Source organism: Cannabis sativa, chromosome 7 (assembly GCF_029168945.1).
Source record: "Cannabis sativa cultivar Pink pepper isolate KNU-18-1 chromosome 7, ASM2916894v1, whole genome shotgun sequence".
Classification (NCBI taxonomy): Eukaryota; Viridiplantae; Streptophyta; class Magnoliopsida; order Rosales; family Cannabaceae; genus Cannabis; species Cannabis sativa.
Window position 1 is genome coordinate 4,723,368 of NC_083607.1, and position 70,989 is coordinate 4,794,356.

General features: G+C 34.7%; 7 protein-coding genes across 12 annotated transcripts in view; 2 read left to right on the forward strand and 5 right to left on the reverse strand.

Annotated features, from left to right (window-relative positions):
• The window catches only part of LOC115697045 (ERBB-3 BINDING PROTEIN 1), a 5,316-nt gene extending 2,075 nt beyond the window's left edge, over positions 1-3,241 (reverse strand). Inside the window, exons 1-5 of the mRNA XM_030623945.2 lie at positions 3,011-3,241; positions 2,800-2,918; positions 2,550-2,634; positions 2,296-2,445; positions 1,962-2,115 (exon numbers count right to left, since the gene is read on the reverse strand). Of these exons, the coding sequence (XP_030479805.1) occupies positions 1,962-2,115; positions 2,296-2,445; positions 2,550-2,634; positions 2,800-2,890 (480 nt within the window). The 5' untranslated portion in view covers positions 2,891-2,918; positions 3,011-3,241. The remainder of the gene's footprint in view (positions 1-1,961; positions 2,116-2,295; positions 2,446-2,549; positions 2,635-2,799; positions 2,919-3,010) is intronic.
• A 3,549-nt stretch (positions 3,242-6,790) lies between these two features.
• Positions 6,791-9,910, reverse strand: LOC115697051 (mitochondrial succinate-fumarate transporter 1). Of its 2 annotated transcripts, XM_030623955.2 has the most exons (3): positions 9,264-9,878; positions 7,124-7,665; positions 6,791-7,037 (listed from the first exon to the last, which is right to left on the reverse strand). In XM_030623955.2, the coding sequence occupies exons 1-2, from the start codon at positions 9,693-9,695 to the stop codon at positions 7,129-7,131; spliced, it is 969 nt and encodes a 322-aa protein (XP_030479815.1). In that variant the 5' UTR covers positions 9,696-9,878; the 3' UTR covers positions 6,791-7,037; positions 7,124-7,128. The 2 variants fall into 2 exon arrangements, with proteins under 2 accessions (XP_030479815.1, XP_030479814.1); XM_030623954.2 differs by having other exon boundaries at positions 6,791-7,665; positions 9,264-9,910.
• Positions 9,911-13,515: 3,605 nt separating this feature from the next.
• LOC115697062 (late embryogenesis abundant protein EMB564-like) lies at positions 13,516-14,390 on the forward strand. Its single transcript, XM_030623973.2, has 2 exons — positions 13,516-13,731; positions 13,975-14,390. Exons 1-2 carry the CDS (start codon positions 13,614-13,616, stop codon positions 14,142-14,144), a joined length of 288 nt encoding a protein of 95 aa, XP_030479833.1. The 5' UTR covers positions 13,516-13,613; the 3' UTR covers positions 14,145-14,390.
• An 8,869-nt stretch (positions 14,391-23,259) lies between these two features.
• LOC115697061 (protein EMB-1-like) lies at positions 23,260-24,311 on the forward strand. The gene is made up of 2 exons (XM_030623972.2): positions 23,260-23,490; positions 23,949-24,311. Exons 1-2 carry the CDS (start codon positions 23,373-23,375, stop codon positions 24,116-24,118), a joined length of 288 nt encoding a protein of 95 aa, XP_030479832.1. The 5' UTR covers positions 23,260-23,372; the 3' UTR covers positions 24,119-24,311.
• A 129-nt stretch (positions 24,312-24,440) lies between these two features.
• LOC115697046 (chlorophyll synthase, chloroplastic) lies at positions 24,441-29,114 on the reverse strand. The gene is made up of 15 exons (XM_030623946.2): positions 28,756-29,114; positions 28,492-28,536; positions 28,262-28,356; positions 27,874-27,961; positions 27,413-27,498; positions 27,234-27,320; positions 27,072-27,137; positions 26,886-26,969; positions 26,717-26,778; positions 26,072-26,147; positions 25,931-25,993; positions 25,763-25,844; positions 25,116-25,192; positions 24,974-25,021; positions 24,441-24,743 (listed from the first exon to the last, which is right to left on the reverse strand). The coding sequence occupies exons 1-15, from the start codon at positions 28,847-28,849 to the stop codon at positions 24,681-24,683; spliced, it is 1,116 nt and encodes a 371-aa protein (XP_030479806.1). The 5' UTR covers positions 28,850-29,114; the 3' UTR covers positions 24,441-24,680.
• Positions 29,115-33,301: 4,187 nt separating this feature from the next.
• On the reverse strand, positions 33,302-37,714 carry LOC115697047 (uncharacterized). Of its 5 annotated transcripts, none has more exons than XM_030623949.2 (10): positions 37,521-37,714; positions 36,271-36,535; positions 36,037-36,104; positions 35,843-35,939; positions 35,620-35,748; positions 35,418-35,526; positions 35,178-35,322; positions 34,737-34,779; positions 33,858-34,031; positions 33,302-33,747 (listed from the first exon to the last, which is right to left on the reverse strand). In XM_030623949.2, exons 2-10 carry the CDS (start codon positions 36,487-36,489, stop codon positions 33,616-33,618), a joined length of 1,116 nt encoding a protein of 371 aa, XP_030479809.1. In that variant the 5' UTR covers positions 36,490-36,535; positions 37,521-37,714; the 3' UTR covers positions 33,302-33,615. The 5 variants fall into 5 exon arrangements, with proteins under 5 accessions (XP_030479809.1, XP_030479807.1, XP_030479810.1 ...); XM_030623947.2 differs by having other exon boundaries at positions 36,271-36,543; positions 37,521-37,705; XM_030623950.2 differs by lacking the exon at positions 37,521-37,714 and adding an exon at positions 36,709-37,147.
• Positions 37,715-38,958: 1,244 nt separating this feature from the next.
• LOC115697040 (ATP-dependent 6-phosphofructokinase 6) lies at positions 38,959-44,285 on the reverse strand. Its single transcript, XM_030623939.2, has 14 exons — positions 44,066-44,285; positions 42,191-42,462; positions 41,973-42,019; positions 41,852-41,891; positions 41,634-41,696; positions 41,415-41,552; positions 41,150-41,308; positions 40,994-41,047; positions 40,577-40,645; positions 40,353-40,482; positions 40,010-40,275; positions 39,830-39,878; positions 39,574-39,728; positions 38,959-39,377 (listed from the first exon to the last, which is right to left on the reverse strand). The coding sequence occupies exons 2-14, from the start codon at positions 42,290-42,292 to the stop codon at positions 39,174-39,176; spliced, it is 1,476 nt and encodes a 491-aa protein (XP_030479799.1). The 5' UTR covers positions 42,293-42,462; positions 44,066-44,285; the 3' UTR covers positions 38,959-39,173.
• Positions 44,286-70,989: the final 26,704 nt, after the last annotated feature.

A 70,989-nucleotide genomic window follows, 5' to 3' on the forward strand; every position in this document is an offset into this window, starting at 1 on the left:
TAGGCAACAGGGAAAAGAGGTAATCAAAATTAATTTGATGACCTGGCAAAGTTGCCATGGAACACAGTATTGTATGCAGTTTCACAGAAAAGATTATCAATAAACACTAGTTGAAAAACACTTGGAAAAAGGTGTAGCAAATTCAGCAACAATCACAGCCACAATCTAGAGATTATATTGAAAACAAACCAGTCCAAATACGACCAAACTGAATAACACATCACACTGTAATAAAATGTGGCACAAACAGGTAAACAGATTCTACCAAAAAGAATGAAGTCTCCGAAAGGCATCACCTGTATAGCAAAGTATAATATAGGCAACAGGGAAAAGAGGTAATCAAAAATAATTAGATGACCTGGCAAAGTTGCCATGAAACACAGTTTAACATGCAATTTCAGAAATAAGAATGAACAATACTAGTAGAAAAACAGTTCTGAAATGCTGTAAAAAAAATCAGCAGCAATCACAACCACAATCTAGAGATCAAATTAAACAATATAGAAGGTCAACCACAACAAAATAGAATAGTACATTACCCTATAACAAAATGTGGCACAAACAAACAGGTAACGGATTCTACAACAAAGAATTCAGTCTCCAAAAAGCATCTTGTGTATGGCCGAGAATAATATAGGCAACAGGGAAAAGAGGTAATCAATAATCAATTGATGACCTGGCAAAGTTGCCATGAACCATAGTATAAACTTTAAAACATAATTTGGTATGAAAGGAAACACCACTATCACATGTCAATAAACAATTCCAAGAAGTAACACGAACAAAATTTGCAATCATGTTAACATGCATTGACAACCACAACAATCGTGATGAGATCTTGTTGAGAAGATTACAAGTTTAACAACTGTAATTAAAACATGGAAATACTACAAAGCAGAACCCAATAATATATTACTACACTAAAAGAATATGTGACACAAACATGGTACAGAGAGTCTACCATAAAGAATTAAATCTCCAAAAAGTATCTCATGTATGGCCAAGAATAATATAGGCAACAGGGAAAAGAGGTAATCAACAAACAATTGATGACCTGGCAAAGTTGCCATGAAAATTAATTTGACTCGAAATTTGACAAATAATCAATAAAAAACTGACACTTCTAACAAAATATAATAAGAAAAATCTATGATCTTGCCAGCATGCACCGACAACAACAGACATTATGTAGAGATCATATTGACACAACTACAAGATCTTTACCAAGGGCAAGATATTAACAAAGTCAAGCTGAACAATTTATTATACTCATATGAAAATGTAGCTCAAACAAGGGTAAACAGATTCTATAATAAAGAATTAGTCTCTTAAAGGCATCCCATGTACGAACAGCATAATATAGGCAACAGGGAAAAGAGGTAATCAATAAATAATTGATGACCTGGCAAAGTTGCCATGAAAAATAATTTAACAAAGCAGAGTTAACTATTTCACTTAATGGAAAACACTTGTAAACTGTAACATGAACATCTATTATCATGCCTACAAGAAGTGAAAAACGAAAAGACCAAAACATATGTAAATCAACTCATTCAAATTGGAATGAAAAGTGTAAGAGAATTCCCATCAGAGTAACTATGACATAAAAAGCTACATATGGATATAAATCCATAGCCAAAAAAATATGTTCATCATAAGGGGATCCTTAGATTTAAACAAAATCCTTGTAAATTGTATAGCACAATAAGACTAAAAGAGATGCTAAAAGTGAAAAACGAGAAGTATGTATGTTATGTTGGAAAATATTTAAAAGATAAAAAAATAGGAAAGAAACAAGCAAAGGCAATGTCAAACAGACCTGACAAATAATTTAATGGCAAACAGCAATATGTGAGATCACACCCAAAAAAAAAACACTCATTACAATCTCAATATTACTGGGAAGTAACACTATTAAAGTAGAACCAGATTCAAAAAAAAAATGTAAACAGAAAACTTACATTCTTTCCTGGCCTTACAAGCCTCAAGGCTACTTCTGCAGCTGTGTTGGCAGCCGCGATAACATCAGCTGCTCTTCCTGTTACTGGACCTTCGTGAAGAACATGGGTATGTGCGACCACAGCAATGAATCCATCTATATGGCAACCCATATCACTGCAACAGTAGAAACCCCATCATTTTTAGTAGAAAACATCTTATATGGCATCCCACATCACTGCAACAGGTTATAATATTTAATTGTTACCTTCTACTATAGCTAATGTCCACTTCACAAATAAATGTTTGATTTTAAATATTTGAATAACAAATATAAGTCTTGGGTGAAAACCTTACATCTTCAAGATATCACCATCTTCCAACACTGACTCATCACTTGCAAGAGGTGAGAAATGGCAAACAGTATTGTTCACAGAGATACAAGTTGGAAATGCAACTCCCTTCTCAATCTTCTTCTTAGCATTTTTGTACATGTTTCCAGTCTGCCTATAAATAGATAAAAAATTAAGACCCCGTTAATCTCCTCATTCAATAGCTGAAAAATATTACAGATAAAATCAACACTCAAACCATGAACAATGTAAACTTACTCTCTAATATATGAATCTCCTTTCTCGCAAAGATCCACAATCTTAGCTTTCGGCTTGCATTCGGATAACACTAGCTGCAGAGCCTCTACAAAATTTTCCCAATATCAAGTTAAAAATGTATTCACAAATCAACTAAATAAAAAAAATCCACATCAAGAAATTATTTCTTAAATTAGCTCCTCGAACAGCATACACACATAGAAAAATTCACAAAAGAGTGAGAAAAACAGATAAAGAGATAGAATCTTACTATTAACAATCTCAGCTGCGCCCTTGTACTTGGTGACGACCTCAGGAGAAGAGAGATCGAGCTCCTTCTCCTCTCTTTCATCATCCGACATCGTTACGAAGCTCTGAATCTAGTACTTACTGTTGAAAACAAAGCAAAAGAGAATCAATCAATGAAAGAACAATACAGTATGAACAAGATAATTGAAGATAGAGAATCGGTAGAAACTCACATGAAAAAATACGTTTGACGGCGAAGGAGAGGGTTGAGTAGGAGTGGGTATGGAAGAAGCTAGGGTTTATCAGATAGAAATGAAAAGAGTGAGAGTATATGTAAGAAAGTAAAAGAAATGAAAAATGAAAGGTGGCTTGGTAGCATTAGGGTTTTCAACACTCGGGCTTGTCTTTACTTTAAATAGGACTTTTTCTCGTTACACCAAGTCACCAACCCTTTGTATTGTAGGGTTTATAGTATGGTACCATGTCCCTTCCCTATGCTTAAGTTTAACAATAGTTTAGCAAATTTTTATTGTACTACAAATTCATATATTAAATAAATAGCATCAAAAATGAGATTAGTGGGTAACATCTAAACCAATTTAATTACACTAAATAATTTATTCTATTCCTGCTATAAAAGATTGGAAACCTTAAATTTGAATAATTAGATTGAATCAGATGGCTGATGAGTAGAAATGCATATTTTTTTATGGGGATGGGCTTGGTGGGGGACCCACTCTAGGGTGGCAATTCGTTTTCGTTGGTCGTGTTCGTGTAATGTCGAGACACATGTATTACAGGTGTGCAGGGCCGATCTTGAGGGTAGGCAGGCTAGACGTGCGTCTTGGGCCCCCGAACGCTCAGGGCCCTGAAATTGTGAAAAAAAATATTAATATATAGATAAAATATTAAATAAGGAAAAAAAAAGTAATAAAAATTGTTTGGTGTAGTGGTAAAAGGTCTTACTTTAATCTAAGAGGTCATGGGGTCAATTCCCAACCTCTATTTTAAAATATTTAATGTGTAGTTATGAGGAGTTGAACCTTGGAGCTCTTAAGAGTTTTACACAGAACTATTATTTTTATAATAGTTAAATTATATATATTGAGGCTCCAAAATTTGATTTTGCCTTAAGCCCCATATACTTTAGGATCGGTCCTGCAAGTATATATTTGACTCAAACATGATTTATTTAATAATCGTGTCAGAAAATGAAACACAAATATGATTTGTTTATAAACGTGTTAACACGATACGACTCGTATAACTTGTTTATAAATAGATTTTGTCCAAACATGTCAACCTACTAATATATTAGTGACATGTTTAATACATTTATGACATTTTTAACACGTTTATGACTCATTTTTGACCTGTTAAAGTACTAAAATAACTTTAAATAGGTCATTAATGGGTAAGTTTCGTATTAGTCGTATCAACTCAAACACGACCTAAACCTATTTAAGGTAAACCCAAACTCGTTAACTTTGTGCGGATTTCAAGTCGTGTTATCGTGTCTGACCCTAACCCACCCCTAATGGAGAACAAACCTGTGATGAAGATTATTTTTTGTGTCTTTGAATGTTAAATGAGGCAAGATTTAGATTCTTATTCTCTGAGTTATATTGAATTGCTAAGTTAAATTGAACCAAAACGACAATAATAATTATTATTTTTAATAAAAAACGACATATATTCTTCAAGGCCATATATATAGAAAGAGGGAGAAATTCATCTATATGAATTATCTTAGTGCGCTGTGGCTTAATAATATGATAATGAGTTATGTGAATAAGTTGGTTCAGCAAATACAAAGATTAATCAACTACTATGGTGATTGGCTATATGTTTATTTTCTGTAATTTATCTTTTTTTGTATATTACTTTGATTCTTGGTTCACAATCAGATGAAAATATTAAGCAACAAACTAAAGAGAAAAATAAAGAATGATAGGATAAAAAATCTTTTCTTGTGAAATAAACAAATTCCCAAGCAAAAATGTCAACTAACTTTGTTTAGATAAAATCATCATAATGACAAAAATAACAGAAATATAAATTTATTTTTAGTGAGGGATTTGTGTAGGCCACCAAGGATGCAGAAGAGACATAACTCTAACTCGTGTATTATTGTTATGTGATCCTTGTGGAAAAGGACAAAGATATTTAACATGACTATGATTTTGGCCAAGTATTCGACATTCATAAATTTCAGTTTGTGTATAATTAAGGAAGAACACATTTTGGTCATCCGGATGGAGAGCAAACACAGTAAGTTGATTTAAGCTCGTTGGTTGATCACATATTAGATTCATCTTCATTATTTGATTATGATCATGAACTAAATTCCAACTATACATCTTATTATCATCACCTTCATCTACTAATTCCCATGCCTTGTAAACAAACTTCCTCGAGTTTCGATAGAATTGCACAAGGCGTAGCCTCCCCCGAACCACTCCAACATGTGCCCTAATCGCCATGTTATAGTCGTTAGGGAAACCAATCAAACGACATCTTTGTGAACAAGGATTCAATGCAACAATCCCGTCAAGTTTAAAGTAACCGCATGGCCAGTATACAATTCCATTACTTCCAACAATGACAATCTCTTCATTCCATAAAGAGATAGGCATTGTGAATTTAATACTTGAATGATTCCATTGTCTAGTCTCGGAACAAAAAATAGATAAATGAAGTAGGGTTGATGATGAGAAGTGTATTAAATCCTTCACATCCAAACTGATTTTCACCACTTTGTACTTGATTATAAGGTTATTACTATCATAATAATCTCTTAAGACTACTAATGCATATTTGTAATATCTATGAAGGCTATATGGAGATTCGGGAATTGCAACAGATTGCCTTGTTAAAGGATTACAAATGTATACACGTGTAGGAGATCGTTGGACAAGCAACAAATCTTCAAACGACGACCATATATAAAAATAACACTTGTAAGCATCCTTCCAAGGCAAAAACCCTAATAATGGTCCCTTTCCATAGTCAAAAATCTTTGATCTTTCGGAGTAAAACTCCCATGAATATATATTATGAATACCATATTCTCTATATAGTAGAGTAAAAGGAAGAGTTGACTCGAAGGAGTTGGTAATTCTTTTTTGACGGTGAAAGTGATTGAATTTGACACTAAAATTTAATTTAGAATCAACAATAGCCAAAAACCAACGCTTACAAACAAGTGCACACTCTACTATACATGTAAAATCTGAGAGTCTAAGAAATATCTCGAGTAGAAGATCATCATTAAGAATTGATATCGAAGAAGTCATCGCACTACTAATTATTTTCCGATTCTTACTCTGTCATTGAGAATTGAGAGTTTTCATATAGCAATCTTCTAACTTTTATTATCAACCTAATAACGTCTTGTGATATTTATATAAGTCACTAACTACCTTGAGTTTTTTTAGAATAAAAAATATATGTTTAAAAGGGATATTTGAAAAAAGATATTTAAATTATAATAATATATGGATTTATATGTTTTAAAAGGGATATCGATATATTTTGAAACATAATTAAAATTTTCAAAAATAGATTATATATTTTAATATTTTTTTGATGTTTTCCTATAAAATCGATATATGTTTTCCTTTTTTAAATACAAGTTAATAACAATATTAATATACTTTCTTTTCCTATAAAAAGTTAAAAACTATATTTATGTAACAAAATTACAGTTAGAAGTTTTCGATTTTTTTTCGTTATGATTAGATCTTTATATTACTAAATATAAATATATAAAAGTAGTGATATAACAATTTAAAATATCTCTAAATATATTTACTTATTCCCTCATTTTATTTTTTAATGCTAAAGTGAAACAAACCGTATACAATTTTATCTCTAAACATAAAAAATTCTCAAATAAAAAAAGTCTATGTATCTACATAAAAAAAAATCTCAAATTTAGAAAGAAAAAAAAAAGATTTCTAATTTTATATCCATAATTATAATAATATATGTATTTATATAGAAAAAGAAAATATTAAAAATATGTAATTGAAATGTTGGTGCAAATGCAAAGTCTTCATGGCATGCAATTACAATACAATCAAAGTTGGACTTCAAAACTAATAGGATACAATAAGAAACCAAACTAATGTATTAGGCAATTTCATCGATACAGTTACAAAAATTGGTATCCACCAAAGTCTTTCTGCAATCATATATCACATAGTAAGAGGCATATATTACTCTTGCTCTTCTCTTCTAAGTCTTGTTATTGTTCTACTACGTTAATCAAATCAAAACTTGATTATTGATCCATAAGACCTTCAAAAATGATTCAATAGAATGATAATGAAATCTATGTTTACCTCAGCTACAAGGCTGCATTGACCATATATCTCCTTTCATACAAACCGGTTAATTGATCAGCCACAGTCCACATAATGGCCTGACCAGGTGGGATCCTCATCAGCCGAGGGAGTAGTCCTTTCCATAAGGCACGAAGCCCTTCCTCTGCGTAAATTGTTTTGATAGCATGGATCATACCTGTGTACTTCAAATTCCCTCCTTCTCGGCTTTGTGCCATTAATCTTGTTTTTACAACATCGAACGGCCCAGTGCAGACAGGACCTGCTGTACCTGCCAGAAATCCTGATATCATAGACTGCCATGGTAGTAGGACTTTGCCATCTCCTTCGTGTTTCTTCCACAAGACGACATCAAAAGCATTCTTTGCTGTAAACATGGCAGCCTGGTTAGTCCCATTGCGCATAACAGTTGGGGCTGCACCTGACCAGAGTCCACGAAGACCCTCTTCTCGAATAATTGTACGAGCACAGTGTATGGGACCCTTGTACTTTAGTAGATCAGTACTCAGCCCTTTTTGTTGCTGCAATCTGATTTTCACCACCTGCATAAATAATTTTGCACAACCTACATTGTTATCAACTCCAATAAAAAGTATATTGAAGATAATATTAAGATCTCACAATAGAAGAAAAGGAAAACAGAGAAAACTGTATCACTTAATTATAATAGAAAAGAATGGCAAGGAGAGTCTTCATGGTATTTTTATTTTTGTGTTCCTGATTAGGAACCGAAAGAGAATGTGAACTATTTATAGCCTAAAAGGAAAACTACTTTTCTTCCCAATTACTCTAACTTCAATCATTCGAGTGGGCAACACGAGTTTAGCTGGGCACGAGTTCAGCAACTTGATCCTAGTGGGTGACTAAATGCCATATTATCCAAGTATAAACTTTACCAATTAAATGTACTTTTGTCGGGAGAAAAATAGATTACGGTTCTACTTTGAAAGAAAAGAATCTTCATAGCTCACCAAAAGCAAGAAAATAAAGAGAGAAATAGGGAAAGACAGACACCAAAATGAAAAGGAAGCAACTGCATAGTCATTAAACAAAAACGGGTACCGGTAGTTCAGTTCAGAGATGAACATCCATAAGGGGTGCTTAGCAAAATTCACCTATAATTTATTACAGTGGTTGTTCTATTCATATATACACCTTTCATACAAACATCCTACACTGTAAAGCCAGAAATTTTAAGTTACAAAGAACAACCTAATGACTTTCACCTAATGTTATGATTCCGTTTCCATCTTAAAGATACTACCAACGATACATGTCCAACTTAACAAAAGAGTGATTGAGTCAATGATATTTTCTTTTCTAGTTAACTAAATCATATTCAAGAACCAACACAGAGCAACTTAAAGTCTAAAATCATTATCAGAAAATACATGATTCCATTCACAATGATCTACATCAAAGAGCAAGCAATTAACCAAATTGAATAACTCCCAAAAGTCTATAGTCATTATAAGAACCAAAACAGAGGCAGAGCAGCTCAAAGTCTATAATCATTATCAGAACAAACAAACAAGACTTAAGCAGTAAATTTACATGGTTCTAACACAATGAACTATAGTTACACCAAAGAGTAAGCAATTAACCAAATTAAATAAGTCCTCAATCACAATCACAGGTACAATACAAGCACTTGCTGCAACTCTCCATACAATAACTCTCTTTTGCTCTCTGTTTTCAACAAACTAGCTCTAACCAACTTCTTAACTACTCCAAAAAAAGCCTTAATTGTCTTAAACCAACAACTGAGTGCCAAAGTCAACCTCCAACGTATTTACTAATGTTCTGTACTTCCTATAACGAAAAAGGGGTTAGTCCGTGTTTGATTGGTGAGAAAGTGAGTGCTTTAATCTTTTCTATTTGGTCATAGAATTAATTAATAAACCTGAGTCAAGTCAAATTCTCCCATACCCTTTTCTTTCTTTAATCTATAATTCACTTCTTCAAACTCCTTTTGGTTATTGAAAACTAAAAGATTCGATTAAAAGACCAAATTGACTTCATTCTTTTTCATTATACATTAACTTTAAACCTCAAAAGCCCCAAAATGCACAACCCAAAACACACATGCAAAGGCCATAATATATCAACAAAAAACCCAAAAGGAACAAAACCCACTAACCTCAAATGGTGTCACAATTACAAGTGCCTCAAGAACCCCAGCTCCGAACCCAGAGAGAAGCCGACCATGATTACTAATCTTCCCAGTTTCAGAATCCTTAAACGCGGATTGAAGCATAGCATTAGAACCCATACGAAGCGCATACTTGAGAGTCAAATGAGTAGCGAAAGGGGTTAAACCCTTCCACAGAGCAGGGACACCTTCCGTACGACAAACCGTAGAACCGCAGTGAAAAATTCCCTTGTAATTACCGGTTCGGTCAAGCTGCAACCGGGTTTTGATGACGTCAATGGGCTGAAGACAGCAAGCCTCTACGATTCCCCCAAAAGAACCGGAGATCGCCTTCATGTATGGAGGGATCGATTTCTTGGACTTCCCGTCATTGTCGATGTTGTTGCTATTGGCAAGAACATCGTCCGATTGCGATTTCATGGCAGAAAGAAATTAGGGTTCTGAGTTCAGAAATGGAGAAATGAAGAAGAAGAGAAATGGGTCTTCTTCTTGAGTTGTTGTTTTTCGTTTAGAGGTTTATATATGGAGGAAGCCCCAGCCACCATGTGAGGACAGAGAAGTATAAAAATGGCGGCCAGGCCACTCTGGTTGGTGATTACGTGTAAAACATGTAAGAATCATATTTATTCTATTTTATAATAAATATTAATTTAATTAATTTTTTAAAAAAAGATTTAATTAATTATTAATGCATTATAATAGATAGTCAAATTGAAGCAATAAAATAAATAAATAAAATATAGTCAAATCTCTCTTCATAATTAATATAAAAGCGTGGGTTGTAATGGAGACATTACTGTAATATTATTTAATTTAAAGAACTCGAGACTCGAGAGATTTTATATGAAAAATAAAACAGACTGTGTTACGTAATATTTGCACGTAACGTTACCTAATAAATTGATTTTTATTGTTAGTGTATTCTTTTAATGAATGAAAATTTCATTACGCCATAACTAAAACAATTCGTAGACTTACACAAACTCAAGCTAATTATAATCACTAAATTATCGCCTCATCAAAGTGAGAGCCAAGTTTGAGAAGATTATGAATAATGAAATTCGTCGATTATAAAACAAAAACTTAAGACACATTAAGATCATTATAAATAAATTACACGTCTTGCAATACCGAGCAATACTCCGCCAAGCAAAAGTCTTTTTCACTTATGAGCTTACCAACAATTTAACAGTTAGCAGTTTGTGTCAACTTTGATATTGACATACTTAAGCCGAAAACACATTTGGAGACCCACTAGAATAGTCATGGCCTCGGCCACAAAAGGAGAAAGCAAGTCCATGATCGGTGACGCAACACAATAGAAATTATAGAGAAAAGGTATTTAGTAATGCTAATTAAGCTCATTTCAACTATGAGTCAGAGCTGTTAATTTATAGGAAATACTCATCCATGAAGGATAGAGAGGAGCCAAGACTCTATTACAACTGTATAGAACGTGTGTCACTAAAAGATTTCACCTTGCAAACTAAATGGCTATAACAATCGTCTAGAAAAAATGTGTGTGGGGTGTGTGTATTACCGTAGTCTGACACATGGGACAAGTTCTGATCCTGTGTCAGAAAAAGCAAAAATGTCGGTGAGCGAACTGGGTCCTTCTTTAAGGTAGACGTCCGTGTTTTTTTTTGAGTGGTCAACGTCCGTGACAGGCTCTTCGAGTAACCTTCTAGGTATTGTTTGGGCACACTTTGAACTTGGTCATCTCTAGATCCCGGAGGGATAGTAAGCCTTCCGTGTCTTGGATGGCATGATATATAAGACAAGATAAATCTTCATGTATCTTCTAGTATTAATTTGTTCCTAAATCTGTAAAGTTTATCCATGATTTAATTGAATTGGGGGGACTTGGCTTGTGACTGTTTAAAGTCGCACTTCTATTTTTATGTCACGTATCTTCAATCTGAAAATACATATAATATTTATATATTGCTTTCTCCTAGTGTAATTGATTTTTATCATTGAGTTCTTAGTATTATTTTAGTTTTGATCATATTATTTGAGTCATTTTGATCTTTTATTTCTCTTCTTGAATATCAAAAATTGCATTATAACAATTATTGTTTTTTTTCTTTTCGTTTTAGACATAGAAGTAGATACTTTCATATACATACCCAATGAGCCAAGACACTTTCTATTTAAGTAACTTTTTCATCTTCCTAATTAAGGTTACTAATTTTGCTGAGTGGAAAACGGGTTTATTATAATTAATTAAGAAATGCCAAAAGACAAGTAGTGATTCAAGTTCAATATAAAACGTGCATGTTACAACACACAATCATAAGTAAATGACTATTAACCGAAAGTAAAAATATCACAAAGAATTAGTGTATGTTTAGCATCATAACTAAAAAATTATTTTTTATTTTTAAAAATAAAAAGTTATTTTTTAAAAACACTTAAGCGTGTTTGGCTTTATTTTTTGAAAACAATTTTCAGAAAACAAAGTTACAAAAAAATAAGAATTTTGAAAACAACAAAATATTGTTTTTTATTTTAAAAACAATTTATTTTTGGTTAATATTTTTTTCCACTTTATCTCACATCATTATACTCATTATTTTTTCATATTATTTTCTCTCTCATCGCTTTCTCACTCATTATTTTCTCTCTCATCGCTTTCTCTCTCATCATTTTCAAACATTATTCTCTCTCTCATCACTTTCTCACATTGTTTTCTCTCTCTTCATTTTTTCACATTATTTTCTCCCTCATCATTTTCTCTCTCATCACTTTCTCTCTTCTCATTTTCAGTCCGTGGCCAGGCCGGGGGCCAGGGCCGGGTCTGGGGCTGGGGCCGGTCCAGGTTCGGGTCCGGGTTTGGGTCTGGGTCTGGGTCCGGATGCGGGTCGGGGCCAAGTCGGCGTCCGGGCCGGCCAGGGTTCGGGTTGGGCTTCGAGGCAGAGCCAAGTCCACGGTCAGGGTCCGGGTCCGTGTCTAGGTTCGAGTCTGGAGTCTAGGTCTAAGTCTAGGTTCGGGTCTTAATAAGGTCTTGTTCATATCGAGGTCTCAAAGTATTGAAGTGATTTTAAAAAAGTAAAATAAATTAAAAATAAAAATAAAAATTATTTTTTTAAAATATCAGTCAAATGCGACTTGTATTTTGAAAATTTTAAAAATTATTTTTTGTTTTCGTTTCTGAAAATACTTTTTTAAAAATAAAAAATAGAAAATAATGTTAAACATGCTCTTATATTTTCTCTTTTCTTTACTATCAAAAGGATTAGATTCAACGAGAGATGTAAAATGTAAAATTTGTGTTATATTTAGTACAAATAAATAATTTTGTGATACTATTTTTAAGAGATAAAAATTATATTATATATTTGGTACAAAAAATAATTTTATGTTATATTTATATTAATTTTTAGTATTATATTTTAAATGTACAATTAAATATAAAATTTATTACTTTTATTAAAAGTATAAAAAGATAATACTTTATCAATAATTTTATTATATATAAAGTAATGTAAAAAGTTTATAATGTAATACAATAAAAAATATTTAAAATAATATAAAATTATTTATCGTCATAGTGATTTAACTTTAGATTAACTTTTATTATGTGATAAATTTAGATTAATTTTAATACTATTAGAGTAAATTTTTTACAAAATTAATTATATTTTAATACTTATTCAAATTTCAAAAGACTAGCAATTTTTTTTTTATTTTCATATTTATATATATATATATATTATAAATTAATATTTTCCTTTGAAGAAAAGGAACTTTAAAATGGGTCAAGTATCATAACATATATTATTAGTGAATTTTAATATTAAATTTTATATATTTTAATTTAATAAATAATATAAAAAAAAAAACTATTAACCAATATTACAAATTACATGGTTTTGGGTTAGGCACCAAGTGCCAAATAGCCATACTTTATCTAGTGTAGAAAACTCAAGAAAGGCCAGGATGGAGGATATGACAAGGAAGAAGAGATAAGAAAGAAACAAAGAAGGAGTCGGTCAACCTGGAAACGACATGTCGTTGGTTAGAAAGAAACACGTGTCTTTCACAGCTTCATTTTGAACTGTGTTATGTGAATCTTCTTAGGTGTCATAACCACATAGCTCCTTAGGTCCACGTTGGCCACGTAGACCTCTGCCATGACGTGTCAGTTTATGGTCTTTCCCACCGCAATTCATAATGAGAGATGGTCTCAACTCAAATAGTTGGACTTGTTTATAAATACGAGAGTAGTAGCTTACAATTATTATCTCTATATAGAATAAGATACATACACATATATATTTATAAATACAGTCGTAAAAATACATATAGAATTGAATTGATATAATAATAATAATAATGGCGAGCACACGGCAGCATAGACAAGAATTAGATGCCAAGGCAAGGCAGGGTGAAACCGTCATCCCAGGTGGAACTGGTGGTAAGAGCCTCGAGGCTCAGGAGCACCTTGCTGAAGGTATATATGTATATATATATTCTGTATAAGTAGTTGATTTAACCTTAATTGTATATTTATAATGAATATGTCACATTTAAGCAATTTAATTAAATTTGGGGAGCTGTCATCATTCTTTTTTTTTTGTTCGATCTTGATGTATAAAACATACATATATATAATATAAAATTAAAAAAAAAAAAAAATTACTTGGATGATTGTATATTGGAATTGGGCTAATTGGGCTTTTTGTTGGATGAGAAGGACGGAGCCGAGGAGGGCAGACGAGGAGCGAACAATTGGGCCACGAGGGGTATCAAGAAATGGGCCGTAAAGGTGGGCTGAGCACAACAGACAAGTCTGGTGGAGATAGAGCTGAAGAGGAAGGAATCCAAATCGACGAGTCCAAGTTCACAACCAAAACTGATAAATAGTATTCCTTTTAGTTAGATAGTGGTCATGTTTTTTAGTTTAAATTATTATAATTTTAATATGCACCTAGTTTTACATATCAGGTGTGTCTGTAAAAGTATTTTAAGTATCGATTACAGACGTACTTGTTTGTTTTGTTTACTTAGGTTGTTTTAATGAGTAGTTGTAGTGTGGTGTTTTTTCTTGAGTTCGTTTGTATAATCTTTGTACTAATTAAATACATAGTAGATAGTAATTAATACCATTAATACATGTGCAGGAGGTCCGAAAAGTGAGGAAGTAAATTATTAAAGCAAAACAAATCGTGTCCTGAAATTATTTAAGGTTAATGTGTAAAGTTAAGGAAAAAGCAAAGTTGTTTTTTAGCTGAAAAAGCAAAGTTGTTTTTTAGCTGAACAAAAACAAAAGCAAAGTTAAAAATGAGATGATTTTTTTTTTGTGTTAATAATTTTAATCTTTGATCGAATTGGAGTAATTTTCGAATGAGGACTTTTTAGGGAAGGTTTTTTTTTTAAGGGTGTTCGTCAAATAATCGGTTCAATCTAATAAACGATTCGATTTAATCCTTATAAAAAAAATAATAATTTGAAAATTTGATATATATATATATAATATAATTATATTTTATAATTTAATGGATGGAATATATATTTTATTTTTATATATAATTTTTTTACATAAAATTTAAAATAAAATAAATATTTTTTTTATGGATATAATTTTTTTTAATTTATTATATTATTTTATTTATTTTAATTTGTTACATGTGGAAAAAAAAATATATAATTTAATATAAAAAAATAACTAATTTAATTTGTATTTTCGAAACTTAAATTGGATTGAATTTGATTTAAAAAATAAAATTCGTATTTAGTACAGATTAGAAAATAACACGTATTAAATTAGATGAATACTTTCAAACAAAAAATTAATAATAAAATGTGTTGATGCGATTAACACAAGAATTTATTGATCAAAATACACCCAAATACCTGAAATCTCTTCTCTATCCTCATCAAACCTCTACTCGGCCTTCATTTAAAGAAAAAAAATGATAATAGAATGTGTCGCCACGGCCACACTCTTGCTACAGTATTCTTGATGTTCCTAGTCATAACTTTTGACTCTAAACTCTAATTTGAATATTTTTTATATTATTGAAAAATTCGTTTTGAGTTCTATTATTTAGTCTAATATTGGAATCTTAAATATGAATATTATAAAATGTGATTTTAAAATTAGCCTATTGCGTGAAACTATAAAATTGTGATTAAAAATACGACACTTGGTCAAGATTCCTTGTGATTCGAGATTTTTCCTCATACATTGAAAATTAAGTAAAACAGCGAACCAAGCGCATAGAATATAGCGCAGTGGGGCAGTAATATGATATTTGATTGTTATTGTGAATTCGCGACTTAGGATTATTACCTTAAGTGCGTATTGTTATAAGTGTGCAATAATCTATTGATTGAATATCTGTAAAGAGTTATGCGTGTAAGGCATAACTTGGTTAGACTCGGTGATTATGACCGAAACAAACTCTAGTAATGCCTTAAATGTAAAAAGACGTGTGAGCGTAACACATAAATTTATGCTACATAAATATTTATTGTAGTAGAATTATTATATGGAATAATGTAATATAAAGTGTGATAGCACAGTATATATACGCAGTGGTGTACTCAATGAAATATAATTATTATTATAATTATCATACTATATTATTTTTTGCCTTGTTGGACTTTGGCTTACGAGTGCTCTATTGTCCAGGCAAGAGTAAAGCAGTATCGAGTTAGCCATGAGATCGAGGACTTTGAGGATAATATGTACATGTTCCAACCATGCTAGACCACGAGAGTCGGGTCCAATAGAAAATTGTTTGAAATTCTATTTTGCCGCTTAGATCGGTTTGTACAAAATAACTTGTAATATTTTTGTAAATAAATTTTACAGGATTCTGATACAAACGCACTCTTCGAGTCAGTGCCAAACTCCCAATCCACCTTTCGGCTTGATATTTCTTTGCATAAAAACCTTTGTTCCATTACAACCAACTATTTAAATGATTGAAAAATCCACAATTCTCTACAAAGAAATTGCTCAACAGAATTATTGAGAAAAGGAAAACAACTTTCAGCTCCTCTCTAACCGCACAAACCCCTTCAACCAGTTGGGCCTTACGCGCCTCCTCTGTCCACGCGCGAGTCCTCCTTCTTCCAATCGACTCACTGAAGCCATACCTTCAGAGCTTGCTTCCTCAGTCCTCTGTTCTGGTCTGTGAATCGTTTCCCCCAGCTGAGTCCACTTGTGGGCTTGACTCTTTAGTGCTTCCTGGTCCAATGTTATTGGGCCTCTTCCTTGGGCCGAGTCCACCTCTCTAACATTCCCCCCATCATCAAAAATAACCTTGTCCTCAAGGTTAGAGAGGTTGTAAGCATCACAGAATGTAGCAAAATCTTCCCATGTAGCATCTTCAGGAGAACTAAGAGTCCATTGTACAAGAACCTGTCTGACTGGAGAATGGTTCTTCTCAACCGTGCGTGTTGCCAAAATAGCCATAGGCAACATCAAAGGGCGATTAGCGATGCTCAACTCCGGTAATGGGTGGCACGGAATGGAGCTATTGCCATAATAAGGTTTCAGCAGAGACACATGAAACGTTGGATGGATGCGGCTATCTGATGGTAAGGCAAGCTTATACGCCACCGTCCCTACTCGTGCTATGATTGCAAACGGCCCAAAATAACGTCGACACAGCTTCGAATTCAAGCGTTTAGCTACTGTTGTTTGTCGGTACGGTTGGAGCTTGACCAAGACTAAATCACCCACTCCAAACTCAATATCTACTCTCTTTTTGTTTACTTGCTGCTGCATTCTGTTCTGGGCTGCTTGTAAATGAGTCTTTAAGTGTTGTAATATTTCATCCCTGGATAACAAGTCCTCTTCTACTGCCTGTATGGTAGTTGAGCCTCTAACATAGGTTGGTATTGTTGGTGGAGTACGCCCATAAACAGCCTGAAATGGAGTCATCCCGATGGCGGAATGATGACTTGTGTTATAATGGTACTCTGCCCAAGACAAAAACCGAGCCCATTGTTTCGGGTTGTCTGCAGAAAAAGCTCGTAAGTATTGCTCCAAATAGCGGTTTGTAACTTCTGTTTGTCCATCCGATTGGGGGTGATAGGCTGAGCTCATGTGAAGTTTAGTTCCCATAAACTCGAAAAGCTTCTGCCAAAAAGCGCTAGTGAATATTGGATCACGGTCTGAAACTATTGTTCGTGGCACTCCATGTAACTTAATGACCATGTTGGTAAACACTTCAGCAACTCGAGAGGCTGAATAATGGTTGGATAGCGCTCCAAAGTGGGCATATTTTGTTAATCTGTCAACAACAACCAAGATATTTGTGGCGCCATTCGAATTGGGTAGTCCCACTATGAAGTCAAGAGCTACATCTTCCCAAACACGCTCCGGGATCGGCAATGGCTGTAATAAACCATAAGGTGCTGTGGTCGAATACTTGACCGTCTGACAAATAGCACACGAACGAACAAATTCCTTCACATCCTTACGCATCCCATGCCAAAAAAAATTTGCCCCCAATCTCAGAAAAGTACGTTCAACCCCAGCATGGCCTCCTACCCGAGATGAGTGGAACTCAGCTAGTAATTGGGATTTTAGATTCGAGAACTTACTTATCATCAGCTTGTGGCGGTAGTACAGTAAGTCATCATGCACCGAATATAGCAAAGAGTCCAGTTCGCCTTGTTTAAATTGGTCGTGCAACAATCGTAAGTCGGGGCAAGTTGTGTTCTCCAGTTTGAGCTCATCCAAGAAATCAAAAGACCCTGTACTGATTGCAAGATAGAGAGTAGATTGTTGGTCCTCAGACTTTCGCGAAAGGGCATCCGCCGCTGTATTAATTTTTCCTGCCTTATACTCGATAGAGAATTGATACCCCAAGAGTTTGTGTAAAAATTTCTGTTGTTCCGGAGTTTGTATGACCTGAGTTAGCAACTCCTTTAGACTCCGGTGATCTGTCCGAATAATAAAGTGGCGGCCCAGCAAATATTGACGCCATTTATTTACTGCTTCAACAATGGCTCTCATCTCCTTGGAGTAAGTTGAGACTGTAGCAAATTTTGGACCCATTTTCTTGCTGAAAAACGCTAAAGGATGACCCTCCTGCATTAAAACACCTCCAATACCCACATTAGACGCATCAGTTTCTACAATAAACGTCTTTGTAAAATCAGGTAAATGTAGAACCGAAGTGGTAGTCATGGCTGTCTTTAATTGATTAAAAGCTTCGGCAGCCTCTTGAGTCCAATGAAACCCGTCCTTCTTTAATAAAGCTGTGAGAGGTGCTGCTATTGTGGCATATCGAGCTACAAATCGACGATAATAACCTGTTAATCCGAGGAATCCGCGAAGTTGTCTAGTGGTGCGAGGGACTGGCCAATCCACCATTGCCGCCGTTTTACTAGGATCTGCTTGCACTCCTTGGCCAGAGACAATATGGCCCAAGTATTCGACCGTGTCCTGGAAGAATTGACACTTACTGAGCTTAGCAAAGAATCCATTACTCCGTAAAATGTTCAAGACCGACTTGAGGTGATCCACATGTTCCTCCTGCGTACGGCTGTAAATTAAAATATCATCAAAGAAAACCGTTACAAATCGGCGTAAGAAAGGTCGAAAAATATGGTTCATGGCAGCTTGAAAGGTTGATGGTGCATTGGTCAACCCGAAGGGCATGACCACAAATTCATAGTGGCCCTCATGAGTGCGAAAAGCCGTTTTATGAATGTCCTTGTGATCCATACGAATTTGATGATAACCTGCACGGAGATCCAATTTGGAGAAGACCCGAGCATGCCCCAATTCATCCAAGAGTTCATCGATCGTTGGGATTGGAAAACGGTCTTTGATTGTAATGCCATTGAGTGCGCGATAATCAACACAGAATCTCCATGTGCCATCCTTCTTCTTAACTAGCAAAACCGGTGATGAATATGGACTCGTACTAGCTCGAATAAACCCGCATTCTTTCATCTCTTGTACTAATTTCTCAATGATGTCCTTCTGAAAGTAAGGATATCGATATGGGCGCACATTGATGGGTATTGATCCTGGCTGTAAAAAAATTCTGTGATCCATACTTCTGTGGGGTGGGAGTTGTTTTGGCTCAGCGAAAACATCCTGAAAGTCAGCCAATACTTTTTGTCCTTCCATGGGTAATGTTGCTGAGCTTAGGTTCGATTGTGTGAGGTCTTCAACCACTTCCGCCTTTGCTGCACTAACTCGATAACAATCCCGAACATCACCTTCACGAACCATAGTGTGCAGTTGTGAAAAGGAAAGTTGATGGGCTGCTACATCTTTCAAGCCTGCTAGTTTCACCACACTTCCCGCCCATGAAAATTCCATAGTCAACTCCTTATGATCATGTACACAAGGACCCAAAGTTTGTAACCATTGCATCCCCAAGACAATATCTAAGCCACAAATTGGTAGAATATACAAGTCCACCACAAACTTATGCCCCTGCAGTAATAACTCCACTCCTCGACACAGCTTTGAACACAGAAGGAAGTGCCCACTACCCATATACACTTTGAACCTTTTAGTTTCCTCCCAAGGCAATTTTAATTGAGTAGCTAATGATTCTTGAATGAAATTATTATTACTCCCAGTATCAATGAGTACCTCTACTGCGTCTGCTCCGTGATGTGCCATAATGCGAAATATTCTTGGATTCAGCGGGTTTGATAGTGAATTCAGGCTCACCTCTTCCTCTGTAACATCCTCCAAGTCGCTGCCTACAGTTTCTGAAAGTGGCTCTGTCTCCTCATCCTCCGATGCACACAAAATGAGCATACGGTTCTTGCACTTGTGCCCATAAACGAACTTCTCCTCGCAAGTGAAACACAGTCCCTTATCTCGGCGTTCTTTTAGTTCTGCTGGTGTGAGCTTCTTAATGGCTAGAGGTGGCTTATTGTTAGTCTGATTCTGCATAGGACCTCCCGACAACACACTCGTGACTCCCCCTTTGTAAGGCATCAATGAAGTAGACTGGCCCGGAGTTGACGATGATGCTGGTTTGCTGTACCAAGAAGAACGTTGTGTCTCCATCCGTTTTCGACCCGCCAAGTCTTCGTTTCGATCCTCAAACAGTTGTGCCTTCGCCATTGCATCGCCCAAATCCACTGGTTTCGACAACAGCAACTCCCTTCGAATGTCCATTTTCAGACCCCAAACAAAGAAGTTCATGAACATTGCCTCCGAAACTCCTGTAATTCTTGGCATCAACTCCTCAAATTCAGCTCTGTAATCCGCAACACGCCCAGATTGAGTTAGCTTGGAAATCCTACCCAACGGATCATCATAGATTGAAGTTCCAAATCGTTGCTGAAGTGCCTTAAGAAAAGACAACCAATCCGTAATCGACCCACCCTTTTCCATCCATTGAAACCAAGCCGATGGAGCGCCATCAAGGTGAAACGCAACCATTGCCAATCTCAAATCATCATCTACCTTGTGCAGGTCAAAGAACTTATTAATTTTATAGATCCAATCGTCCACATTCGACCCATCGAACCGCGGCACCTTCACTCGCAAGGTTTTCAGCAAAGCATTCAATTCCCTGTCATCCGCGATCGCATCCGTTCTCCTGTGTTCGGATCGACTACTCTCTCGGTCTGCACTTGATCGACCATCCGACTTTCCCGGACTGTGTGAGCTCATGTGAGCCAATCGTTCTTCCGTCTTCAGCGTGTGTTGTTCCAACATGGCTGAAAACTTCTGAAGTTGGTCCTCCGAATGTTGTTTGAAATTGAGTTCCATCGCTTGCAAAAGCCCAGCAATCTCTTCGTTCTTCATGGTGAGTAAGAACAATGAAAGCACCAATTGATACAAACGCACTCTTCGAGTCAGTGCCAAACTCCCAATCCACCTTTCGGCTTGATATTTCTTTGCATAAAAACCTTTGTTCCATTACAACCAACTATTTAAATGACTGAAAAATCCACAATTCTCTACAAAGAAATTGCTCAACAGAATTATTGAGAAAAGGAAAACAACTTTCAGCTCCTCTCTAACCGCACAAACCCCTTCAACCAGTTGGGCCTTACGCGCCTCCTCTGTCCACGCGCGAGTCCTCCTTCTTCCAATCGACTCACTGAAGCCATACCTTCAGAGCTTGCTTCCTCAGTCCTCTGTTCTGGTTTGTGAATCGTTTCCCCCAGCTGAGTCCACTTGTGGGCTTGACTCTTTAGTGCTTCCTGGTCCAATGTTATTGGGCCTCTTCCTTGGGCCGAGTCCACCTCTCTAACAGATTCTAGATATGTAATTTTAATATTGGTTTTAAATCACTTGACTTTAGTAATTTGTAATCACGACACGTGACGTTTCTCTAAGTAGGATGTTACAAACCGCCAGAGCAAACTGAGCTCTATGCAGCTGTTCAACCTTATCTCCCAAAAGACACCTCAGGTCCTGCGGAAGTCTGTAAGTCTCCAAATGATTTCGTGCTTATGTTAGAGAAGAAACTAACCTCCTTCTATAAGAGGAAAACTATTCTCACCAAATTTGGTAACACGAATTTACCCAATGCGGACATATTGCCTTTGGCAAAAGAGTTCGCTAAGGAGTACTGACTAGCTTGCAAATTCAACAAGGAGCATATGAAATTTTACACTTGATCTAGTGGGGAACTTCCATAAAGAGAATTGTCATGAAAGAAAGCACTAACAAGAGGAGGAGTGTTGAAGTTTTCTGAAAAGGGTAAACAGATGTTGACTGACAAGCAACTATTTTCCAAGACTGCACAAGCGGTGTTGGTGTATATTCATTACTACTACAGCGTAAATCCCGAATTAGAAGGTGAACTTACGGCTACACCGTACATTTCTAAGTTAATAAGTATTTGATCGTTTCGGGGAAATAGGTGGGTTGAGACTAGTCACACAAGAACTATTTTCCGCAGTCATTGAAGAGATTGTTGATCACTAAACCGACTATTAAAATGTAAACATGATTACGATCTTGCGAAGGTCGGACCAGAAACTATATTGGAAGATGGTTCAAATTCTAACATTTTTCGAAATAGCTCAAATTGTTGATGGCCTTACAAAGACTATTTCAAAGTGAAGGTCCAATCAGTTCAGAACTAAATTTGAAATTATTGACATTACTAACTTTAAATTTGAGGAAAGTGTCTTAGTTAGCTATCTGCTACGACAATTATGTGAGTTGTTAGGATTCGGTTAGAGTTAGATTGGTAGTTAATTGGTCAACTCTATTGAGCTTGTGTATAATTGTATTGTGCTCTCTGATTAAGTCTAAGACTATTCTTTCAGTCTCATTCTTCCTTCTTCTTTCTCTTCTTTACTCAGTCTTTCTTCTTCTTCTATGTTCTGCTCTTTATGTTCTTCAACAATTGTGAGACAGAATCACAATGCTAACAATACACAAAAAAAAAAAAAAAAAAAAAACACCTTTACCCTTTAGAGAATTGAATTTGTGTTTTGTTTACTGTTGTCTGATCATATGGTGATAGTATATTATGTTTTACCTTGATAAACAAATAAACCTTCTTTATTAATTGCATGTGGTTCAATAGACAACATGTGACAATGCCACAATCACTATCTTTCTCTCTAAAAAAAAAATAAAATAAAATCTCCCCATCAAATTAACATAACGACAATTAAAGTGGAGATGGTACAACAGATCCTCCAGATTTTTCCCACATCCATTTTCATCTTTATCGTTTTACTAATAGATAAGAAAGAATCAACTAGATATAGTCGGTCTTCATCATAAACGACATGTCGTTTATTATAAATTTTACTGTAGCGATAAGAGCGAGAGATAGAAAATAACACGTGTCTTAATAATAATTTCACAGCTTCGTTTTTACTATGTAGAATGTTCAAATTCAATTGTCATACGTGTCATCACTGTATAGCTCCTTCGGTCCACGTTAGACACGTAGACCCCATGACCATGACATGTCTCGACGTGTCGTTTTATGGGTCACTTTTCTTCTCTCTCCATATCTTTGTACCAAATATGACATAATATAGTTGCCTATAAATACACAATATATGATTGTTTTATTGAATAGTATCACATCACCCCTTACAGTTTTTAGTTAGCTACTACGTAAAACTTAGTTTCTGAGATTATCTATACGTAAGAATATATACACATATACAAACACAATGGCAAGCTCACAGAAGCAAAGGCAAGAACTCGATGCCAAAGCAAAGCAAGGTGAAACTGTCGTCCCTGGTGGAACTGGTGGCCAGAGCCTCGAGGCTCAGGAACACCTTGCTGAAGGTATAAATATATATATACATTATAATTACATATAGGATACAGGGATACACTACAATGAAGCTAGCATGAGTTATAACCTTAATTGTAATGAATATCACATTATTATTTTTTGAGGAAATTACACTCTATACCCTTTTTATATTATCCTTTTTTATTTTTACCCTCTTTTTTAAAATCTATCATTTTTACCTCTTTTTTTAAACATTATACCAATTTTGCCCCTGTCACTTCAAGATACTCTCCATGTGACTCTCTTATGTCAGGGTATTTTGGGTACAACACATATAAAAAGAGGTATGTTTCAAATAAATATAAACTTAGAGGCAAATTTGATTAATTGATTAATAGAAGAGGCATTTTTCAACTTACCCCTTATTTTTTTGCTAAATATAAATATCACCTTCTTTACATATATGTTAATTTGGGCTAATTGGGCTTTTTCTTGCTTGGATGATAAGGACGGAGCCGAGGAGGGCAGACAAGGAGCGAACAGTTGGGCCACGAGGGCTACCAAGAGATGGGCCGCAAAGGTGGGCTGAGCACCACCGACAAGTCTGGTGGAGAAAGAGCCGAAGAAGAAGGAATTCAAATCGACGAGTCCAAGTTCAGAACCAAAAATGATAAATAGTTTTCCTCAGAACAAACTACTCAATCTAGGGGGTTTAATAATGTAGTCTCTTATCATGTTTTAGCCTACTTAGTTTAAATAAGCACCCCCTTTACAGTAGGGGTCTGTTTTAGGTCTCTGTAATTTACATAGTGTTACTAGGTAATGTATCTACATGTTACTTTTTATGTACGTACTTAGTTTTATTTGGGTTCTTGCGATCCTCTTTATGATCTTTCCAACTAAAAATGACATGTCTGAGAAGTGAGAAGGTGAATTTTTAAAGCAAACTTATTATAATTAGGCCCCTGTAAATTGATTTGATATTGCGTAGGCCAAAGCGGGAAACAACAAATATATTGATGTTTAATTCAATTTACAACAGGTACATAAATTAGGATTCTATTATTATTATTATTATTCTAATACAATAAAAGAAGGAAGAGAACAAAATTTTAGAACAAAACAAACAACATATGCTATAGCTTGAAACTGACCTGTCAGAACTCTTCAACTATTAAATGATTTACCATACAGTTGTGCTAAAGTACAAGGATTCAAATAATTAGGATCTTGGAAAATATCAATGGCTGGTTGCTAAAGCAGTCACCAATAGACCAAGCACCAGAAATGGTTGAGCACTGGCCTGAAACATTTACACAGCAAATTTTATTACTTTAAATAAGGCAATGCTGAAAAGCTTAATCGTCCAATGATTTTTATGCAGAACCTCAAGTTCAACACTATCTTATATGCACAAGGATTTTTAGGGGTGCATCAACTGGTTTTATTAGTTTGTTACAGGTTTTGCTTGGGCCATATCTTAATTAGGGTAGACTAAACTAAGATAAAAACGGCAGATAAGAATAACTATACCTGGTATTTGACGTCATACTTAACTGGGTCTTTGAGAAAGTACTTGAACTGCAGGGTACAAACACTATGCATTATTAGCAAAAGCTCTGAAGAATATACTCTCATACAAAGTAAACATATGTTCATATTAATAATGTATTACCTGAAAAAATACTTGTGGTACTATCAATGCAAGAAGAGCTAAGGCATAGTATGGCTTGCCAGCCCCAAGCAGATAACCTGCAAAACCACATTTCCAAACCCACGAAAGAAAATTGTCAGCCTGGTGGACTCTGACTAAAACTAAGAAAAACACGCTTAGCGTACAATTATGAAAGAGAAAAACACATTGCAATCCAAATATTTGAAACTAATAAATTATTCAGTGAGCAAAAAGTAACTAATAAATTGTAATACAAATATTTTTCAGTCTTGTGTAGTTTAAGTGTGCTTATTGCTTTTAAACTTAAATAACGTGCAATCACTACCGCTCAAATCTGACTCAACTGGTTGTGTTGTGTTGTGTGTAAGAGGTCTCATATTAGAAGCCCAGCTAGGCTATTTTACAATATGGGTTTTACTGAGTGGAGAAAGGGTGCTGATCAGAACTAGCAAACCATCAGTGAACTCACTTCGAAAGATCTAATGGTCAAAACAAAGTAGGTAAACTTCATTCACGCCTAAAAATGATTCATTGAAGTTCACAGACGAAAAGAAAATACTGTGGAAGTTATAATTTAATCCCAAAGTAAAACAGACATTTAATCCCGAGTAAGAAGTTTACAGCTATAAAAATCTCAAACAGCTTACCAGCCACAGATAACTGAGTTATGTCAATCGCGCCAACGCAAATCCACTTTGCAGTTTCAGAACCAAAAGCAACAGGGAGTGACTGGAAACATGTTTTAACATAATTAGATAAAAGTCCCACCTTTAAGAGGTATATCAGAAAAATTTAAAGGGAGAAACGTAGATGACCTGAAGTCCCAGTGCTCTATCTCCTTCCACACTTTTGAAGTCATTGACAATGGCAATACCCAACTGAAAAAGTAAATGGTGATTTGATCAGACCATGTACAGTGCAACACATACATCAAAATACTTCTAGGAAAAACGTACCCCAGCTATACTGTACAGAAGTGTGAGAACTATTATATCAGGTGTAAGGGTTCCAAATAAAGCCTGACCTGCCCACCTATCAATAAGATAACAAAACATTACTTGTTAGTTGCCTCCTAGTATTGGAGTAGACTATAGGACGAAGACAAACATGGTTCATATTATTAAGCTATCAGTTTGAGACTTAGCATAATACTATCATATTTTAACATATGGAATTCATTTAACCAAGCATGTCAAGATGTTTCTTAGAATCGCCCAAGCTCATTGATGAGCACAAAATTTCATGTACTGAGCCCAACACTAAAGTTAAAAGAAAGATTTAGCTAGTTTTTTAAGTTACAATAGCATAGTAGCATAATAGATGATTTATAAAATAAAAAGCGTCTAACGGTGAAAACATATGATGCCTCCTTACTATGATGATAACTTCTTTTTCTACAAAACAACCCCCACAGACATAAAAGAGAACTTCTGAAAATGATAAGAAGAAAAAAAAATGGATTTAAGCCTCTCATATTTTTCATAAGACAACAAGATTTCAACTCAAAGGTCTTATCTAAGTTTAATGGCTTCAATCTTATCAAAGGGTGTTGTTTTAGAAGAAAAAAAATCTTATCAATGGGTGGTAAGACAGGAATGTACCATGGCAAACTAATATAACTAGCTCCCAGGGCAAAATTTCCAATCCATCCATTTTGTTTCAGCTGCAATAAAAGATGTAGCAAAGTCAATATTCAAGGACTAAGTAAATCCTTTTCTAGAAAAACAGTGAAATAAATCTGACTTGAAAACATGAGAAAAAGGAAACTACCTTCAAAGGTGGAGCAGAGTATATATATGATAGCAAGGATCCACCCAAAGCTAGATAAAAAACTGTAGGGAAGTCATGCCCAGCCTATACGAGAATAAGATAAGAAGATTACGTTAGTCACTGATTTTTCCTAAACATGTTTGTCGAAAAAAGGAAAATAAAACCACCATTGTTTAATCCACTCACCCAAACATCTAACAAACCAGCCAGGCCAAGACCTCCTAAAAGCAGAACCCAAATTTGAGTAATAACCTGATGAAATTGATTTTAAAGAAAAAGTATTAAAACTGCAATGAAGTAGAGCTCCAAGCTATGCTAATTCAGAAAATATATATGTCACACTCCTACCTCATTCTCAGCTATAGCTCCTGAAGGAATTGGACGATAAGGTTCGTTAATTGCATCAATATCTCGGTCATACCAGTCATTAATTGTCTACAGTAAGAAAAAAATCCAAAAAGTTATTTGAGTTAAATGATGCCCATCAGTGAAAAACAGTACACGATATAAATTCATTAGGTGAGGACCTGTGTATATCCTGTGAGAAATGGGCCAGACATCATCATACAAACGATTGATTTGGCAACATCCTCTAAAGTCCAGTGAAAGTTTCCTGCAATGTGATTTTCTTTTTAATCAGTACTTTAATAAAATTTAAAACAATGACGATTGAATTTCACCAGTCTCTAAGGCCTATTGTAAGTGTTGTGCTGATCTATACTAGTATGGTGTCCATCGGACATGCTCTAAAAGCTGTCATTTCTCCATAAAGGTATCACATAGGTTCCAATATGAGAAATATGGTAATCAACAATTGGAATGAACAATCACATACTGGAAAAATATTCTTAGCTCTTTTGAATACAACCTAAGAAGTTTGTTGTTTATGCAAGATAGAAATTTAAGCATGATTTTTAAATTCGATGTGGGAAAATTGAGATTAGAAAGTCAGCCTTTTCCTAACAATCAAGTGCAGCAAAGTAAGTACCAGAAGCAGCAGCTCCACAAACTACTCCCCAAATTAAAGGAGGCCAAGTTACAGGCTTTGTCAGCTGAAGTCGAATCTTCCATTTGTTCTGAAAAGTCAAATACACACAATTAAACTCTACAAGTCTTCATCTTTTTCACATCATAAAGTTTAAATAACTTTTCCCTATCAGAAAAATTTACAAGTAAACAATCTACCAATACTCTACTCCACACAATTTGAAAAACTAAAAAACGTTTCAACATATTACACATCCAATTATATCAAGCTAAAGTAACAACATATTTAAAAGCTAAATCCAATCGAGCTTGAATCTACTAAAAAACCGAATACCTTTCAGACTAAATACTTTGCAAAAGTAATCAGTCAAGTCCAGAATTTGACTTACAGATTCTTGAGAGGCTCCTTTGATACCAAGAAGCTGGTTTATGCTTGAACCATTACTACTAGCTGGTGCCTTATCTGGAACAGTAGATTTAACTCCTACAAATTCATACATTAATCAACCATCAAAGAAAACTAATCGCTTCATTAAAACTCAACACTCATCTAAATCTTCATCCTCAAAAAACAGTTTTTGTTTTATTATTATTTTAGTTCTTTAGAAGCTGAAAATACCTTTCTCCGCATCAGTATCAGCTGCCCTAATCGAAAAATTCCTCCCTGAAAAACTAGCAAAATCTCAGTTCCACCAAACTACATAATTTAAGAAACACACAAAATCAAAAGCTTAAAAGTCAAAACTGGTGAACACAGATTTCATTACAGAAACGACAATAAATTTGCAAATAACCGTTACAATGCTCACGAATTGAAACACTTCCATTCTCTCATAACAATAGTGAGCAAAACAAAATGGAGGTTGAGTGAGTGAACACTCACTGGTGAACGAGACCGAAACTGGCGGAGTCCGCAGTCGTTGAGTGGTGATGTTTGATAAACGTAGAGAGGGAAGCGTATTGAGAAGGGAGGCCATTGAAGGGCGAGTAGAGGTGTGACCTGAGGAGGAGAGAGAAGAGATTTCTGGGCTTTGGGTATACTATGAATATGAATAGGTGATAACTCTACCAGAGTCTCCACTCAGTCTTTACAATTTACATTGCTAAATAAGAAAAAATAAATAAAATCGAAGAGTAGAGAAACAGGGAGTTTATGGTGTACTGCAGCGTACTAGATTGTGGCGTCATTTTTGTTGGTTATATCGACCTTTCAAGTTTCAACATGTAAAATTAATCATCAATGAAACTTCAATTGTTAAAAAAAACATGTAAAATAAGAATAAAGGACAAAATAATTAGAGTGTTTTTACAATACACTCCTTAACAAATAAAATAAAAAGTCATACCCCATAACAAATAAAATAAAAAGTGTTTTTTTTTTTTGGTTGGGTAACCGATAAAGGTTAAGATAACAACGGTAACAAAAGTTACACAGAAAGAGGGGGATTTCTTCCATCCAAAAAAATTCATTGTCTATCCTAAGTCATACCATGGTTTGATATGTATTTATCTTATATAATTACAATTTATATGAATATGAGAAAAAAAATCAAAACAAAATGATCTTGAATATCGAGTAGATTAGGGTACAAAATAATTCAACTGTCAAGCAAAGTTATATTAAAAATTTAAATTGTAATCTGGTATTCGGTTAGACGATGAGCTATTCTGATTAAAAGAGGTTCTACTACCAATTATAGTATGCTGTATTATTAATCATGTATGACTCTGTTCACCGCGTCAAAAAAAATTAAATTGTAAAAAAAAAAAAAAGTAAAATTTCCACAAGAAGAAACATACGAAAACATATATCTAGTAAGTAAAAGTAAGGTAAATGAGAGAGTGGTTTGGAGGCCCCAAACCTCAGGGTCCCACATTTTGTGTAAAGTTAAAAAAAGATTGGTAAATTTCACAAATGCACAAAAACAACAAAAAAATAACAAAAATACGGTTTCATGAAATTTTAAACATTTTTACGATTTTTTTGATTTTATTTACATAAAATATGGTCTTTTTATGTTAAAATTTTGTTCATTTGTTATTAATTTTTGTTATATGTATGTTATTTTTTGTTGTTATTTTGATATTACTTTTATGTTGTTTTCTTGTTGATTTTATGTTGTTTTCGTGTTATTTTTTGGAAAACCGTAAAAATGTAAAAAAAACATTCTTTGAACGTAAAAATGTAAATATTTTACAAAAAATGGTGCCTTATGTAATTATTCCTAAAATAAAAGTAAAATTACACAAAATACATTATTTTTTAGTAAAAATAATTTATGTTTAATTTTTGGGTAAATATCATTTTGTATCGTGTATTTAACAAAAGTTATTAATTAGATTCTTTATTTTGTTAAATAATAAAATAGATCTTATATTTTTCAAAATAGTACAAATAGGACCCTAAATTGATTTTTTGTCAAAATAAACCTTAATAATAATTCGATCTAGAGATGTTATGGCAAAACTGGTTACATTTTATGTATTTGTTTGTGTTAAAATTGTCCTTAATTTGATTATATTAAAAAATAAAATTATCAAAAATTGAGCTTAGGGTCTTATTTTTACTATTTTGAAAAATATAGAGCCTATTTTGTTATATAACAAAACAAATGATCTAATTAGTAACTTTTGCAAAATACAATATCTAAAATAGTATTTACCCTTATTTTTTTTAATATTTTTTCAGTGTTCTATAAAAATAAGACAAAAATAATTATAAAAAAAAAACTATATGAACTTAACGAGAAAACAACATAAAAATAATATGAAAATAGTATCTCTAATGGGGGAGAATATTTATAGTTGTCAAAATATACACATCTCCTAAAATATATATTTTTTTTTAATTTTCTCTCATCCCAAGATTTGTCACATTTTCTTAAAAAAATACTCCAAATGGTTGACAACACTAAAAGTTGCCTACCATGATCTCTAAATTAATGACTTTTAGGTAAAAAAAATAATTTTTTCTATTAAAAAAAAGTATCATGTGGTTATTGTCTACGTTGAGACACACTTTACATAAAATTAGTCTTGAAAATTAGATTACATTAAACATGTGGCAAGACAACTCCAATTGGCATCCCTCATTGGAGATGTCTAGTAAAAAACCAATAACAAGAGTTTAATATAAAAATAACATCAAAATATCAAAAGATTCCTATTTTAAGTAAATAAAATTTTAAAATTTGTACAAATATTTATAACTTTATTTTGTAATTTTTTTATTATTTTTGTGTATTTTTGAAATAATCTTTAAAATAAACCTAATACATATAGGCTCGTTTGGCACTTGGCACGCATAATTAAACTCAATTAGATTATATAATATGGTCAAATCTTATGTTTGGACATAGTGAAGGTCTAAATAACTAATCCAATTAACCCTAACCACCATTTTCACAATCATTGGCTGAGATCTTCTTAGCACTAATAAGTATCCCTAAGTAACAAAAGGGAAGAGCTCCTTTCTGAAACCAAAGACTAATAAGACTCAATGAACTTCTTGCTCATTCATACCACTACAAACAATCTCAAATTTGTCATTATTAGCTTGCAATCTTAAGATTTGAGCAAAGAGGATAAAGGCCCTTTACATCTGGTAAATAAACTCAGTCACTATGAGCAAACATGATGACATCAGTTGCAACAAGTGCGTCATTTGAAGCTTCGCACAACGCTCGTGAAATTTGAAATCTTTATTTCTTGCAACCTTTTTTAGAGTGCGAGACAAATATTCCATTTCAAGCACAAAGAGTGTAGGCGACATTGGATCTTTTTATCTCAACCTTCCCTTGGATTTGAAAAATCCATAGAGTCACATTGATCATCAGAGAAAACTGAGAAGTGGAGATACAAATCATTACCAATTTGATGAAGTGAGCTGGGAATCAAAAACTAAAAAATCTCAATCAACTGTATCGTAAGCTTTGCAATATCCATTTTAATAAGGCAATTTAATTTAACTAAAGTTCACTCATAAAATCTCACAAGATCTTGGCCGATCGACCATGATGTTGTGAGCTATATAATGTCCTTTGGTGAAGCCTTCTTAGTTTTTAGCAATAACATCTTTCAAAACATACTTCAACCGAGCACAAATGGCTATTGCAGTGATTTAATAAATGATATTAAAATAAGAAATCGGTCTACAATCAACCACACACTCAATATTTTTTGAATTTTTTCAATAAAATAACTATTTTCAAAACAAATAATAATAATAATAATAATAATAATAATAATAATAATAATAATAATAATAAGCCATTTTATAAAAATTCATAAAATATATAATTTTCGTAAATAATATAACATATTTCAGGTTGAGTTACTGAAAAAGCAAAAGTAAAACTTGCAAAGAACATAATTTTTAATTTTTTTGGAAAATTAAATAAAATAAAATAACATATTTCATTTAAAAAATCAAAATATGATAAATCCAATAAAAGAAAAATTATAACCATACAGGTTTGTTTTTTTAACTCACCATACAAGTTTGTTGTCATCCACTTTACCTACCTTGATATTTAATTTTTAAATTCTTAATTCCAAAGTTTTATAAAAAAAAAAAAGAGTAAATATTATTTTAAATACTCTATTTTATAAAATTTATTGGTTGTACTTCTATTTTATTAAATGACAAATTAAATTTTAGATTTTTTAAAATAGTACTAAATAATACCCTGAATTCATTTTTTTGTAAAATAAAACTCAATAAAGACTTGATATAGAGGTGTTATGATAAAGTTGTTTACGTTTTCTATATTTGTTCTATCAGTGCTAAAAATTACCTTCAAACTTTTTTGTTAACTAGTTACCAAAAATTAACAAAAAACTTTTTTAGCTATGTAAATTAGTGAAAAGCTTAAAAAGTCATCCAATATTGCAAGAGCACTCACAATAATCTCTTTAAAATAGAAAAATTTTAAAAAATTTAAATAATCGTACTGAAAACACGCTACAGCAAATGTTCTAAATTCCTTTATTTTAAAATTTCTTTAAAATTTACTCTATATGTATAGAATATTATTTATTGCTCTAAACACATTTTATTAATTAATTTAAGTTTTAATAATTATTTTTGTGTGAGAATATACATAATATTAATATTATATATTTAAAATAATAAAATATAATAATTTTTTTTAAAAAAAAGTGAAGTTTTGGTAATATATGTAATTTAAAAGTGTGTTGTAAGAGATAGTCATTTTGCATGTAATAATACTAATTATTAAGACAAACTTTTTTTACAGCAATTATTAAGACAAACATTAATAATGATGTTAATTCTTTGGCATTGCTTTATGGCAAAGGGCTTAGGCCTTAAGTTGATATGATTGAATACATAGATTTTTTTTTAATTGTATTTGAAATCAGTATATTTTACACAATAATATATACTTCAACTTCAACAACACAAAACATGTTAATGATCAATCTTTATAATACATAATAGATTCTGAACTAACAATATTGACGCATCTTCGCCATAATCTTGGAGAGAAGAATTGCCAGTCTAAGTACTAGATTTTGACATAAAACTTTTATATAAATATATATATATATGACTTAGAATTTTCCTCAAAAATTAACAACAGGCTGAATAAAGAACTACAAAAATGGAACAAGCCAGTCCTTCACTAGTTAAAACATTTCCACAAATAATGATAACCTATCAAAATTAGATGACAACGTTTATTATTTACCTCTTTCACTCCTAAACATTGTGTAAGCATTCTCACTCCGGTTTGCATGAATCAAGATCAACATCCTCCTCCTCAGACTCGAGTTGCTTCCCAAATTTTCTCAATGCAATCGAATACACAGTTTTCTTTTTCATTGATGTTCCACTAGCCACTAATTTAACAGCCTGTGTACAATAAGAAAGAATGTCAAATGCCAGTGTAGTAGTCGCAGAGCGGGAATGTCACAACAAGTCCAGATAGAAAGTTCATTCTAATGAAATGCGACAGCCATTACCGAAGAAAGACTATGACCATTTGAGATCAGATGGCTTAATTCCTTCTCAAGCTCACAATCTGATGGAGTTTCAACAGCAGGCTTTGCCTTTCCTTCAATTAACAAAGTAATCTCACCCTTTGGCTTATGAACAGAAAATGCTTTTTTTGCTTCCCCTAATGTACCCCGCCAAAACTAATGAAACATATCATCATAATCAATTCAAAATTCCATAAAACAGATACAAATCCAGTGTATTACATACACTTACAGGGACTAGAAGATGCAAATATTTTTTGAAAATTTATGCCAAAAATATAGATCAATCAGTCTATTACACATGTACTTATTTTTTCTTATGCGCATGTGGAACAAGTTTTCTGAACTCTATTTTCGGTACTAATTTAACTGAACAAAAAAAATTCAAAAATTTACAGAATGTCGTAAGTATCAATGTGCGAGTGCACCAATACACCCTTTTTGAGGGTACATTTGAACCAACCATATCTTCTTCATCAAAACCATGAATAATCTATTTTGAAAAGGTGTCTCTAACCATGAAGGCCTCTGAACTTAGAAGTTACAGCAACAAGGAAATGAAAAAGATAGTTTAGTGAACTTAAAAGTACAGCAACAAGGAAATGAAAAAGATACTTATAGGTATAGAATGTAAAGAGAAAGTAGTATATTGAGTAAAAGCAAGGAAGGTAGGACAATTCATGTAATTTCAAAATAGATATATCAAGGTCCTAGGTCATCAAATGATTAGGTGACTAGTTCATTCATTTAAAAATCAAGTTCTGACAAAAGATGAAGATTCTGCAGACGGTAGGGAAACAGCCCTGCTATACATCCGAATATATTCTATTTCTATGAAATGATTTATCATTTAAAATATACCTGTTCATGTAGTTTGGTTATTTCACGAGCTATGACACATCGCCTGCACAAATTATAAGTTACAGAACAATTAAAAATCAATACGGGATGGTGAGGCTGTAGCCGTTGGTCTGTATTTGGTTTGGTTTGGTTTGATTAACAAATTTCTTTTCTTGATCAAAAGAAAAAAATAAATCAATAAGGGAGATCAAATTATATGGTGTAATTAAACAAGCTAAAAATACTTTGATAAATAAAGTAAAACATCAAAGCAACAGTGAATTTCTGACTTTACAAATCTTATAATACGTGCAGTGCCAAATGTAGTAAAGAAAGATGAGAGTAGCTCTGATAATACAAATATTAACACATTTCAGTGTTGGCAACATGGTACACAAGGAAATGACATAAAAGTGAAATTACATAGAATAGTAATGTATGGGACAGCACCAAAATGTTTACCTTGTATCACTGAATAGCACAGAAGTCTCTTCGAGAAATTGAAGAAGCTTGTGTGGAGGTACATAGAATATCTGTGTTGTTGCTTCATTTGCGGAAACCATTAGCCTCTCCTTTCTAGAGCTTGTGTGTTTGGGAAGAAATCCAACTACAGCATGATTTTGAATTCATAACACACAAGTAATATAGACACCATCACACCAAGAAGTAGAAGCAGAACATCAAAATACACAGCAAACTCACCGAATGTAAACTCATCAGTGGCCAGACCAGAGGCAGAAAGAGCAGCCACGAAAGCAGATGGGCCGGGAATAGGAATGACGGGAATATTCTCATTGACGCATAGCTTAGCCTACATGAAGGTCATGTTATATACATTCATCGACTTCATTAGTTGAAATTGAGTGAAAAGTTAAAAGGGCAAACTATATTCTAGCAAACTCACCAATTCGGTACCAGGATCGCTAATACCTGGTGTTCCTGCGTCGCTAATCAGTGCAACAATCTCACCTTCCTTCAACCTCCTTAACACCGTTTGTTCCCTTTGAGATTCATTGAATTTATGATAGCTTAACTGTAAAAATCTAAAACTGAGAATTAGAATCAACTTCAACGCGAATAACAAATAGTAAAATGAGTTAGATGGTTAAAAGATTAGAAAAGCTTACAAGGGGAGTTGTTATATTGTAATGATGTAAAAGCTTCCCAGAATGTCTGGTGTCTTCTGAAAGTATCACATGAGCTGATTTTAGAACACGGAGAGCCCTGCAATGAAAAATACCAAGTCTTTGTGGAGTGCCATAGCAACCAAATAAACAGGGGAGAAAAAGTTGCAATGGGGTTTGTGAAATAGTATGAGTACCGTAAAGTGATATCTTCAAGGTTACCAATCGGTGTTCCTACTAGATATAATCCAGATTCCAGAGGACCCTGAAACAAGAACCGTGCCACATCCATAACCAAAGAACATTAACACCACCCTAAGCAAAATTTTACAGAAGGGTTAAAATTTACAAAATAGAGTACTCAACCGGAAAGTGCTAGGGTTTAGGAAGGTTTCAAAGAACCAGATTACTATTATAGAATGAAATCTTACACGCTTTGATGATTCTTTGGGGAATACATCACCAGATTCTGCTGAAATTTGAGGACTGGAACAAAAGGATACAACACCGGTTCTATAATGGAAAATGGCAAGGGATAGGGAAGAAAAGAGTGATGTCTGAGAGTCGAGTAGGACCGGAAGTGCACTCCAGCGCCACGAGAGAGGTCTGGCCAGCGAAACCGCCGGAGAAGAAACTACCTGTGTTAACATTTGCTCCTTTGCTTTGCTCCTTCAATTCTGAGTTCCTAGTCTGATCCTGAAACTCTTCAGCAGTAAAAATTAATTGTTGGTTAAACCCCATTTCCTTGCAATTAGTTATATCAATGCAAACCTGTGAACTATTTCTTACACAAAACCAAAATGTTTCGAAACCACACAAACACAAGAACTACATTTTCAAATCAATTAAACAAAACCATTTATAAGTACCAGTGCTAGTCTCCTTCTACACTTTTGAAGCTATTGAAAGTGCAAGAACTATTTACTTGAACATTTTGCTTATTAATAGCTTTGAAGAAGTCTCTGACTCAGGATACAACTATCACATTTTCACACACATGTATGGAATGGATTTAATTTAACCAAGCATGTCAATATGTTTCTTAGAATTGCCCAAGCTCATTGATAAGCCTAAAATTTCATGTGATGAACCCGAATCTAAACATTTATAAAATAAAAACATCTAACAGCGAGAACATATGATGGCACCTTCAAGCTTCAGCCCCTCATATCACACATGACTAAAACTAATGCAGGTAAATTGTTTCTCTACAAAACCACTCCCACATGGGAATATAAAGAAAACTTCTGAAAGTAGTAAACATTAAACAGAAAATATATGAGACAACCAGATTTTAACTGCAAGAATTTTTGTAAGGGTATCATCGAGGATGATACTGAATATGTAAACTAACCTTTAGTAAAATAATTTTAAAAAACTAAAGTGATATATTACATTTCTAACCATATCAATACATCAACTATTTTGAAAAACTTACCAATTCAATAAAATTTGAAATTCCATATTTATCTAATTTTTTTTTTCATTTATTTTGAAAAATTTACAAAATCTCTACAGAAACTCATAAACCTATATTCATCACCAATAACAATATTTATCAATAACTAAATTAAATTTTAGAATAATCATTACAATTATAACGAATTTAAACTTTTTCATTCCTTATTTCCTTCATCATTTTAAGAATAGCAAGCAAAAATAAATGGTGTTATGAGCTCACTAGTGAATGAAACAAAATTTGCCGAGTACGAAATGGTTGAGTTTCATAAAAGTAAAGAGGGAACCGTGTTGAGTACGGACGCCATTGAAGCCGAGTAGAGCTGAGCTCCCCAAAAGAGAGGGAAGAGGTTGGGTTTTGGGTTTTGGGCTCACTAGTTTTAGTTGATAACTCTGGTTAGAGCTAGACTGGTGGGCATCTCTATTGATTTTATCTGAAAATTAATTAAATTTAAGGCTCATTAATAAATAAATAAATAAATAATCATTAATTATTTTTTTTAAATTACTCATTAATTATTTTTTTAAGACTCATTAATTTTTTTTTTAAATATCTAATTCATTCAAAAACAAAAATAATTAATCATAAAAAAAATAGTAATGTAAAGTAAAGCAACAAGGAGTTTTATATTTTGTTATATTAAGTTTTTTTATTAAGTTGTTTACCGCAAATAAATAAGTTTACTTATTTAATTTTTTATTTTTAAGGGCGTTTGGTATGAGCTGTTCAAAATAATTTGATTATAAGAAATATTTTGAAGGAGAATATAATTATAGGAAAATGTGTAAACTGTATTTGTTGTGTATATTACCGTTAATTGAATTATACTGTTTGGTTGAGTACAGGAATCTTATATATTGTTTTTAAAAAAATAAAATAAAAATATTTTTTTATTATATCTATATAATGTTAATTATACGTAAAAATAAAATAATTATTCATTAAAGAAATATATTTATTAATTAGAAAATATTAAATTTTATTGTATTTTTTATTAATTAAAATGAATATTTTTATATATTTTATCACTATATTATTTATTCTTATTCGCTATGTCATTTATGTACACCATCCTCATAAAATTTATGTATAATGCATATATATATGTTATTGCTACTAGCATAAAAATAAATCAGTTATAAAAAAATTAATCTCACAGACTAATCTCACAGACTAAATATATATCCGTAATATTTTGTTTATAATAAATCAACATATAAATGGTATTTAAATTTATTTATTAATTAAAAAATGCTATTCGAATTAATACAATGGAAAGAAATAATTAATCTCACTTTTTTTTTAATGTATCAACATTATCCTCCTCAAGAGTATACCCTCAAAACACATTATTATTCCATTGCTAACATCAACCCATTCCAAACACCCCCTTATTATCTCATTAATGTATACCATTATTTAGTTTGGACTTGATTTTCATTAAAAGTTTGTTTGTCAAATTTTTTTAAGGTGATAATACAATATCATATCCATGAAACATCCAAAATTATAAAATTATTAAAAGAATCCCACATCATGTAATTTAAAATATTTTTATTTGGTGCTAGAATTAAGTTGGGGCAAATGGCAAAATATAATTTATACAAGACAATAAGAGATTTGAGAATTGAAACAAAATATAAAAACTTAGAGGGAAACATAACATATAAAAGATGGGGTTCTTTTAAAAGAAAATTCAAGTTCAACTCAAACACTTATTAATAATTAAACCGAAAAACTTTAAATAATAAATAAAAACTTCATCTTTTGTACTCTCTAAACTGCAAGTCTTATTAACTTAGGCTTACACAATTATTGGACAAAAAAATATACTGATAACAAGCAACTGTGCAGTTGTGTCATCAGTAGTCTAGTTTAGGTTAAAAGTACATTATTGTTTGTCACCAAAGGTCCTTTTATGGAATCTTCTCTATCCAACTGGTTTGGGAATTCCTCTTCTTTCTTTTTGGCTTCAGTCAGAGCTTTCGGGTTTAAAAAACTCGGCTGGTTGGTTGAAGATAGAAGCCTTGCCCACATTCTGTCAGTTATCACAACCTGATTCTGTTTTTCGGTGATGCGCTGTAAAACACAAAGTCAAGCAAGTGTATATATTATTTTATACACTTTCAGAATATTAACTTTCATCTTTTACTTACACTGTCATTTTTCTTATTTAATTTTTTTTGCAAAATGTACATTAATAATATTCATTCAGTCTAATTTCCAAGGTTCAAGGAATGGTGATAGTAGTAGGGAAGAAAGAGAGGAACTTTACATTGAAAGGAATGTAAGTCTGTCTTCCATTCACAAGTCCGCTTACGAAGCCTGTGTACCCGGCCATGGCACCATGTACTGCACTCTGTGCAAGGAGTGTGCAGTACACATTGTCGGATGCATTCCCTGGAATTGCCCGGATCATGTATGTAGGATCTGTCAGCAAAAAAAAAATAAGTTGTTAAACTTTACTTCATATTCATTGGAGTGAAAATTTAAGGTGAAAAAAAAAAAGGGAAAATCAGTATGCTTTCAACCTATGTATTTAAGATTAATAGGTAGTTTATTTTGCTTTGCGAAATAATCCTGCAACAAAACAAACAAAAAATTATAAATCAATAAACCCGAAAAAAAGGTTAAGACAAGCAGTAACACAAGCTTATCTCACTGCCTCAATAAAAAAAGGAAGAAAAACAGGCAAAATATAGCAAATTTACCTTGATCTTTTGAGATATCCACAATCCAACATCTTGCAGTAGTTTATTTCCCGAAGCATCTTGTTGGTTCATGGATTGCAAACTCTCCGAGAGAAGCTCCTGTCCTGCTCCCTCAGCTATCACAATAACCATATGCCCATTTTCCTTGAGTCGTTTTTCTATGAACTCATAAAGCCCACCACTTCCTTCAAGATAGAATGGGGATTCGGGTATCAAACAACAATCCACATCTCGGCTGGCAAGGGTAGCATACATGGCTATGAAACCTGCATTAAATTTTCAAATCAATAACATAAAACTCCATTAAAGTATCGCAGACTATGAAATAAAAATGAGTACTCACCGCTGTACCGTCCCATCAGCTTTACAAGACCAATACCATTCTCAATACTTTCAGATTCAACATGCGCTGCGTTAATTGCACGTTGAGCCTCCTCAACAGCAGTATCAAAGCCAAAGGACCTGTCTATGACCTTAATAAAAAGAAGAAAGTACCGATTTAAGCACAAAAAAGGAATGTGAATCGAGGAAGATATAACAGTACAGAATAAAGTATTAGATGAGTACCGGAATGTCATTATCAATGGTTTTAGGGATTCCTGCAACAGCAACTTTGAGACCGCGTCTTCTAATTTCCTGAAGAACGACATATTTGAATAACAGCTAAACTATTAAAAACAATATTGATTCCAACAAAAATCGTTTTATTTTGTCAAATTCACTGTGAAGCAAACATGTCACTCAAAGAGGTCATACAACATTTGAGCTAGCATTGACACACAACACTTCCAATCGTGTAGATTACAGAACACTTCGTAAATAACTATAGCCATGCGAGACTCGCTTCCACCAACTCCATGAATATAAAATGGTGGAAACAAAGGAAATAAATGTGCAGGAAAGCATACAAGGAAAGAAGCAAGTTTGGAAATTTAGTGTTACTGATCAGCCAATACATTATTCTTAGTTTACTAGCTGAATTACCTCGAATATAACAGCTGCTCCTCTTTGAGTTCCATCACCTCCTATTATGTAAACCTGGATCATCATAAGGAAATGATCATAATATACACAAGGGCTATAGTAATCATATAAGCCTAAACATAAATTTATAATTCAGGCCAAACACGAGCAACTTACCTGATTTATCCCACGATCCTGAATGCTGTCAACAATCTTCGAGGTGTCATGGCCTCCCCGTGATGTCCCAAGAATAGTACCACCACGTTTATGGATGTCATTGACAACCTTCGGTGTTAAAGTAACAGTGTTTCGGGAATAAAAACCCCTGTATCCTCCCTAACAAGTCAAGCATGAATTTTCTAGTCAGACTACTTATTCAAGCATGTATACCAACACACTAAGCAGACGCTTTTTGACTTGGTACAAGAAACAATTCACTCACATCTATCCCGAGAATTCTGGTGACTCCATACATGTGATAAAGACCACAAACAATTTCCCTAATCACAGTGTTGAGTCCAGGGCACAGACCACCACATGTTACTATACATGCGTGCACTTCGTCAGATTCAAAATACACCTGAGCAGCACAGATGGAAGAAACATAAATACATCGTAATGGACCATTTTATAATCATACAAACAAGAATATTTTGCATACCTTCTGACGAGGGCCTGCTCGCCGAAAATGTGTCCCTCTTGGACTATCTTTGTGAACAACAATCTGTAAAATATTGGAATGAACATGTTAAACAACTAATTTACTAGCTCTACCTTCCTCATACACAATCAAGTGCCATTTTTTCTGATTCGTGAAAGAACTTTCCAACAGATCATAAGAGATCTACGATCGTTAAAGAATAAAAACAAGAATGTTACCTTTTGAGGAACAGTATCATCTACATGAACAAAATATTGCCTGGCAAAAAAACAGAATTATTCTACTATATCAAAACATAAAACCAAACTCACTTAATGCAGAAAAGAATAAATGACATACTTGACCACTGAATAAGCAGGGTTAGATCGCAAGGGATTAGGATAATTCTGCCATGAAATCAAACACTAATCAGCAACTAATAAAACTAACAAAGGATACATAATTTGTCTACTTGCTTTTTCTTTTTCTTTTTTTATGAATTTCTAATCAAATGAATACAGTTCCTCCAAATAACTAAAAATTAAACGTAAAAAGAGAAGACAGCAATAGAAAATTACAGGCAGATCAGCAATGTAATCGACGAGATGAGGAACATCCTCAAGTACATATCCATAGTCGCCTTTAACAATCTTCATCTGAGTGACAGGAGAATCCGCCATTTTTAAAACAGAACCAGAGGTTTTCTTTTGGGTTGGGTGGTTTAAGAAAAAGTTTTATAACTTTTGAGATGCTTTTTAATAAATTAAAAACGAAACTAATGGTAATTTGTATATCACTTCACACCACTCAAAAATTCGATGGCTCCCACATTTACAGGACACGCGCGCTCCTACACAATTAGCAGAAAATGGGGAAAAAAAATTAGAGTCAAAGTTGATAAAACTAATAATTAGCATAAAACCAAACAAAATGGTAAAAAACATAAATTATGTCATTGTAAACAAAAGATAATTGAAACTGGAAATTAAGGGCAAACATCAAAGTACATGACCTCAGAAACTCTTTAATATTTTAATTTCTTCTATTAAGTACATTTAAGAATTGCTTGAAAACCAAGTCTCTTTTTGAACACACTTTTATTATCATCAACTCAATCATTGATTCATTATCATCTCATTAAACATTTTAAACAAATTCTTTGTTTAGTAAGGAAAAGACCAATGGAATCAGAATTACATTAAATAGGAGAATTTTGTCTTTTTTTTCATCCAAAATTCCACAGCACAAAAAGTAACCACTAGCAGCAATATAGACATCAGGAGTGAATTGTTGATAACTTAATATGGCGCTTGTAATTCGAAAAACAATAAGAGTATGCATATAGAAGAACCTACATGTTACAATACAAGTTTTTAGATGATAAAGACTACTTACAAGCATTGATAAAGACTAGCAATAAAAGACACTTTTTTATTTCTTCTTGATTTTAGATACCAAAAGAAATCAAATAACAAACCAAAAATGTAATTTACCTTCACAGTAACAAGATTATAGCAACAATGAACATCACAAACAAAATTAATGTATCAACACAATTGATGAAAGCAGTGGCGGATCCAGGATTTAAAGTGAGGGGAGCGTAATTTTTTTTTCGTAAAGCAGAAGGAAAAAAAAAGCTCTTAGTGGGATTTAAACCCAAGACGTCTATCCTATATGTAATCTACCTTAATCATTACACCAAAGCTAATATTATGTATATAAATATCATCTTTTATTACAAATATATATCGTAACTAACTAAAATGTATATACATTATTTTCCCAGTTTCCTTTTCTGGGGAGATTGCCTCTCCTCGCTTCTATCTTGGTCCGCCCCTAGATGAAAGATTCCTTAAGAAAATTCTAGTGTGTGTGTGTATCCACTTTAGTATGATTAGATCTTAATGTTGGAAAACTTTCTCGTGAATGTGTATTCATTTTCCTAAGTTATGATTAGATCTTAGTATTGGAAAATGATGATCTAAAAGCTAATAAGTTTAATAAGATACAACCAGAAAACAAAAAAACATACAATTTGGTACCATAAATATTAACATAGACAATATATATACATATATATACATCAACTTTCCATGTGTCGAGCAATAAAATTCAAACCTTTACGCCCATCTCACGGGCAATACATAAGAAAAAAAAAAGACAGAAAATTTGGTTGCTTTGCACAGTTAAGTAAGAACACACCTAAAACATGAAAAGGGCATTAAGCCCACAACTCTGATATGCTGAATATTTGGAATGAAATATGAAAAATTGGGTAAATTGAATGAAAACCCAGATCTTGGAATGACTCTAAATTTTCTAATTCATCAAATTTTGTTTTTTTTTTTTCTAACAACTAATCAAATAAGAATAAGAAATGAAGAAAATATACATGTTTATAAATGAAAGAAGAAGAAGAATAATAAAAAAGAAAAAGTTAGTATAATTCTTACAAATTGAGAGGGAAAACAGTCCAAAGTCTGAGCTTTGATGCCTGGTGGTGGCTCTTCTTTGGCTTTTCTTTTTGTTGTTGAGGCAAACGACTATTGGTCTTGGGGCTGTGTTAAGGGAATCGGTGGTTTTTTTTTTAATATTTTAATTTGAGGAAAAGCAGGAAATGGAATCCATGGGTTTACAGAGATGAAAAAGTTAAAAGGTTTCGGTTGATGGTAAAGAATGAGAATACGAGGTTACGAAATTACAATAAAACCCTTGTGGAAAGTACACGGAGAAGGCTATTATGGTAAAAAATAGAGATGTGAATAGGAAGAGTTCAAGTAACTTTAACATATACTAAATTATAATTTTTTTCTCAAACTATTAAAATTATTAGATTTAAAATTTTTTATTTAATTATACTAAAAAAAGTTTGACATGAATAAAAATTTAAAAAGACATAATTTAATATATGCTAAAATTTAAGGGATATGATTTTGTAGATATCAAACCTATGAATAAAACTAGCACAATTGAATAAAATTAGACAACCGTCATATTGTTTAGCATAATTAATTAAAATTAGATGCAAAATTTCAAATTAATTTTAAATAATTTAAAAAGTTAAAAAAATATACATAATTTTGTACCAATTAAATTTAGGAACAAAAATTTAATTTGTATTTTTTAAATAATATTTGATTATAATAAATTGGCACGTATTATTAAGGGACTTTTTTAGTTTTACCTTTCAAAATAGTTTTTCTTTTTTTGTATTTTTACGAAATTTTACATAAAAATTTTTATTGCAACTAGCGCTGCAACTTAAATTGTAATAAAAAAAATCGTATAAAAACTCATAATTAGCATTGCAGCTACAAACTCAAACCGTAAATTTAAAAAAAAATAAAAAAAAAATAATATACGAGAATAATTCCACTATTATTTTTCATTTTGTAAAAAGAAAAATGTTTAATTAATGGGGTGGACTCTCTCGACAATTCACATGGCGCAATGGGAATCACATCCTAGGATGATGATTCAATAGCCCACGCCCACGGTATAAGCAGCTTGTATTTGTCTAATAACTAATAACTATTCTAAAATTGTTTTGTTGTCTTTTCATATTCGTTGACAATTTTATCCATTTTTTTTTGTAATGAGAATTGCTAATAGGCATGAGAGTTTGGAGGTGTAAATAAGTGGTGAAAAGTTAAGTGGTGACCGGTTTAACTTTATGATTAATGAATGTTAATTTTCAAAAAAAAAAAAAAAAAGCTAAAATATATATAACTCATTTAATAAAACGTGTGCTTTAATAGTGTGTCAAAAAGTGATGTAAATTTTGTGCTAAATTTGGTATAACATTTACTCTGATATAAAATTTATACCACAATAAATGCACTACTTTTTCATTTATATTTATATCATTTCTATTATTTATTAATATATTAAACTATCACATTAAATTATGAAACATTTATATTATTTTTTTATTGTATTACATATTAAAATGATAATAAAATTGATTATAAAGTTATTAGATTTTATTTTTTTTAATAAAATATTAATTAGATGTTAAATTTTACATCAAGATTTTGCAATTGTACATTAGAGCACAAAGCTAAAATTTACCACAAAACTATTTTTTGTGCTAAATATAGCACAATTTTTACATCAACCATTGGAGATGGTCTCCTGGTGTGTTATACTATTATGAGTTGTAATTATAATATTGTTACGGGTGCAATACAATATTAGATCTCACTTATTTTACTTTAATAAGATTATAAAAAATTATTAACTAATTATATGATATCACCTTATAATGGTATTAGGCACATTGGTGGCCCATAGTAATGCTGGGATAAGTTGAGAAATACTTCTTTTTTGTATCCATTAATCAAAAATATCCTCATATTATTTTTTTATTAAAATATACCTACTTTTTTGAGTGGATTGTCTAATATACCCGCACTCTCTACTTAACTCTAGCATATAATTTACATAACTTCAGGGGTCTAATGGGGACATCATCCATAAAAATGAGTATATCTTAAAAAATATGAAAATTGAGGTAAAAATTAAAACAAGTAAAGTAAAGTGGGTATACAATATAATTTCCTCTCATTTTTATAGGAATATTGAATATTGGCGGCTAAAATATTCAAACTGCACATTTTCTAACACTTAACCTTCCAAATCAAAATTTTAGTGGTAAAATCCTTCAAGTTTCACTTTTGTTATGGTCTTTACTTTTCTATTTAAAATTTTTTATTAAATGTCAAGTAGATTGTTAAAGTGTACACGTGACATACTTTTAATAGTTCACACAATATTAATTATTTAAATAATATAAAAAATCATTTTGAAATATGAAAAAAAAAGTTGAAAAATAAAAATAAAATATTTGTTTACACTTTTTCTTTTTTTCCCCTTCTACTTTTTTTTTGGGCATTTTATAAAAATACTGAATTTGGGTAATACTTTTCAATTTTACTGCGACACGGAAGAAATAACATTTATACTGTCCTCTCTCATTTTTTTTCTTTTATACTGTAAATACCAAAACAAAAGTATGAGACCTCCATCTTTCACAACCACAGACATAACCACCACAACAACACCAGGACAACCGGAAAATAACCATTAATTTCGACAAAATTGAGCAAAAGCAGTGAAATCGACGTCAAATAAATAATCATGGCAAAACAACGGTAAAACAACACTAAAACAATCAAATAAAACAAAAGAAAAAAATGATTAAAAAAACAAACAATCTGCTGCAAAACCTCAACACCAGATGCAAAATCAACTATATTTGCAAGTCTATTCCTAGAAAATTATAATAAAAAAAACTACTACAACAACACTGAAACAACACAAAAACAAATGAAGCAAATATAACTACTTAAAAAAATATAAAAGAAACACACACCTCAAAACTCTCTTATGAGTGAGCTCGTCAAATGTATTTATAGGAGAACCAGAATAAAAAAACCACAAAAATAGCTAAATAAATCATGAAAAACAACACTAAAATAAATTAAAAAAAATAAAAGAAAAAATGATTAAAAAATTAACTTTCTTTGTGCACAAAATTAACAAAGAAAGGTCTTGCAAATATAGAATGAAAGAGTCATAGACAGTAATAGTCTTACCTTCCATTAAAGTGGTGAAATCTAGAAGACAAAAAAAAAAGAAAAAGAGGATAGAAGCTTGCTGGGAAAAGAAACAACATAACAAATGCAACAAATGTAGGGAGCTGAGGCACAACAAGAGAACATACAGGAGAAAACATCAAAAATAAAAAGAAGCAGAACAACTAAAAAACACCAGTGGAACAATGGAGAAAAACTGAACATATATTGGAGCATACAATATTGAAAATAATAACTTACATACAAATTTTATTATTTTCATATTACTATTTAAAATAGACCAGTATAATAATATTTTGAAAAATGTGATAAAAAATGAAAGAAAACAACATTAAAACAACCTTAAAACAACAATAAAACAAACCAGCAACAGAAAAGGGTAAGTTGGAGAAAGATGGTGGACTTGGAAGTACGGTAGAGATGGAGCTAACGATTTGAGATCAAAGACACCGAATGACATAAACTTAGTGGAAGTTTTTGAAAGATTTATACAAAAAGTTCATCACAGAGCAAGCTCTCTATCTCTCTCTCACACACACAACCACACTCTTATCTTTCCTGATTCTTCTTCTTCTTCTTCCTCTTTAACATGTTGTTGTTTTTGTTACTAGCTTTTATTTGGATAATGTTGTAGACTTGAGAAAAAGAAAAGAAAAAAATGAAGAAGAAGGTGAATAGCGGAGAGAGTGTCCAAACACAATGAAAAAAATATATATAAATGAAGAATGAGGTAAATAATGAAAGTTATTATACATTACCAAAAAAAAAAGATAACGTGTAGAAATTAAGTTTTTTATGATTATATTTTTTAAAAAAAAAAAATCACAAAAGTGACAACACATCACATCAAAACTTTTTCAATACAATAAAATTTTTTATAATTAGTTTTTTTTTTTAAAATATATATATGTGATTGATTGACGTGACAACTAATTTTCCCATCAACTTTTATAATTTAAAAAAAAAAAAACACATTTTAAAGTGACAAGAAAATACATCTTGAAGCCCAACGTATAAAAGTTATAAACTACACAGTATAAAAGTAAATTATACCGCCTAACAGTATAAAAGTAAAAAAAAAGAAAAAAGTCAGTGGTATGTGTAATTTTCCCTTTTTTTTTGGTTCCCTTTTCTTATTTTCTTCTTCTTCCTTCTCAAATATGAAGGTCTCTTTCTGCAAAACCCTAGCCGTCTCCAACCCTCATCCTCTTTCCGCATCGTAGAGCCTCACCTCAGATCCATTGCCACCGTCAACCCTTCATAGTCGTAGCCGATGGACCTCAGGGGCCGTCGAAACCATAGCACAATGCCATTAAAGCTCCTCTTTTGCCACCTCCATTAAAGCTCGAATGGCCATCTCGACAGACTCATGGGGTTTCAAGACATTACAAAAGATGAAGAACCTGGGATTTCGAGTGTCTCTGAAACTCCTGGTGAGCTCCATCTCAGTCGATGGTGGCTAGATGGTTTTTGGGTTCACGACGGTGGAGGTAGCCCATCAAGGCTATGTTGAGCAAAAATGAGAGAGACGAGCAAGAGAGAGGGTCGGGGTTTTGGGGATTTAGGGTTCTCGAACTAGAGGGAAACAGATCTGTGATTCGTTTGGGGTAAGGGTGGTCGAATATGGTGGCTCCATTCTCACGAGATGGTGGTTAGGTCATGTGTGTTGGGTTGTCGTCGGAGCAGCGAGATCGAAAAAGAAGGGAGATAGGAGCGGAGGATGGGAGGTGTTGCTTTTCACACAGAGTAGGGAGGCCAAGAGGGATAGAGGAAGGTGTTTGTTGTAACCAGATCTAGGTTTGGGATGTTGGGTTTGTTAGGGAAGGAGGACGAAGAAAGAGAAGAAGAAAAATAAAATAAAATAAAAAAATAAGAAGAAGAAGAAAAAGAAGAAAATATTTTTTTTTATTTCAAATTACTTTTAAAATTTTTAATTAATTTTTATAATAAAAAACTAGTTAAAATTGTGTGGACAAATGAAAACATGACACATGTACAATTGTGTACACATAGACTTACCAACTTGGCATTTAACTTTTTGAAACTTAACAGAAGGGTAAAAACCACATCAAAAGTACGGTTCTGAGGGTTTTATTACTAAAATTTAAGTTTGAGGGGTTCAGTGTTAGAAAGTGTGTAGTTTGAGTAGTTTAACCGTCAATATCTTTTTTTTATATATATATATAAGAGTATTGTTATTTTAGCATCTAAAGAGCATCTACAACCATACTCTCTAAACACACTCTTTATCTAAAATAAGAAGTGAGAGTTGAAAAAATTAGTTACAACCATACAAAAAATGACTCTCTATAATAGAGAATGGATAGAGAGCTCTCTAATTATTTTTGTTAAACTTTTGCAACAGTATTTTAATCAAAATTACTATTACTTTTGTAAAATTAATTTAAATTTGACAAATTTAAGTTATAAAATATTAGAGTAATTTGCAGCATAAATACTTAAGTTTTATGCCAAGTAGCAGATAAATACCCAAGTCGTATTTTTGGCGGTAAAAATACCTTCCGTCACTAATGTGGAACTTCCGTAGGTACCTGGCCGTTATGTGCTAGGTTAGTGGCCACGTGTCATTCTTTGATTAGTCAGCGTCATATAATTTTAAATTTTTATTTGTAAATAAATTTAAAAATTAAAAATAAAACAAAAATAAATTTTAAATTAAAATAAAATAATAAATATTTAATATTCATATTTTAATTAAATTAAAATAAATTAAAATAAAATAAATTAAAACTCAAAACCTAAAACTAAAAAATAAACACAAAAGAAAATTTCACAAACACCAGTAATCTTGCCCTTTTCTTCTTCGTCCCCTTCATCGTCCTCTTCTTCTTCCTGCCATTTTCTTCTTGCTAAAAACCAGTAATCTTCGTCCCCTTCATCTGGGTACGCCCTTCTGTTCCCAAAAACCATTTGGGTCAATCTATTTCACTACAGAAGCCTCCATCGGAAAGCAGACCTCGAAAAAGTGGGTCCTTTAGCTTCCCTCCTCAAATCCCGCTCCGTGGTCCGGTTCTGAGGACCAAACACCGTCAAGTTCCTCCAGGGACTGTTGACCAACGATGTACGACGATTAGATGAACCCGCGAGTGAGAAGGATTCATCGACTCTTGTCACACCCAATTTGGCTACGGTCTCCGCTCCACCCATGTACGCTGCACTGCTCAGTCCTTAGGGGAGATTCTTGTACGACCTGGTTCTGTATAGACCGGCAGTGGTGAGAGCTGATGATAAGCTTAACGAGGCTAGATCAGGACCCGGGTCTGACCCAGATGAGGCTTTTGAGCTCTTTGCTGATGTTGATGCTTTTGTCTTGGATGAGCTCTTGAACACCTTAAAAAGGTAAGGTTTTTTCTTTGTGCCTCTTCTTCGACAAAGTCATTGTTGTCTATTTGATTTTGCTAGATAGATGTTGGTGAGTGATGAGGTTTTCGACCGCATTTGATGCTGCTACAGGTAGATCTGAGTAAAAAAAATTAGGAAAGAACAATGGATGAATTTGAATTGGGGTTAGAATTTTTTTGGGTTCGGGAGCAATGGATGAATTTGAATGTATATTAAATGTGTTTAATTTTATTTTAAGTATGTAATTTAGTTTTTTTAATACATTATGTTTAATTGTTATATTTTTTAATGATTTTTTTAATATTAAAATACTTTTTAAATGTTTAAATTAATTTTTTTAAATAAAATATATAAATTAAATGACGTGGACTAATCAAAGAATGACACGTGGCCACTAACCTGGCACATAACGGCCAGGTACCTACGGAAGTTCCACACTAGTGACGGAAGGTATTTTTACCGCCAAAAATACGACTTAGGTATTTATCTGCTACTCGGCATAAAACTTAGGTATTTATGCCGCAAATTACTCAAAATATTATTAAAATAATCAAATATTAATATTGACTGAATTTTTAGCCAACTAATACAGAGTCGTAATTAATGAGCAAATAACCAAAACAAGAGTATAAATGTAAACAATGAACACCGAAATTTAAAAAGATTTGGTCCTAGATATCGGTAATAACTTACTCCCCTTGTATTTTTTTTATTAATTGAGTTGCAAAGTCAAGAACAAGCTCTTAAATGCAATAATGAAATTGGGCAGAGTTTCTGAATTTTTCCTCCCCTTCTTAGGTCATGTGTGGCCCTTTATATAGGGAAAGGGTTGGTGCTTTTCTCTTCAGGAGACACGACCACTGCGAAAATATTTAAATCGTCTTCTTAATTTTCAGATGGGGTTAAAGTCTAATTCTTGTGGTAATATCCCACTATTTTTCGTAGATTTGTAACCACCATCAAACTTATAACGGAATTTGAATTTTGAATGTGTTGGTTACGGTAATGGTACCTCTTGGGATGTGACTCAGCTATTTAATCCTCTAAGGGAGGTAGTATTCCCCTTAGGGTGGTACCCTCGAGACCCTTATCATTTGCATCTCATGTTATATTTAATACTTAGCAGTATATAGCTTTGATAATGGAAGACGTATTGTATCAACCATGCCATATGTAGGTAGAGCGTGATACTTGATCCATAGGAGTGTAGAGGGTAAAGGGTATACCCCTAGACTAATCCATCACCCTTGGGTAAAAAGTTACCTTTGGGGTAGAGGTATCAGTGTATACCACCTAGACTAATTTGACACACTTGGGGTGTGGTGATTGTTTAATCTGTTGTGAGGGTACTTATTCATCCTTCCCACTACAAAAAATGACACTTTTACTAGCGCATTTGACCGAATGCGCTGGCATAAAATGGCTCAACCAATGTCAGAAATTTTTAGCAAAATTTTTACCAGCGTACTATACCGGTGCAATTCATGAATTGCGCTGGCAAAAATCTCAAAATAAACTACCTTATGGCGCGAACCATTTTTCAATGGTTCATAAACCTTTATTGGGTCTAAAACAATTTGGGGAGAATTTTGCCACGTCAAAAAAAGGTGGGGGAAACACTTTTGCAAATATGTGCCAACAAAAGGATATAAGAAAAAAAGTTAACTCTCTAGCTGGAAAATTAGACTTTTGTCGGTGCAAATATGCGCTGGCAAAAGTTCCAAAGAAAAGTGGAAAAATTCTCGCACGAAAATGTGATAGGTGGGAAGATTTTTACCAACGCAATGTGTGCCGGCAAAAATATTTTAAAACGATGTGTTTCAATTTAGGGTAAATTATAAAAAATTTGCCAGTGCAATAGAGATTTTTACTGATGCAATGAAATGCGCCTGTAAAAGTCTATATATATTAGGTTGAATTTCTTCTCCTTTCGCCATTTTTAAAATTGGATTTTGAAAATTATTTTTTTTAATATTTATATCATTAATATTAGGTGGACCAATTAAAATTAAATTAAGGGGAATTACCACATATACTATTTTTTTAACTTTTTTTTTTTCTTTCAAATTTACGGTTTGGGTTTCTAAAGTGGTTGCAGCGCTAGTTGCAATAGGGGTTTCTATACGATTTTTTGTTGCAATTTAGGTTGTAGTGCTAGTTGCAATAGGGGTTTCTATGTAGAATTTCGTAAAAAAAAAAAAAAAAAAAAAAAAAGCTGCTTTAAAGTGTAAAAATGAAAAAGCCCCTAAAATTTATCATGTGTACACTTTTGTACATACTGACAATCCACTATCAACAATGTCGATTTAGCTTGATATCCACTATCAACAATGTCGATTTATAAGCCCCAAAATCTGGGCTACGTCTCTGTCAAGCTCATCTCAGAGATCTAGCTTGATATCCACTATCAACAATGTCGATTTACAAGTTTTGGAGCTTCCTGTCACATAAGAACGACCAGGTAAACTCGATTTTCTCATTTGTACAGTTTCTGCTTTTGTTTTCTTTCTGATTTTGTTCTCGATCTAACTCAGTTTCTATTTGTTGTGCATGTACTTCCTTCCCTCTGTTTCCTCACCACAAGAACTCCATTCTCGTTTCTGGATCTTAGAGCTGAGGTCTTCAACACTAGGGTTTACTCTCTCTCTCTCTCTCTCTCTCTCTCTCTCTCTCTCTCTCTCTCTCTCTCTCTCTCTCTCTCTCTCTCTCTCTCTCTCTCTCTCTTCTCTGATCTGTATTGTCTGCTTGTAATTGCTTTAATTTTGTGTTTAAATACTTGTAAAGAGTCGGTTGATCACAGATCTAGGAGTTGTAACTAACTCCTATTTCTTGATCCAGTAGAGGCGAAGCCACCTAGGATTGAGTCCAACTTGCTTATTTCAATTGTTAAGTTGCTGATGTGGATATTTGTGTAAAGGAACTGGTTATGAGGGGAATTTACTCAACAGTCTCAGCTGTCCAAACTCTCTAACAGAAAACAGAATCAGTTATTCTATTTTTTTCTCTCATGCCAAGCACCTTCTATTGCCTATAAAATAACTCCTAGACTGATCAACTAAGTGTTAGACATTCCATACAAGCTGGTTTTAAACTAATCTTAGAGAGAGTTGATGAGTTGAAAGCATGGGAAGAATAAGAAAGTTGTAATTACTTGAGAGAGAGAGTCTTAAACCAAATTAGTGTATCCAAGTTCATAGTGGATTGATTCTCAGGCCTTGCCGATCCTTGGAGTAGGATTATCTCACATTGAGATCAGGTTTGAACCAAGTAATCCTTAGTGTTCATTGTTTTATTTTTTTGCATTCATTTTGTTCTCAATCTGTTTGTTTCTAGTTTTATCTAGGTTCTTGTTAGTTCTATTTGTTTGGTCTTTTGTTTAAGTGTATTTTTATGTGTTTTAGATCCTAATAATAACTATTATATTTAATTTTCTTTTAAATCTGAAGAAACCTGAATTATAAATCATCATATATACTTAAAATAATTTTTTAAGAAAATATAAACGAATGAACTAAAATTATTATAGAAAGGTAAACTTATCTTGATAAAACACTTCAGAAGAAAAAAAATAATATAAGGGTTAAATGTGATATTAGACACAATCCAATATATCTAGAAATCTTGGTAGAATATACACACTTAAATTGGGAAATTTACATGGTATACTAACTTTTGTTATTTTTTTACAAAAATACTACCAGGCGGTATTTTTTACTTTTTTACTGTGTTTTTTTATAAGTTTCATACTGCAGTATACTGTGTTAAATTTTCACTGGTGTTCTACTGGTGTTCTACTGTTGTTTTGAGCTGTTCTGCTTTGTGTTTTACTAATATTTTATAAAAACATAGTATTTTTGTAAAAATTAACTCAAATTCCAGTATTTTTGTAAGTTTCTCCTTAAATTTGTAGAACATACTTCGGGTATTCTTGTTGTTTGTACAATTAACTAGGCTTATTGGTTCATGACTAAAAGCCCAATAGCCCAAAATAGACCTTAGATGACTAATTATACTTAAATATTTGGGGTATATTGAGAAATACCTCTTTTATTTATCAGTTAACCAAAACTACCTCTAATTTTATATTTAATTGAAACATACCTCTTTTTATATGTATTGTATCCAAAATACCCTGATATAAGGGAGTCACATGGAGAGTATATTGATGTGACAGGGGTAAAATCGGTAAAGTGTTTAGAAAAAGAGGTAAAAATGATAGGTTTTAAAAAAGAGGGTAAAAATGAAAAAGAATAATATAAAAAGGGTATAGAGTCTAATTTTCTCTAAATACTTGTTATTTGTGTAGTCAACGACGAATCCATATTTTTTGTTTAGTTTCTTTTATTTTTTTCTGTCGAAAGAATATTTGTTGTTTAGTTAAAGTTGGTATAATCTACCCAAATTTTAACGGAATAAGTTGAGGAATACTTCTTTTTGTATCTATTAATTAAAAATATTCTTAAATTATATTTCATTAAAATGTACCAATTTTTATGAGTGTATTGCCCAATATATCTTCACTTTCTACTTAAATCTAACACATAATTTATATTAATCTAATGATATAATAGGGACATCATTTATGAAAATAAGTATATTTTAAATAATATAAAAATAAAGATAAAAATTAAAATATATAAAATGAGTATACAGTGTAATTTTATTAACTGTAATTAGTATAAGCCCACCAACTTAAGTTCTCATGGTTTGTACAGTCTAGGAGATCACTTTAACCCACGTGTTCTATCCATAAGTGCAGTATGCACAGCCCACAAGATCTACCCTAACCTACAAAAGTCACATATTTGAATTGTAAACTAAACTATTTCAAAACAGCATTGTTATTTAATTATATTATTTATTAAATTAAAATATGTAAAATAAATTATAATATTAACTGTATATCATTTCTTAAAATATTTATCACCTTAAATTGCCTTCTAACATTTCTCATTTGAAAATGATTATAAATACTTTTACTTTAAAACTCTCAATTTAATATTTGAAAGGAAATGAGCACATAATTCACAAATGACTTTTTGGTGGCTTTTAATTAAAAATAATAAAAAAATAAGAATATGAATGGAATAAAATTTAAAATACATAAAAAAAATTAATAAAAAGTTATTAATTTTTTTCTCACAAAATAGTGGAAATATCATTCTATTAAAATGATATTCCAATACTTTAATATGCAATTAAATAAAATAATAAAATAAAAATTATTTTATTTCTATTTTATTACATCTAATCAAACCCGCGGAATAATAATTCTACTATCCATATGAATTAAAATGGAATATAGTCTATAAAAGTACATAAACAATTTGGGAATTGAAAACTCACATCTTCACCCTAAACTCAAGTTCAACCTCAAACTCTCACCAACTCTTTGTCCACACCATACACTTTCTACTCTACACCTATCTAAAAAAATTATTCACAATTGTTGGAGGTCCCTCTTATTTTTACCCCAACAATGTAAAGATGAAAACAAAAACTGGTTTCATTAAATGATTTTTGGTTGAAAATGATTGAAAGGTAGACCCACTAATATATGTGAAATTCCATGCAAACAATGAAATTGGTCCCATTTTTTTTTAAAGAATTGCAGCTTTGAATCATAACACAACACCAAGTCTCATACCATTTGCAGCAATGGGCCTCAAGAAAACCAGATCCATGTAAACCAGGCTGGACTGGCCCATTTATAACAAATATGAAGTCCAGGGTCCAGCTAACTATGGGCTTTAAAACAAAAAACAACGTGATAGGTTTGTATCAAGTTATTTTTAGGGTGACCAAAATTACTTTTTAGAAAGTTAATTATTCTCTATCCTTTGTCTCAACTTTTGTTTATAGTTAGAAGAATAAGATAAAGATAAATTTTGACTTATTTTTAGGGAAACTTACAAAAATACTGAAATTTGGGTTAATTTTTACAAAAATACTGTCACACAGAATTTTTTTCAAAAATACTGTGTTTTTATAAAACACCAGTAAAACACAAAGCAAAACAACAGTAGAACACCAGTAAAACACCAGTAGAACACCAGTGAAAACTTAACACAGTATAATGCAGTATGAAACTTATAAAAAAACACAGTAAAAAATGGCAAAAGTTAGTATACCATGTAAATTTTCCTATTTTTATCGTTTGAAAAGTTTTTATGTAAAATATTTTTTTTAATGAAATATACTTTTTAAAGGGTTTTTTTTTTTTTTTTTGAAAATGAGCATTTGTTAATTAATAACATTAGACGATCTCATGGTCATTACAAAATAAGTCTTCTAAAATAAGAAAATTTACAAGTTACCATATTGTTTGAAAGTAAAAATCCATTTGGCCACATTAAAGGCGGCAAAGTTACATGTTCTCGGTATACAAGTAAAAACGTAGCCATCAAACATATAGAGAGTTTTAAACAAAAAGAAGAATAGTTTTCAATCTCCCTACACGAAGACACATGATTGAGAGCATTGATCACGACTCTCGAGTCGCTCTCTATAATGATGAGCTTGTGTTTGGATATCATTCGAAAATATTCAAAAATATGTGATTAAATTAAGAATTATATAAATTATTATAATTTTAAAAATAACTTCTCAAAAATTCTTTTAGGAGAAGCTACAAATCTGAGTTTTTTTCAAAAAGATTATTAAATTAAAAAATAACTTTTTATTTTTATCTAAACAACTTCTAGAATGATTTTTTATTATTATTATTTTAAAAGCTAAAAAAAACTTATACAAGTTAAGCCAATCACAAACTAATAAACTAAAACTATGAAATGCTATTCCAAAAAGATTTTCTTTTTTCTTTTTCTCACCAAGAGCAATGTATGGGTATAGTTAGCAATAATGCATGAATAGTATCCAAATATTTTTGTAAAAAATGCATATCATCACATTAATTATTACACCGAATATTTGACCATTTTTGGAGATTGGCGATTGGCTAAAAATACATTAAAATGAAGTATTGAAAACATTACATGTACTATCATTAACATTCAATTCACATTTATATCTTTTTTGAATATGAGCTTTCATGGAAGTACAAGTATGGAAATAAATAAACTTGTATATATATTACTAAGCAAGATTTTCCTTTTTAAGAACATTATTAGCCATAATAAGTCCTATACCCCACTTGTCACATGCATGGCCTAACACATTATCCAAGCATTATCCTAATTAAATTCTAATTAATAATTATAATAAGATGAATAGATGATGATGATGAAACAGTGGTGGTAGCATTAAAGCAAATTATATAAATAAATTCAAACAAAAACTTAAACTCTTCAATCAATAATAATGATAATAATCAATCAAATAAATGTTTTTTTTTTGGTCCAATTTTTTTTTTCAAATAAATGAATATGTATTTTTTTAGATAAATTACTATTATAAAATAAGCTTTAACTTAAAAGAATTGAGATCTTACTTTCACGAGTGATAGACAAAATTATAGGTCACAATCAAATCCCACTAACCCCTTTGAATTTTGTAATCCATGGTAATTTTTTAATTAAAATAATGTAATTGATTTGGGATTCTATCCTTATTAACTATATAATATAAATTAATATATAGAATGATAGAATATAGTTTTATATTACTTTAACACTTGAATAAGTTAAACCAGTTACTGTTATGGATATTCTTTACAATTACCAAATCTCCCACCTGGCCATACCCATATAGTAGGCTTATTAATAATGTTATTTGTAATTTAATCACTTCAAAATCGTTTAGGATGAACGAGTACTACTTGATACGAAAAAATATAAATTTAAGTATGATATTGTATGATGTTGTTAATTAGCATGGTATGACATGATAAATATGAACTTAAATACGATAAAATAGGTAACAATAAATCCGAAGACACAATATGCAAACACAAATAGACTAATACAAAAGCTCAATATGTTAAAAATTCTGACAATTTGACATAACAACAAATATTTATTTATCGATTATAAATCAATTAAAATGATAAAAAAAAATATTTAAATTTTAGTAATTACAATATTTATATATATAATTGTGTGTAAATAAAATTGTGAAAATGTGGAGCATGAATTCGAGCTTGTTTAAGAAAACAAGCACTAATGTGTTTAAGAAAAATGGGTTGGTCTGAGTAAAGCATAACACGAATTCGATCGAGCATAGTACGAAAATACTAAGTCAATCCTATAAAATTATTTGCATGACACAACAGGATCCATATTATAATCTGACACTGCATAACTCATATTTTTGTGAGCTTTTTTAAAATACATGCAAACCGATACAACACACACATATTTATAACTCTATTATTAGCTATTAGTACTCGATACTATTATGAGGTGACACTTTGTAAATACCAGTTGTAATTAGGGTTGGACATCTGATCCAATCCAATCAGTAATTAGATTTAAATAATCATCATTCGATCCAATTTAATTAGACTTTAAAATTCAATTAAATTCAATCAAATTACTAATTAAATTGGATCAGTTTTTTAATTGGATATCCAATTACACACATAATTTTTAATATTAAGTTAAAAATATAAAGAAATATACGTAAAAAATTACATATCATACTTTATTTAAGTTTAATACTTCATTAAAATACTAACGTTATAAGACAACTAAAATTTTAAAATAACTAAAACAATAATATTGCTGAGTAATAAAATAGAATAAAATATCATAAAAATAAATAAACAAGATAACCAAGTGTTATATATTAACACCAAAAAAAAAACTAATAAAAATAAAATAAATATATTTTTTATTTTTTAATATTTTTTATTATATAAATAGATATAAATAATTTTTTGATATACATAAATAGAATTGAATTTGATCGGTTTTAAATTAAATTTTGATATTTGCATTCAATAACTTATCCAATTTAATAAAAGTCAAACTTTGAATATCTAATTTAATCTAATTATTATTAAATATTTAATTTTTTTGTAGTTTAATTGAATTCAATGGTTTAGTTTTGTTAAATTGGATTGGATATTAAAATTACTAATGTCTACTTTTTTCTTTGAAAAAGTGAGTAGTACGATCATTTATTTTTTATAAGATAATAATGAAAGCTTGACATATAGGAGAAATTCTATTGGTACTAAGGTGCACTAATTTGTGCCCTACTTGTAAGATATCCAATAGTGTTTATAAAGACACAATCTAACCTAAAAGTTAAGCCATTAAACACTTTTTATAGTACTAGTGGAGTCTCACGTGCTTCGCACATGCGTGTAGCTCATTTAGACATAATTATTTTAAAAAATAATTAATATTTTATCTACAAAATTTATAACACTATCAAATTGTATACTCTAAAATATACATTATGGTGATAAAATTTTGTGAACTCTTCAATTTACAAACATATAGTACTTTTGTTAACTTTTGTTCTTTTTTATCATTTCACAGTTCACGTGTCGTTGTAAATTAATTACTTTTCTCATGAACATTGACCACTACTAAATTATACATCTTCTTAAAAAAATTAATTAAATATTTTTTTTCTAATAATTAAAAAAATTCAACCTAAAATATATTATTGTTGATTCATATAAGAAATTTGCACCTTCAATTCTTATGTTTTGAGAATAGCAATTTAGTATGTAAAGAATATGAATATGATTAGTAAATATGAAAAAAAATTAAATCTGATTTGTTTAAGTGAACTTAAATTTTAAAAGAAAGAATTTTAAATATTTAATATTACTTTTTAAAATAATAGTTATTAGATATAATAGTATTATTTTTAAAATCTAATATTATTTCTAATACTAAAAGGGAATATAGGCTTTTAAAAAAAATATTCATAAATCACAAAATATATATGTATTATCAATTTAATTATATATACACATATATAATTCTCTTTTATTATATTATATTATATGCTTATTAATATATAGGCACGGTTTCATTCAAAAAATATATATATAGGCATGGTTATATAAATAATAATTATTAGTAAAATTAGCTTAAAAAATAAAGAGACATTATTTATTTGAAAATATACTGTTGACCGAGGTTTTCGGCAACTAATAAAATATGAATATAATAATGAGCTGTAAGAAAGCGAGATGAAGACTTTTTACGTGGTTGGGGCGTTAATGAGCCTTAGTCCACGAGCCACTGATATTTATGGATGTCTTTAATACAGATTCTACACTTGGGAGAATGTTTCTTTCTTTAATACAAAGAATGTTCTTGGTGAGTTTTTTCTCTGTTTGCTCTTAAGCAGCCAAGATTCTCCGACCCCATTAAATGAGCTTTGAGGGGGTATTTATAGTGTTTTGGTGGGGTAGTCCCTAGAATTGTACTTACACATGTGTCTGTAAGTATCCATAAAGTTGGGCATTTCCGATGAATATACCATGGGTGATGCATGGTCAAATCCCTAGGTGCTGTAGGGTTTTTATGGAGAATGTCCTTTTTGTCTTATGATTGACGTGACTCTTCGCAGAGTAGCCGTCGCTAGACTTAAATGATCATTACTGTAGCGCTGCTGTTTGGGGGATGTGCCGTCAGACTTTATTGCGTGTTACAGTCCCAACACGCTTCCTCCCATACAGCATTAAATGCGACTTGATGTCTCGGGAGAGACCTGACACATCCCGGAGTGCCTTTAAGCTATGCTCGCTTCCCGGAGTACCTTGTACCCCGGGTGCATCATCCGGGACACATGCGAATAATGCTTCCTGGTATCATACAAAGACTTAGCAGTTCTTCCCAAGTAATTTGATCCACGTGTCCCTTCCTGATTGGTCCACGTACATTGGGCGATTTTAGGAGCAACATTTACCCCCCAAGCCTTGTTTACTTAGTAAAAATAAACCAAGGCTTGTTCAAGTGTCTCCAGTTGACTCCTCGTTTCCCCAGCTCGAGTCTCGAGCGCGTGGGAGCACATTAAATGATGTTATTTAATGCGACAATATGCTTGTTCGCAGGAATGTTTCCAGCCGCCTCCTCGGTCTTATGATACGACTTGGGGGCGCGTGAAGATGTGTCTAATAATGGTATTAAATGCAGTGATTCACTTTTGCAGAGGTCGATTCGTTTCACGCCCCATGATTGATGCGGCGCATTGATGGTGTCAGGCGGATACTCAAACGTTTGCACCGCCTTAATGGCGGATTGATCTGGCCCGTTGATCTGTTGGGAATTCGAATCGTGCGTTTCCCCTACCGTACGATTGGTAGGTGAAGACGCCTGTTCCTCATGCACTTTTGCCTATAAAAGCCACCACCTTTCCTTCATTTCGGTTATTTTCCATTCCTTACCATTTTTGCTTGAATTTCTCAGAGAGAAAAATTCCTCAAAGTAGCACAAACCGTCTTAACACTTAAACACTTTCTGTAATCCTCCAGTGTTCGATTTCGCCAGTGCTTCTCGACTCTCGCTCAACCATACCCAGTACCCCCAGTTCAACAATCAACTGTAAGTTTTTCGCATCTTTAGACACTAACATGCTTACATTTATTTTGTCTGTTTTCTGGATTCGTACTCAGAGATTTCTGGAGTGTGAGTGTTTGAGTTCTTTGAGTTCTGCTTTTATGTTTTACTGTATTAGTTGTAGGCGTACAGTTTCGTTTGAAGAAGGCCGTGTATCCTTCGTTTAGCAATTGCTTAGGGCATAGGAAGACTTTTCTTTTCCTTTTTGCAAAACCACTTTTACCGTGATTTTACTGCACCCGACACTTGTTCAGGGATTCTCTTTTGAATTTCCCAGGTGACACGTGTCCGGAGGGGGCCTCTTTCCAGCGGTTAGGGGACCCCCACTCCCTTTTTTCTGGTTTAGGGTTTGATATGGGGCCTAACTGCTGGGTTTTTTCTTTTCGTTTTTCTCAGAGCATAACATGTCTGCTTCTGGCTCGAAGTCTTCGAAGAAGAAGGGGAAGAATATTGCCACCCTGGAGGAGGTTTCTTTGGGACCTGTTGCCCAGGAAGGGTACAAGTCCCGCGCCACTGGCTGGGAGGCGGCCGAGCTTCGATCGACCCTGACCTGCCCTCACCAGCTGGAGAACATCATTAACGTAGCTGGAATCAAACCCTCTACTTCAGGGACCTTCCACCGGCCTCCCCGTGACTCGGAGACGCCCAACTTCAACTATGATGGCTTTGGGGCCTGGAGTCAGACCCATCTGATGGCCGGTGCAATGCTCCCGCTCCAGGATTATTTTGTTAATTTTCTTGTATTTGTCGGCCTTGCGCCATACCAACTTATCCCTCAAGCTTACCGCCTGCTCTCAGGCTTATTTATTTTTTACGCCGCACGCGGCTGGGGGTCTCCCAGCCCGGCGGAGATTTTATATTTTTACGAACTTGTATCCGTCCCCAAGAAAGGGGACAAATTTAAGGACGGTTTTTATGGGTTCCGGATCCACCCTGCTAACGAAGGGAAGGTTCCGTATAACAGGCAGACTCATGTTAAGGAGTACCGCCACCGATTTTTCTTCTCCTCCGGTTTTAGGGCCGTGGACCATCCGGAGCTTCTCACGGAGTGGGTGCGGATCCCACCTTACCAGCGGACGCTTACCACTCAGGCTTTCCTTCGAAGGGCCCAAGCCTTCGCCTCCTACGACAATGCCGATCTTGACGTCGGGGGCCTGGTCACCACGGAGAATTGTAGAAAGGCCAAACTTATCCTTTCTCACCAATCCGTGGATGACTCCAACCTTTCCAAGGTTATCTGCCCTAACGTGAGGGCGCCAGTCGCGGAGAAGGCCTTCCGGGATGAGCTTATTGCTACGGCAGAGAAGAAGTACCAAGATTATCTCTACCGGAAGGCCCAGGAGAAGGCGTATTCTAGTGCCCAGGCTGCCTCTGGGAGAGGGCTTCGCGTGGGGAGCCCGGTGGTGCGGAGGAGCCAAGCCATTGGCGGGAAGTCCGAAGCTAAATTTTTTGACAAGATACTTCAAGAAGAGATTGGAGGTCCTTCCGCCGGGGGACCCCTTCGTCTTGAAGGTTCTTCTGAGAACCAGACTTCCCGGCGTCAGCCTTCAGTCCCCGAACCAAATTCGGGCGCTCCCGGTGCTAGCACTTCTGGTGCTGGTGGTAAGTCTCCTTTGATAATTCAATATGTCCCTTCCGTTGATGAATATACCAGTCGTAGGCCCATAGGGTTCGACGAGCGTCTCCGTAGGTTTAAGATGCCGTCGACCCGGTGGGGGGATCATTTGAAGGAGTTTTATTTTACAAACTTAGGAGATTACCTAGGTCGGTCCCGGATGGGCCCCGGCCCTCCGGAACCTATTCCCTTAGGTCCGTCGGCTTACATAGCGTCCAGCTGGTTTCGGCCCTCGGACAGTTATCTCGGAGATGATGCTGCCAGCATTAAAGTTCGGGACTTTGCTAGGGCCGAACTAGGGAGTCCGGGTAGGAGTAGTTTATTTGCTGCACCTTTTTGTAAGTAGTTTCTCACGGACTTTTAACACTTGCTTATTTTATTGGAACAGGTACCTCCATGGATGCCATCCTGGAACGGCTGGCTGGGGTCCATACTCCGGTGGCTCCTCCGGCTTTCACCCCCTCTCCCCCGGCCCCTTCCTTGAAGGTTTCTTCCGGCGCTCCTCCCGAAACCATCGACTTGGTGGATGACGAGGAGGTGCTTCCGGGAGAAGGCCAAGGGAAAGGGTGGGACTTCTCGGAGGAAGCCGCCGAGGATGTTGGAGAGCCTCACGCCCTTCCAGCGGTAGCAGAGGAGGACGAGGAGGAGCCTGAAGTGGCTCTGATTCGCAAGCGTAAGGGCAAGATGATTGCCCAGGACGAGCCGAAGAGGCCCCGGAGGGCCGACACTCCCGCTCATGGCTTAGACGGCGGGGTTTCTCCGATGGAGGAAAATCCTGCTCCTCCTCGCATTGAGCTTACCCCGATTCCGGGGGATGAGGCAAGGCAGGAGCTTCGCATAGCCAAACACAACTACGCTATGGACGAGTACTCCCGGGGATATGCCGATGTGGAGGCCCTTAGGAGGATTTTGCGAGCGGAGGTTGAGGCGAGTATTAACCATCCGGACTATCATGATCCGTGGAACCTCAACCTGGATCCTTTGGCAGACTGGTTCCGTCCCCTCCTAGGGCCCACTCTGGCTCCCTTCGCCGCGGAAATGACCGGTGAGTTCGCTTCTCAGCTTACACGCTGTGTGCCCAAGCGGTTTGCCACTTGCGCTTCCCTGAACTCCATCTTCCAAGTCCAGGACCTCAGCCATTCCCTCACAGTGGTAAGTACTTTGCAACTTCTTGCGTTTCCTTTTTGGTGTTTGTATTTTGTTTTCTTCCTTTGAGAAATTTTTCCTTACATCCCGTTATGGTTCAGCTTGCAGCTGAGGTTGGTCGCCTCTCCAAGAACATTATAAGCCATGGCTTCGCTCTGTCCGATTTTGGGGACATGAACGACGTCAAGAAGGTCCTCCAAGACCTTACAGCGGAGAGGCAGATCTACCAGGAGGCTGCCGAGCGCCAGGAAGCAGCGGCCAAGGCTAAGGAAGAGAGGGCCAAGGCCAGGGAGGAGGAGGCCATCCGGAGGGAGGCTCAGGCGGAGGACATGATCCAGGCCGAGGCCCAGCGGAGAGGCAGGATGGAGGCCCACCATCAGGAGGAGCTAAGGGCTCAGACTGAGGCTGCCGAGAGGGCTAGGCGAGACCTTCGGGAGGCCAGGGAGGCTTTGGACGAAATGGCCGCCAAGGTGAGGTCTCTAGAGGAGACTCACCAGTCGGATATTGAATCCAAGGCCGCTCTGGCTGCGGAATTGAAGGAGCTTCGGGACTATAAAGATCAGTCTATTAGGAAGGCCAAGAGGGCCGAGCTCCTTTCTCCCGTCTCCTGTGCCCGGTGCCCGAAGCGCTTTGATGATGGTGTCTACATGGCTTGGGCCACCAACGATCAGAGTATCAAGCTTTCCTTCTATCCCAAACCCGAGGACATGATTGCCAAATTTCGGGAGAAGAAGAAGAGACTTGATGCTGAGCTTGAGGCACGGATCGGACCTCGTCTTCCGCCGGCGGCTGACTGAGCTGCCATATTACTGACCCAGATTGTACCCGTTCTCTTCATAACTATTTTTTTTTTTTCTTTGTACATACTTGCTGCTGCCTTAGAACAATTTACTTACAGGCGCCAGCTTTTATTTGAAGGGGAGACAATTTAAGGCCTGTCCCCGGGCCATTTATATGTGTATGACCTAACCTTCGGGCTAGGATATTTTTTTTTTTTTATTATTTATATATATGTGCGATCTTTTTTCCACACTTTATATATTTCGACCTGTCCTTTGGCTCAGGATTTCATACTTACGCCTTTTATTTTTGCGCATGTTTTTGACCTGCCCTTTGGGTCAGGATATTTTACTTAGCTTGACCTGCCCTTTGGGTCAGGATATTTTACTTAGCTTGACCTGCCCTTTGGGTCAGGATATTTTACTTAGCTTGTTTTTGTTTGTCCGTGCGGTATACCCTAGTACCCCCCTGAGTGGCATAGAAACTTTGTTTTTAAGGCACTCAGCTTTATTTAATATAGAGGAGGCATACATTTGGACGGTACAAACCCTTTGAACAAAAGCTAAGTTTAGTTCGCTACTGGTAGTATTTTCTGAGGTGATCGGCATTCCAGGCTCTTGGGACAGTAGTTCCGTCCATTCTTTCAATTTATAAGTGCCAGAGCCGATTTCGTCCTCGATTTCATATGGTCCTTCCCAATTTGGTCCAAGTACCCCCACTCCGGGTTCTTGGGTGGCTGGGAAGACCCTTCTTAGGACCATGTCACCGATAGCGAATTTTCTGTTTTTAACCTTGGAGTTAAAATACTTGGTCACCTTCTTTTGATAAGCGGCCATCCGTATTTGGGACTCATCCCGGAGTTCTTCGACTTGATCCAGAGCTTCTTGGAGCAGGGCCTGATTGGTGGCCGGATAGTAGGTCGTTCTCCTGTGGGATGGGAATAATGTTTCCACCGGGACCATTGCTTCACAACCGTATGCCATTGAGAACGGCGAGTGACCGGTTGTGGTTCTGGGGGTCGTCCGGTAGGCCCACAATACCCTTGGCAATTCTTCGTGCCGCTTATTTTTACAAGCCAGCAGCTTCTTTTTCAAGGTGACCTTTAGGATTTTATTGACTGCCTCCGCCTGGCCGTTCGTTTGAGGCCGGGCTACCGCGGAGAAGCTTTTCACTACTCCGTGTCGGTTGCAGAAGTCAGTAAATTCCTCGCAATCAAATTGCTTTCCATTGTCTGAGACTATTTTGTGAGGTAAGCCGTATCGACATACTATGTTTTTGATAACAAAGTCCAACGCCTTCTTAGCGGTTATTGTCTTCATAGGCTCAGCCTCTGTCCATTTGGTGAAGTAGTCTACTGCTACTATTGCATACTTTACTCCTCCTTTTCCCGTAGGTAGAGACCCGATGAGATCTATGCCCCAGACCGCGAAGGGCCAGGGGCTTGTCATCAGCGTGATCTCATTTGGAGGAGCTCTCGGTATGTTCGCGTACCTTTGGCACGAGTCACACTTTTGGACATAGTCTATACAATCTTTTTTCATTGTTGGCCAGAAGTATCCCTGCCTCAATATTTTCTTTGAGAGGCTGGGTCCTCCCGTATGATCTCCACAGAACCCTTCGTGGACCTCCAGCATGATTTGTCTAGCTTTAGGGTCCGATACACACCTTAAATAAGGCATGCTGAGTCCTCTCCGGTAGAGAATTTGATCCATCATTACATAACGATGAGCCTGATACTGAATCTTTCGAGACAGTGCCCTCTCTTGGGGCAACTCACCTGTGGTTATGTATTTTATGATGGGGACCATCCAAACCGGGTTCTTGCCCAACCGTTTGTGTGGTCTCTTTTATTTTGATGCTTGGCTCTGCCAAGCGTTCCACGGGTACTACCCCCAGCTCTTCGATCTCACTATCCGAGGCTAACTTAGCCAGACAGTCCGCATGAGCGTTTTTTTCTCGGGGGATTCTTTCTATTTTATAGTCCGTGAACTCGTGGAGCAGTTCTCGGACTATTGTTACGTATGCGGCCATCCTTTCGCCGCGGGTTTGGTATTCTCCGGATACTTGGTTTACGACCAGCTGGGAATCACTGTAGATTTCCACCCTCTCGGCTCCTACAGCTTTAGCCAATTTTAGCCCTGCTATCAGGGCCTCATACTCGGCTTCATTATTCGAAGCTGTGAAGTTGAATCGGAGTGCTGCCTGGAGCCGCAACCCAAAGGTGATATCATAGCCACTCCGGCTCCCGAACCGTTTTCGTTTGAAGCTCCATCCACAAATACTCTCCAAGTGGGGATGGGTGGCTCCGGAGTATTGGCTGTTGCCTCGGCTTCATTACATTCGGTGATGAAGTCCGCCAAGGCTTGGCCTTTTACAGAAATCCGGGGCACGTAATGCAAGTCAAACTGACTCAGTTCCATTGCCCATTTGAGGAGTCTTCCGGAGGCTTCAGGTTTCTGGAGGACTTGCCGGAGTGGATGATTGGTCAAAATTCTGATTGGATGGGCTTGGAAGTATGGTCTCAACTTCCGCGATGCCATCAGGAGGCAGAATACCAGCTTTTCAATGACCGGATACCTTGTCTCGGCCCCTATCATGCGTTTACTAACATAGTACACGGGGTGCTGAATCTTTTCTTCCTCCCGGACCAATGCAGCACTGACCGCATGCTCGGAGACGGCCAAGTAAAGGAACAAGTCTTCTCCAAGGACGGGCTTTGATAGTATAGGGGGTTTGGCCATATGGTCTTTTAGCCTTTTGAATGCCTCTTCGCATTCGTCCGTCCATTCGAACTTTTGGCATTTCTTCAGTATGTTGAAGAAGGGTATGCACTTGTCCGTGGATCGTGAGATGAAACGGCTCAATGCGGCCACCTTTCCGGTCAAACTTTGCACGTCCTTATGTTTCTTGGGGGATGGCATGTCCAAGAGAGCTTGAATTTTCTCCGGGTTTGCCTCGATCCCCCTCTGGCTGACTATGAAGCCCAGGAATTTTCCCGACTTGACTCCGAAGGTACACTTCTTCGGATTGAGCTTCATGCCGTATCTCCGGACGACTTCGAAACATTCTTCTAAGTCGTTTGCATGGCTATTGCATGCTTTGGATTTGACGAGCATGTCGTCTACATATACTTCCATGTTTCGTCCCAGGAGGCTTTTAAACATCCGGTTAACCATTCTTTGATAGGTTGCTCCGGCGTTTTTCAGTCCGAAAGGCATGACTAGGTAACAGTATACCCCCTTATCGGCCCCGAAGCTAGTGCACTCGGGTCCGCCGTATGCATCTTTATTTGATTGTACCCGGCATAGGCATCCATGAAAGATAGCAGTTTGAATCCGGAGGTGGCGTCCACCATCTGGTCAATCCTGGGCAGCGGAAAGCAGTCCTTTGGGCAGGCTTTGTTTAGATCTGTGAAATCTATGCAAACCCGCCAAGTCCCGTTTGGCTTGGGCACCAGGACCGGATTGGCTAACCATTCCGGATAGTATACGTCGCGGATCATGCTATTGGACAAAAGTTTATCCACCTCTTTCTCTAAGGCCTCGGCTTTCGCCGAGTCGAGCGGGCGTCTCTTTTGCTGTATAGGAGGTATGTCCGGATTGACGTTGAGGACATGGGTGATGACATGAGGGCTGATGCCGGTCATGTCCTCTTGGCGCCATGCAAAAATGTCAATGGCGCCCTTCAGTGTCTTTATTATCTTATCCTTTTCCTCCGGATCTAGTCCTCTCCCTATCCGGAGTACTTTGGTGGAGTCGTCGTCGCACACTGGTATCTCTTCGACGTCCTCCATTGGTTCTACGACCCTTTCGGATCCTATACGAGGATCCAACTCGTCTTCTTCAGCCTTCTCTGCTTCAGGGGGCCCCCGGACCATGAGCACTGGCAAGTGGGTGGCAATGTTGTAACATTGCCTGGCCTCCCCTTGATTTCCCCTCACCGTTCCGACTCCGGCTTCCTGAGTAGGAAATTTTAGGCATAGGTGTCGGATGGAAGTTATTGCACCAAAGTCGACGAGGGCCGGTCGGCCTAAGATTGCGTTGTAGGCTGTTGGACAGTCTACCACCACGAAGGTGCAATACTTAAACGTGCTCTGGGGAGTGTCCGGGCACAGGGTAACTGGGAGCCTGACTTTTCCCATCGGGATTAGAGTTGTCCCGTTAAACCCTGTGAGCTGCGATCCGCTAGGAGAGAGGTCCCGGTCGGTCAGCCCTATCGCAGTGAAGGCTTCTTTAAAGAGCAAGTTCACGGAACTCCCATTGTCAATCAGGACCCTAGCCACCACTTTATTTGCGATGGGGGTCTCTATGACCAGCGGGTCGTGATGAGGAAAACGCACCGTCTTGGCGTCTTCTTCCGTGAACGTTATGGGCTGGTCCATTAGCCGAGGCCTTTGAGCTGGGAGTTGCGTGACCTCCCACACCTCACTGTGCCTTGCGGCCTCGGCATATCTCTTTCGCCCCTTTCGAGTGTTTCCTCCGATATGGGGACCTCCGGAGATCATGGCTACCCGTCCATTAGGCCGAGGCGGTAGTCCGGGTATATGCTGGGTGTCACCTGCGGGAGCAGCTGGAGGCAATACTCCTGCTGTACCCCCTGGTGTTCCCGAAGGCATGCCCCCGGCCACCTGCCCCGGGTTAAGGTGGGGTAACCTATTCTTGATCCACTCATAGAGGTGGCCCAACCGGATCAGATTCTCAATCTCATCTCTGAGATTTTTACACTCGTTAGTGCTGTGGCCGATGTCGTTGTGATATTCGCACCTTTTGCTCGGATCTCTCCGGGAGCTGTCCCTGTACAATGGCTGGGGTCTCCGGTAATGCGTATTCTGCCTTGTGGCAAAATAAACACGTTCCTGAGAGTCCGTGAGCTCTGTGTACTGGGTGTATTGGGGTGTGTACCCCTTCTTTTGGCGCTTCTCTCCCGTTCGAGTGCTGCCCTTGGAAGACCTCTTGCTTCTAGACCCTTGAGTAGGGCCTGTTAAGCTAGCGGTTGGGGCAGCCTGTGAAGGAGCCCGTCCATTCACCCCGGACGGATTGCCGTAATGGGAAGATGCCGGGGGCAGAGCTTGGTTGTATCCGGGGGTAGCGGAAAACTGTATGCCACTAACCTGCGGGGTCGCGGTCGGGACAGTACCCGAGGGCGATACCCCTGGCATGTATCCTGCTATCCCGGTGGGATAATAGCCTCCGTAAGCCACGATCTGGGCCTCTTCGAGGTTAATATATTTTTGGACTCGCTTCTGGAAGTCCTGAAGGCTAGCAGCGCCTTCTTGCTGTAATTCGTTCCAGAAGGGAGTCCCAGTGCGGATTCCTGCTTGGAGAAGCGCAAGCTGTTGTCCGTCATCGACCTTCTTGGTCTTCGAGGCTTCCTCTCGGAACCTCTTGATGTAA

Bases quoted from the DNA above. Each gene is read 5' to 3' on its own strand.
- LOC115697051 (XM_030623954.2), bottom strand. From the start codon at position 9,695: ATGAAATCGCAATCGGACGATGTTCTTGCCAATAGCAACAACATCGAC. The intron at 7,666-9,263 runs GTTAGTGGGTTT...TTATTTATGCAG, and splicing joins TAATTGTGACACCATTTGAG to GTGGTGAAAATCAGATTGCA.
- LOC115697062 (XM_030623973.2), top strand. From the start codon at position 13,614: ATGGCGAGCACACGGCAGCATAGACAAGAATTAGATGCCAAGGCAAGG. The intron at 13,732-13,974 runs GTATATATGTAT...TTGGATGAGAAG, and splicing joins TCAGGAGCACCTTGCTGAAG to GACGGAGCCGAGGAGGGCAG.
- LOC115697061 (XM_030623972.2), top strand. From the start codon at position 23,373: ATGGCAAGCTCACAGAAGCAAAGGCAAGAACTCGATGCCAAAGCAAAG. The intron at 23,491-23,948 runs GTATAAATATAT...TTGGATGATAAG, and splicing joins TCAGGAACACCTTGCTGAAG to GACGGAGCCGAGGAGGGCAG.
- LOC115697046 (XM_030623946.2), bottom strand. From the start codon at position 28,849: ATGGCCTCCCTTCTCAATACGCTTCCCTCTCTACGTTTATCAAACATC. The intron at 28,537-28,755 runs GTGAGTGTTCAC...CTAGTTTTTCAG, and splicing joins AGTTTCGGTCTCGTTCACCA to GGAGGAATTTTTCGATTAGG. The intron at 28,357-28,491 runs GTATTTTCAGCT...ATGAATTTGTAG, and splicing joins TGATACTGATGCGGAGAAAG to GAGTTAAATCTACTGTTCCA.
- LOC115697047 (XM_030623949.2), bottom strand. From the start codon at position 36,489: ATGTTAACACAGGTAGTTTCTTCTCCGGCGGTTTCGCTGGCCAGACCT. The intron at 35,940-36,036 runs GTACTCATACTA...TTTTCATTGCAG, and splicing joins CTTGAAGATATCACTTTACG to GGCTCTCCGTGTTCTAAAAT. The intron at 35,749-35,842 runs GTAAGCTTTTCT...AGATTTTTACAG, and splicing joins ACAATATAACAACTCCCCTT to TTAAGCTATCATAAATTCAA.
- LOC115697040 (XM_030623939.2), bottom strand. From the start codon at position 42,292: ATGGCGGATTCTCCTGTCACTCAGATGAAGATTGTTAAAGGCGACTAT. The intron at 41,309-41,414 runs GTGAGTGAATTG...TTGACTTGTTAG, and splicing joins CCAGAATTCTCGGGATAGAT to GGAGGATACAGGGGTTTTTA. The intron at 39,729-39,829 runs GTTGAAAGCATA...TTTTGCTGACAG, and splicing joins TATTAATCTTAAATACATAG to ATCCTACATACATGATCCGG.